General features: G+C 43.1%; 1 protein-coding gene and 1 long non-coding RNA gene across 3 annotated transcripts; one reads left to right on the top strand and one right to left on the bottom strand.

Annotated features, from left to right (window-relative positions):
- Positions 1 to 6,122: 6,122 nt before the first annotated feature.
- Positions 6,123 to 7,200, bottom strand: LOC118396215 (uncharacterized). Its single transcript, XR_004828162.2, has 3 exons — positions 7,153 to 7,200; positions 6,734 to 6,831; positions 6,123 to 6,272 (listed from the first exon to the last, which is right to left on the bottom strand). It is a non-coding gene; the product is annotated as an uncharacterized LOC118396215 (long non-coding RNA).
- A 9,684-nt stretch (positions 7,201 to 16,884) lies between these two features.
- On the top strand, positions 16,885 to 70,138 carry LOC118393706 (leptin receptor). 2 transcript variants are annotated; one of them, XM_052462349.1, is made up of 20 exons: positions 16,885 to 17,214; positions 24,093 to 24,149; positions 24,840 to 24,892; positions 26,074 to 26,304; positions 27,391 to 27,520; positions 28,113 to 28,297; positions 31,662 to 31,819; positions 32,127 to 32,271; positions 39,126 to 39,404; positions 39,821 to 39,920; positions 43,601 to 43,821; positions 44,003 to 44,154; positions 45,784 to 45,937; positions 46,447 to 46,529; positions 46,809 to 47,022; positions 59,595 to 59,801; positions 62,882 to 62,965; positions 65,621 to 65,723; positions 68,066 to 68,141; positions 68,354 to 70,138. In XM_052462349.1, the coding sequence occupies exons 2-20, from the start codon at positions 24,139 to 24,141 to the stop codon at positions 69,227 to 69,229; spliced, it is 3,462 nt and encodes a 1,153-aa protein (XP_052318309.1). In that variant the 5' UTR covers positions 16,885 to 17,214; positions 24,093 to 24,138; the 3' UTR covers positions 69,230 to 70,138. The 2 variants fall into 2 exon arrangements, with proteins under 2 accessions (XP_052318309.1, XP_052318320.1); XM_052462360.1 differs by lacking the exon at positions 24,093 to 24,149.
- The last annotated feature ends 1,951 nt before the right edge of the window (positions 70,139 to 72,089 follow it).

The following is a 72,089-nucleotide window of genomic DNA, read 5'->3' as shown; positions in this document are numbered from 1 at the left end:
ATCACGACAGCTGTGATGGAAACAGGAAGTTTCAGTACAATTTTACAAATACTAACAGATTATTTGTTCGTTTGACATGATGTGATCTTTTTGTGTCTGTAAAATGTATTATGCGAGAAAAGGCGTTGATGTCACGCCTTGGTCTTAATATTTTGTGTTTTCTTTATTTATTTGGTCAGGCCAGTGTGTGACATGGGTTTATTTTGTGGTGTGTTTTTGCATTGGGGTTTTAGTAGGTATTGGGATTGTGGCTGAGTAGGGTTGTCTAGGAAAGTCTATGGTTGCCTGAGGCGGTTCTTAATCAGAGGCAGGTGATTTTTCGTTGTCTCTGATTGGGAACCATATTTAGTGTTTCGTGGGTGATTGTTCCTGTCTCTGTGTTTGTAGTCACCAGATAGGCTGTATAGGTTTTCACGGTCCGTTTGTTGTTTTGTATTGTTCGTGTTTTTGTCGTTCAATAAACATGTATGAAAATTACCACGCTGCATTTTGGTCCGACTCTCCTTCGACAGAAGAAAACCGTAACAGTTGAAAGTGCCTTTATTCACAAACATTGATATAACAACCATCATATCGAAGTAAACAAACTTGGAGACATGCAATGACATGTGTGGTCCTCCCACTATGACCCAGGAAACCATACAGTTTAAAAGGCCACAGATTAAATCAATTATGATTAACTTCACTGGGTTTTGAAAGTGCACTGTGATCTTGATGTTCCATTCCAAGATCTTCCAAGGTCTTATTCTGGTGACATGATGATTGTTGCTTGACTGCCGATTGACAAATAAAAATATTCTGGCTCTTATCCATAATAATCTCATCATGTAGACTAGCCTACCCGCGCTTTATATGCAAACTGTTGGCCAGAGCACACGTTACAAGACCAGAGTAGGCACATTTGCTATTTAACACATTCAATTGAAGATGAGATAGAAACCTATTGAATGTTTGATTTTTATATTCGGAACATGAGAACTTAATAAGAAAAAAAGTACATTTGGTGTGCACTACGGCATCACTAAGTGATTTTTTTTCTTTAACAAGTCAAGACACACCATCGGATTTTTTAAATATTCGCATTAAATCTGTCGTAATTTGGACGGAAACCTCGCTACAGAGAAAATTCCAAAGTTTTGGGCATAAGGGTGAGCTGTATTTTTTTCCCCGAGATAACTAGTAGCAAACTTTTGCTACTCTCAACTAAAATGAGCTAGCTAGCTAGCTAGCATAAGGGATTGTATTGTAGTTATTATGGATCCCCACTCTTCCTGGGGTCCAGCAAAATTAAGGCAGTCTATACAATTTTAAAAACATTACAATACATTCACAGATGTCACAACACACTGTTTGCCCTCAGGCCTCTACTCCACCACTACCACATATTTACAGTACTAAATCCATGTGTATGTATAGTGCATATGTTATTGTGTGTGTGTGTGTGTGTGTGTGTGTGTGTGTGTGTGTGTGCCAATGTTTGTGTTGCTTCACAGTCCCCGCTGTTCCATAAGGTGTTGCTTTATTATAAATAGACTTCTCCCCATCTTATCTACTACTGCATCGTAATGTTTTGTCCATGACAGTTTACAATCTAGGGTTACTTCAAGCAGTTTAGTCATCTCAACTTGCTCAATTTCCACATGATTTATTATTTTTCCAGATAACTAGTAGCAAACTGTTCCTACTCTCAACTAATTGATTTAGTTGCGGTTTAGGGTTTAGTGAGTGTTTTGTTCCAAATACAATGCTTTTAGTTTTAGAAATATTTAGGGATAACTTATTCCTTGCCACCCACTCTGAAACTAACTGCAGCTCTTTGTTGAGTGTTGCAGTCATTTCATTCGCTGTAGTAGCTGACGTAGGGTCCTTCTGTGGCTCAGTTGGTAGAGCATGGCGCTTGTAACGCCAGGGTAGTGGGTTCAATTCCCGGGACCACCCATACGTAGAATGTATGCACACATGACTGTAAGTCGCTTTGGATAAAAGCGTCAGCTAAATGGCATATATTATTATTATTATTTATATTATATTATTACGTGTATGGTGTTGAGTCATCTGCATACATAGACACTCTGGCTTTACTCAAAGTCAGTGGCATGTCGTTACTAAAAATTGAAAGGAGCATACCTGTAGGATAAACAGATGTATTCGATGCAATTAGGGGTACATAAATTAAATGACTTACATTGTGTTTGCCAATTATGTACATTTGATGGAGCATTATGAAGACTCATTTTCACAATGGTAGGGATTTAACTGAGCTGGTCTTGAATCATTTACCAGTCATAGTTTCAACGGAGCCTTGAAATGCGAGGACAGAGTCCAGGAGCCAAGATGATTTGGATGGACTCCGTCATTCCTGTAGAGTATCTTCTGTTCCAGAAGGTGTCAAAAGTTATCAATAACAGTGACTCCAGCAGAGCTACAGTAGTCTTTTAGCCAGATGTGTAATTCTAGCAGTCTGCTGAATCTTTCACACCCGCGGCCCAACGATGGTCCTAGATCTGAAATTATTGGGTGTTTTTTGGAGTCTTTTAATACTAAAATCAGTTATTTTAAAATTGTATTTTCAAATATTCTGAGCTAGCCCTCCTGACGTTGTTTGATCCCACATGGACTATGACAGTGTCAGCTCCCGGCATCTGTGGTAGAACAGTCAGAAGCAGCCTTGTTATGTCCTGTACTCGTGCTCCTGGGTAGCACAAGGTTCTTGCCTTGGGGACCGAGATGTTTCTCAACATAGAGCTGCCTATGATGACAGCTGGTGATGTTGAATGGGCCGGTCTCTCAGGCAGCCTCGTGGTCTGGTGAGGCTGGGAGCTCTGAGGATCTGAACCCGAAGTAGAAGCCACAGGAGAGGGAGACAGAACCGAGGACGAAGATACAGGTACCTCCGGAACCGATCTTGAATGGCCAGGGCGTCAAAGCTGTTTCTGGTCTGTGCCAGTTCCGGGCTCAACATCTCCATGGAGACCCCTGTTGCCAGAGGACGCCGCTTTCGACTTCCACGGGGAGTGACGTACCTCCATGGCTGGTTGTTTGGGTCGAGCTCCGTTCTCCATGGAAGGGGGAAACCCCTTTGGGGATGGAACCCTGCCGAGCACCGGCCAGTCGGCTGTAGAGAGCCGACACCACGGCGAAACTTCCACCAGATCAGAGCGGCGTCCGGCTACTGGGATGGTAGAAAAATAAAAAGTAGGTGGGCGTGGGTTCCCCAGTAGCTTATGTAGGTTTGCTACTTGCTTGCTAAGAGTAGCTTCTTCGCTCCTGTAGTCCTCCACAAACAAACAGTTGCAATTGACATTGAAAGTCAGCGCAGTCTTCATTGTCCCGGAACAAAGCAAAGTAAACACAGCTCCTGCAATGCTGGAAACGCTCAATAGCGGCCTCCATTTGAGACCAACCAGCCAGGGAAGCAAGCTGGGCTTTCGCGTCTCTCCCCCTATACGGAATCTGGCAGGATCCCGGGACAGATAGAAACGTTATTATAATAGTAATATATCATATTCTTGATCTTCAATATGTGCACATCCTTTGGCAGGGAAAAAAACTCAGTTGGGAGAGTAAAAGTCTCAGAGTCAATGGTGTTCCGTTTCAAATTGGGTGGCACAAAGACGTATGAATGAGACCAGGGGGAAAGACAGACAAAGAGAAACATGCTTCTGAAATTAACAAGAAAGCAGTATAATCAAAGACAGATCACAACTTAAATTTCATTTAAAAATGTTCAATTAATAACTAACAATGTTCCTCATATTGAAAATGGGTCTTTAAAGTGGCGTCCTAACTCTGTGGTCACTAAAGATCCCATGGCACTTATTGCAAGAGTATGTAATGATGAGTACCATTTTACGTGTATATCAAACTGTATTCCTTTCTGTGGCGGTCGGTGCCGTTTAAGATGTGAATCAAAATATTACACTATTACCCAATTGCTAACAAAAAACACACAAATAAAACTAAATCGCACACATCCTATGTCACACAAATACACAAATAGAATAACACACTTATAAAGAAGAGAACCTGATTATTACACTATTGCACTTCAAACAAGAAACACACAAACTAAATTACACAAATAATTGCCTTACTAATTGCATTAGTACTGTACAAAGTTAGAGGTGCCTTATTTGATAGATTTCAGTGGGGAGACCTGCGGTCAACCTACCCCCGCCCCAATCTTGTACTTCTGAGTGGGAGACCTTCCCAGGCAGTAGCCTGCCTAGCTCACAAACTAGAATCAAGGCGCCCACTCTGACAAGCTTAACTGACCCACAGTCCCACAAGGTGAAATGATATTGACGTGACGCGCATATGAGTGATAGAAAACCGATAGCGCAAATGTCACCATTCAGAATATAATTATTTTTGTGTGGGCACCCCATGCCGCCCCCGGCATTGTCGCCTATGCCTAAATCCGCCATTGCATATTCCATTCACCCAGTTCATTGTAACATCGTTAGGTTTAGGCTACTACGGAATACTGGAATTTTCCTATACCCATCATGAGGTTGCCATAACCTAGCCTATGAATCAAAGTTTACAATGTAGGTACACAGGTTGAGAGAAATTGGAGTAATCAAGGTGATAGACAGTGACACATTCAATACTTGTCACGACTTCTGCCGAAGTCGTTGCCTCTCCTTGTTCGGGCGGTGCTCGGCGTTCGACGTCACCGGTCTTCTAGCCATCATTGATCCATTTCTCATTTTTCATTGGTTTTGTCTTGTCTTCCCACACACCTGTTTTCAATCCCATTCATTACCTGTTGTGTATTTAACCCTCTGTTTCCCCTCATGTCTTTGTCAGAGATTGTTTTATTGTCAGTGTAGTGTGATTGTTGTATAGGTGCGCGTCGGGTCCTCATACCCCTGTTTGTTTGTTTATGTACATTTAGTGTTATGGAGCATACTCGTTGGACTTTATTAAAAGACTTCATTTTACACTCCATTTGACTCTCCTGCGCCTGACTTCCCTGCCACCTATTACACCTATGCATGACAATACTGCCTTGCACACTGTTGCCTGCATCTAGCTGATCCATGGAGTAATGATTAGTCCAGGAGTTTGCGAAAGAGTTTCTATTGGACAAATTCAGGTATGTTTATCCCCGTTTCATTCTGTTTGCTTACGTTTTTCAACAGAATTGTCAGAATGAATACACCCCTGATCACATGCAAACAGAGTTCACTTTCATAGCAGCCACATACAAACAGCATGATCACTTTGTTTGTTGTATAATTTCTTCTCGCATCTACGCAATCTCCTCCTGTCACCTTTTCCCTTGTGCACAATAAGTGAAGGGTGCCCAACACATCAGCTGTCTGTGACCAGGTGAAAAGCTTTACTAGCCAAACCTTCATATCATAACCGCTAACCTCTACACACAGCCTACATCATTGTCACTATATTAGCTAACGCCATAATCAAAATAGCTACTAGAACCAACACGTTAGTAAACTCGCTACAATCATGCAGTGCAGTGTACAGTCAGCAAGCAATTTAGCAGTTACTCCAAAGGTCCCCGGTGACAAATTAATAAAACCAAAAGCTCACCTTGACTTGGAAGAGTTCAAGTGTTGGATAGCCAGCTAGCTAACTTAGCATCCCTCTGGTTGAGCTGGATGTTTGAGTAGGCTAAACTAGCTAGCTGCATTCACGAGCTAAGTGAAAGTGAAAACAATACATTGAAATATAGATAGCTCTCACTCTCTCTCTTGCTTCTCCTTAATTTTTGAAGAAATTATTTTGTTAACTTTTAAACTTGTCTTTCTCTCTGTAGGTCAACTACTCATTTTATGCACTGCATTGCGAGATAGCTGTAGGTTATGATTTCAGTACTAGATTCATTCTCTGATCCTTTGATTGGGTGGACAACATGTCAGTTAATTCTGCATGAGCTCTGGTAGGTTGGAGGATGTCCTTCGAAAGCTGTCATAATTACTGTGTAAGTCTATGGGAGTGAGAACCATGAGCCTCCTAGATTTTGTATTTAAGTCAGTGTGCCCAGAGGAGGACGGAAAATCTCAGTCCTCCGGCTACACCATGGTGCTAACCTACAGAGTGCTGTTGAGGCTACTGTAGACCTTCGTTACAAAACAGTGTGTTTTAATAAATTATTTGGTGACATGAATATATTTAGTATCGTTTTTTCTTAAAAGGATCACTTTTTTGAATGTTTCACAATTTACGTTTTTTTTTTAAAATTCACTGAGGATGGTCTTCACCTTTCTTCCTCTAAGGAGCCTCCACTATATGGAACAAAATATCTGTTAACAAAAAAAAAGTCATTATGTACTGTAAGTGGGGTTAGGGTGGTGAAATTCTGCAAGGCTATGTTAAGTTAGGCACTTACAATAGTACTTTATTTTGCACATAAATAAATTACTATGTAATTTTCATCTTATCATCAGTAAAAAATAAGCCAATTTAAAAATTGAAACGTCTGTGAAACTGTATGTTTTAAAATAGATACATCTAAACTCAAGATGTGTCCATTTGTTTGTGTACATGCCCTTTGAAAAACAATGCAGATACTGGAGTAAACCTATTTTGGCTAGACAAGTCACTATGATAAGCTTACAAGCTGAGTTGTAATAAGACATCCGATTAACACTTTGCATTTGTAACGGTTGGTTTTACTATATCTAATAAATAACCAAGTCATTGATGATCACTAGATAAAAGAAATACATGTCTTTCATCTGCCCCTGCAAGCCAGTCAGCATACCAGTCATCACGCTCCTTCATCTGATTGGTTGTTTCCCACAAACCGTAAGCTGGCGTGCTCATCACACTCTCATCTGATTGGTTGAGTACCCCTCTGTCCTGCATGGATGGATGAAAACATGGAAGCACACACACACACACTAGCTGTCACGTTCGTATGAATGATTCGGGAGACAGGCGCAGGAATTAGTATTTTTTACATTTGTATTATAACCACATTACAGCGTGCCATTTAAAGGCACGGGGATGAAGACCAAACAAACACGTATACAAAACAGGGTTGAAACCCAAACAAAAGAGCGAGGAGTACCTCGGATAAATAACACATGCGCACAATGATTATCACACGGGATGAGACCTGTAATCATCTGCACAATACACGTGGCACGAAAGCCAAAACAACATAGCATAGGTACTCACATGACCAACAGACATTGTAACAATAATCGACAGCCCAATGGAGAAACAAAGGGCACATTTCTACAAATACAATCAGTGGGAATGGGGACCAGGTGTGAGCAATGACACAGTTCCAGAGGGATCCTTGACACACACACGTTTAATTTGGGGGAGAACTTCAGTAAGCAGCATTTTACATTTCCATGGAGGTGTTACTTTATGCAAATTAGTGAAAAAAAAAAAATAATAATAATAACTAGATCTTTACTGTATGTCCCAGACTGAACTGAAGGAACACATATCATCTGATCCCCTCTGCAAGGCCAACTCAGCTGCATTCCAATTCTCTACCCTTTTTCCAGAAGTGTGTCCTCATTCACTCTCCCTCTTGCATTTAAAACCACTGCATTGGTGTATGGCTGGTGGAAGTTTCCAACAAATTCCTTACATTGTTCCTTTTTTCTCAATTTGAATCCATGAAGGGCAGTGCACTGTACTGTATGTGTGCAAACTTCTGGAAGATGTCCTGAGTTGTCCTTACGGATGGCATGTCCACTTTGCCTGGGAAATTAAACTCTTGCAGCTATGGGACACAGGGTTATTCATAGCAGGGGCCCTGGGCAAGGGTCCAGTGGAAACACTGTAGACTGAGGAGGATGCCTAACACAGACCTTCCACAAACATGTACAGTGGGGCAAAAAAGTATTTAGTCAGCCACCAATTGTGCAAGTTCTCCCACCTAAAAAGATAAGAAAGGCCTGTAATTTTCATCATAGGTCCACTTCAACTATGACAGACAAAATGAGAAAAGAAATCCAGAAAGTCACATTGTAGGATTTTTAATGAATTTATTTGCAAATTATGGTGGAAAATAAGTATTTGGTCAATAATAAAAGTTTATCTCAATACTTTGTTATATACCCTTTGTTGGCAATGACAGAGGTCAAACGTTTTCTGTAAGTCTTCACAAGGTTTTCACACACTGTTGCTGGTATTTTGGCCCATTCCTCCATGCAGATCTCCTCTAGAGCAGTGATGTTTTGGGGCTGTTGCTGGGCAACACGGACTTTCAACTTCCTCCAAAGATTTTCTATGGGGTTGACATCTGGAGACTTGCTAGGCCACTCCAGGACATTGAAATGCTTCTTACGAAGCCACTCCTTTGTTGCCCGTGCGGTGTGTTTGGGATCATTGTCATGCTGAAAGACCCAGCCACGTGTCATCTTCAATGCCCTTGCTGATGGAAGGATGTTTTCACTCATGATACATGTCCCCATTCATTATTTTCTTTACACGGAGCAGTCGTCCTGGTCCCTTTGCAGAAGAACAGCCCAAAGCATGATGTTTCCACCCCCATGCTTCACAGTAGGTATGGTGTTCTTTGGATGCAACTCAGCATTCTTTGTCCTCCAAACACGACAAGTTGAGTTTTTACCAAAAAGTTACATGTTGGTTTGATCTGACCATATGACATTCTCCCAATCTTCTTCTGGATCATCCAAATGCTCTCTAGCAAACTTCAGACGGGCCTGGACATGTACTGGCTTAAGCAGGGGGACACGTCTGGCACTGGAGGATTTGAGTCCCTGGCGGCGTAGTGTGTTACTGATGGTAGGCTTTGTTACTTTGGTCCCAGCTCTCTGCAGGTCATTCACTAGGTCCCCCGTGTGGTTCTGGGATTTTTGCTCACTGTTCTTGTGATCATTTTGACCCCACAGGGTGAGATCTTGCGTGGAGCCCCAGATCGAAGGAGATTATCAGTGGTCTTGTATGTCTTCCATTTCCCACAGTTGATTTCTTCAAACCAAGCTGCTTACCTACTGCAGATTCAGTCTTCCCAGCCTGGTGCAGGTCTACAATTTTGTTTCTGGTGTCCTTTGACAGCTCTTTGGTCTTGGCCATAGTGGAGTTTGGAGTGTGACTGTTTGAGGTTGTCGACAGGTGTCTTTTTATACTGATAACAAGTTCAAACAGGTGCCGTTAATACAGGTAACGAGTGGAGGACAGAGGAGCCTCTTAAAGAAGAAGTTACAGGTCTGTGAGAGCCAGAAATCTTGCTTGTTTGTAGGTGACCAAATACTTATTTTCCACCATAATTTACAAATAAATTCATAAAAAATCCTACAATGTGATTTTCTGGATTTTATTTCTTCTCATTTTGTCTGTCATAGTTGAAGTGTACCTATGATGAAAATTACAGGCCTCTCATCTTTTTAAGTGGGAGAACTTGCACAATTGGTGGCTGACTAAATACTTTTTTGCCCCACTGTAAATATACAGACACTATTAATACCTACCCTGTTATTTACAGGAAAAAGCTGAACAAATTATATTTCCTTTCGTTATACAGTTTTAAAGGTAAATAATTTACAAAGCGCTGAGGTATAGGTATAACCTAACCTTTTGTTAATAGAGGTGGGAGATACTTAGCTTGGCCTTCAGCCTTCATGCTCCACTGGGTCTTAATTGCACTCTTGTAGAGTGCCATGCTTCAGTGCTAATACTCTGCAAGCTTCTGCTATCCTACCTCCGTAAAATCAGTTTTATAGTGAGCACCGCTCTTCGGGGGCATCAAAGGTGAAAAGGCTATCCCAGTCAGGTTTGTCACCTGCCATAACATGGTCTATTCTATTGCAACAAGACCTCACAAACTCATGTTGACTCTTGACGTTTGTCCAAGTGGTGCAAATGGCAAGTTGTGACATTAAAATGTGAGATTATGCAGCATGGCTTTGTCAGACATCAGAATTTTCTTCTGTCTGATTGATGTCAGCAGGGGTTAATTGGCTGAGTGTCTTGGCAAGGCCAAGAGCTGTCAGAACCTTCAGAAGAGGATCACTTTATTTACAAAATTTTAAAAAGCCAAATCTAGGATATGACCTGTCCTTTGTGGACTTCAAGCGGCGCTGTCGAGAGAAGGCATCGCAGGTGGCCAGAAACTAATCTCACATTTCACGGTTGTATAGCACCTTTGACTACAGATTTGCGGTTTGACGATTGTGTCTTTTGGACAAACGTTGGTGAAATATAGCAGTGAGATGTGAGATCATGTTGTTGGGAGACGATGGTAAGCGAAGCCATACTGACTGCCAAGACAGAATGTATAGTCTCATGAAAGGAAGCTCAGCCAGCTTTTGTTGGCCATCATCGATCTCATCAGTAGGACAATCAATTTAAAGAATGCCAGCTAGGCTTGCCTGTGACGTAGATAGTAAATCTTCTGTTGTTCCTCGCACCGGGGCGGCAGGGTAACCGGAAGGTTACAAGTTCAAGCCCCTGAGCTGACAAGGTACAAATCTGTCATTCTGCCCCTGAATAGGCAGTTAACCCACTGTTCCTAGGCCGTCATTGAAAATAATAATTTGTTCTTAACTGACTTGCCTAGTTAAATAAAGGTTCAATAAAAAAGCTTATAAAATAATAATCTTCTCCCTCAGGAAAATTCTACTTCACTCCGTAGCTATGGCTATTCACTACTCAAGATAAGAGACGACACAGTCACTGCTATCTAGATAAATTAATTTGACATGAGCATATTAATTTGCTAAACAATAGCCAACAGTCAATTAATGAGATGGCGTTTCAAAGCGCAATAGCCTTCGTAGCCAGAGTCATATGTATGTGGCTCGTATCACATGCAACAACGTCATTAAATATTTCTACTGGTAGCAAGGATTCCCTGCCGCCTACTTTTCATATTATTTCATATTCATATTTCATATTATTTTCATATTACCCCCCCCCACCCCTTGCGATCCTATTATGCCACTCTAGACTACAGGTACATATCCACAATGTATGTGTCTCTCCGTGTATGTTCCTGTATATAGGCGATGGCTCGGCTACTGTTCTTTCTGCTCAGCACGTCAAATGATGGAATCCGTTTATTAATTATTAATCAGTGTGCAGTGCACCATGTGACCACTTTCCTGGGAGCATGACATCATCGGAGGATGTCATTCTTACAAGAAGTGGGTTGATGCCTGGTGAGAGGAAAATGATGTCACCCCTCAGAATGCATGTGTAAGTCTGGTGTCCTTTCTAGTTTACTGTAATGTAGCCTACTGTACTGTCTCACACATGTTCTTTGTCAAAGCCAACCGTGACCCATTGTGATTGTGTGAAGCCCACTGAGTGAACTATACTATGAATATAATGATTCATTGTAACATGGGCTAAAAATGATCTTAATGCTTTCTGGAAGGCAATCCCCACATCAGTTAATATCTCTGGGATCTCAGTGCAGAGTTGTGGTGTGAATACAAGGTAGTATAGGATTTGCAGGCTTTGTCTGCCTTTAGTATCTTCCTGCCCTTGATGGCCTATTTACACCCACACACTGCAGGCTGTGGAGAAAGCTGCAGAAATGTATCACAGCTGCAATCCAGCACACCATGCGGAGGATAGGACTAGACAGGGGTCTGACAGGGAAGACCAATCAATGCAACCCACAAAATATAGCCTACATAAAACGATAACAGGGTGCCTCTACATTTGACGCATCCTATACTCACAGGGCTTTCCATCAGCATTTGTGGGTACGATTACAGGCTGAAAATGGCCAGAAACAAATAATTTTCTTCTGAAACTCATCAGTCTATTCTTGTTCTGAGAAATGAAGGCTATTCCATGTGAGAAATTGTCAAGAAACTGAAGATCTCGTACAACGCTGTGTACTACTCCCTTCACAGAACAGCGTAAAATGGCTCTAACCAGAATAGAAAGAGGAATGGGAGGCCCCGGTGCACAACTGAGCAAGAGTACAAGTTCAAGAGGCGACTCTGGGATGTACAAGAGCAAGAGTACAAGAGGCGACTCTGGGATGTACAAGAGCAAGAGTACAAGAGGCGACTCTGGGATGCACAAGAGCAAGAGTACAAGAGGCGACTCTGGGATGCACAAGAGCAAGAGTACCAGAGGCGACTCTGGGATGCACAAGAGCAAGAGTACAAGAGGCGACTCTGGGATGTACAAGAGCAAGAGTACAAGAGGCGACTCTGGGATGTGCAAGAGTACAAGAGGCGACTCTGGGATGTGCAAGAGTACAAGAGGCGACTCTGGGATGTACAAGAGCAAGAGTACAAGAGGCGACTCTGGGATGTACAAGAGCAAGAGTACAAGAGGCGACTCTGGGATGCACAAGAGCAAGAGTACAAGAGGCGACTCTGGGATGTACAAGAGCAAGAGTACAAGAGGCGACTCTGGGATTTACAAGAGCAAGAGTACAAGAGGCGACTCTGGGATGTAGAAGAGCAAGAGTACAAGAGGCGACTCTGTGTACTACTCCCTTCACAGAACAGCGTAAAATGGCTCTAACCAGAATAGAAAGAGGAATGGGAGGCCCCGGTGCACAACTGAGCAAGAGTACAAGTTCAAGAGGTGACTCTGGGATGTACAAGAGCAAGAGTACAAGAGGCGACTCTGGGATGTACAAGAGCAAAAGTACAAGAGGCGACTCTGGGATGCGCAAGAGTACAAGAGGCGACTCTGGGATTTACAAGAGCAAGAGTACAAGAGGCGACTCTGGGATGTACAAGAGCAAGAGTACAAGAGGTGACTCTGGGATGTGCAAGAGTACAAGAGCAAGAGTACAAGAGGCGACTCTGGGATGTACAAGAGCAAGAGTACAAGAGGCGACTCTGGGATTTACAAGAGCAAGAGTACAAGAGGCGACTCTGGGATGTAGAAGAGCAAGAGTACAAGAGGCGACTCTGGGATGTGCAAGAGTACAAGAGGCGACTCTGGGATGTGCAAGAGTACAAGAGGCGACTCTGGGATGCACAAGAGCAAGAGTACAAGAGGCGACTCTGGGATGCACAAGAGCAAGAGTACAAGAGGCGACTCTGGGATGCACAAGAGCAAGAGTACAAGAGGAGACTCTGGGATATACAAGAGCAAGAGTACAAGAGGCGACTCTGGGATGTGCAAGAGTACAAGAGGCGACTCTGGGATGTACAAGAGCAAGAGTACAAGAGGCGACTCTGGGATGTACAAGAGCAAGAGTACAAGAGGCGACTCTGGGATGTACAAGAGCAAGAGTACAAGAGGCGACTCTGGGATTTACAAGAGCAAGAGTACAAGAGGCGACTCTGGGATGTGCAAGAGTACAAGAGGCGACTCTGGGATGTACAAGAGCAAGAGTACAAGAGGCGACTCTGGGATGTACAAGAGCAAGAGTACAAGAGGCGACTCTGGGATGTACAAGAGCAAGAGTACAAGAGGCGACTCTGGGATGCTGGCCGGAGTTGCAAAGGAAGAAAATATTAAGATGGGCAAAAGAACACAGACACTGGACAGAGGAACTCTGCCTAGAAGGCCAGCATCCCGGAGTCGCCTCTTCACTGTTGACACTGAGACTGGTGTTTTGCGGGTACTATTTAATGAAGCTGCCAGTTGAGGACTTGTGAGGCATCTGTTTATTACTTTATTTTTTTTAAACTGCTTTGTTGTTTCGGACTTGTAAATCAGCATTTCACTGTAAGGTCTACCTGGTCCATTTGGCGCATGTGACATACAATTTGATTTCATTTGAAATTATCTTCCCAAGTCAAACTTTACAATATAAACACATCTGCTTACTATAATAGAAGGAAAAAATGTAGGTTTTGGTGAAAAGAGGTTTTGTTTCCTTTACATGCAAAACAGTCCACAGTTAGACAAGGACATGCTCCAGGTGTCAAACTGTGTTTCACTGATGAATCAGACTTTCATCTCTGTCAGGGAACAAACAACCTGCTAAGAACAGTTACCCACCTCTGCTTTGGCTGTGTGCCTCTCATACAGAATCTAGTTTTAAGTTGTATTAGTCGTAGGTACAGGATACACATAGTATACACTGTCCAACAAAATGGGTACTTACATGTTCCTTCTCCACAATGCAACAACAATAAGAAAAAATAAAAGATAAGAATACCAACATAAAGTAAATGGCTCAGTAGAATAAACATTTTAGCACAAGTATAACACAGGAAGGCACAATTTATAGTCCAATATTTACATGTGTTTTGATGGGGATTGGTGTGTTTAGATGGTGCAGTATTTAACAATCACCCAGGGAATCACCCCAGGAATTAGAGAGTAATTATCCCAGACCAAGTCTGTTTTTGACACCCAAATCTCAGTCCTTCGATTGCATGCCTCTGGGAGTATTGCCTAACAACCTACTCTACGAAGCCACCAACGCAATGTGAGTCACAGTGTTGAACCAGTTCCAAACTGGGCGCGCTGGGGCTTGCATCACTGGGAGGAAATCCTGGCTGATATCTTTAGAGACGCAGTTGCACAGATTACTCTAGAGGGCCTTCCAATACATGATTTATGCATGCCAGAATTGCTCAAATATGGCTATAAGAGTTTGTTTTCTCTTTTTAAAAATATTTTACTTTAACCAAAAACAAATACAGTGGGGCAAAAAGTATTTAGTCAGCCACCAATTGTGCAAGTTCTCCCACTTAAAAAGATGAGAGAGGTCTGTAATTTTCATCATAGGTACACTTGAACTATGACAGACAAAATAGGAAATAAATCCAGAAAATCACATTGTAGGATTTTTAATGAATTTATTTGCAAATTATGGTGGAAAATACGTATTTGGTCAATAACAAAAGTTTATCAATACTTTGTTATATACCCTTTGTTGGCAATTACAGAGGTCAAACATTTTCTGTAAGTCTTCACAAGGTTTTCACACACTGCTGGTTGCTGGTATTTTGGCCCATTTCTCCATGCAGAGCTCCTCTAGAGCAGTGATGTTTTGGGGCTGTTGCTGGGCAACATGGACTTTCAACTCCCTCCAAAGATTTTCTGTGGGTTTGAGATCTGGAGACTGGCTAGGCCACTCCAGGACCTTGAAATGCTTCTTACGAAGCCACTCCTTCGTTGCCCGGGCGGTGTGTTTGGGATCATTGTCATGCTGAAAGACCCAGCCACGTTTCATCTTCAATGCCCTTGCTGATGGAAGGAGGTTTTCACTCAAAATCTCACGATACATGGCCCCATTCATTATTTCCTTTACACGGATCAGTCGTCCTGGTCCCTTTGCAGAAAAATAGCCCAAAGCATGATGTTTCCTCCCCCATGCTTCACAGTAGGTATGGTGTTCTTTGGATGCAACTCAGCATTCTTTGTCCTCCAAACACGACGAGTTGAGTTTTTACCAAAAAGTTATATTTTGGTTTGATCTGTCCATATGACATTCTCCCAATCTTCTTCTGGATCATCCAAATGCTCTCTAGCAAACTTCCGACGGGCCTGGACATGAACTGGCTTAAGCAGGGGGACACGTCTGGCACTGCAGGATTTGAGTCCCTGGTGGCGTAGTGTGTTACTGATGGTAGGCTTTGTTACTTTGGTCCCAGCTCTCTGCAGGTCATTCACTAGGTCCCCCCATGTGGTTCTGGGATTTTTGCTCACCGTTCTTGTGATCATTTTGACCCCACGGGGTGAGATCTTGCGTGGAGCCCCAGATCGAGGGAGATTATCAGTGGTCTTGTATGTCTTCCATTTCCTAATAATTGCTCCCACAGTTGATTTATTCAAACCAAGCTTCTTACCTATTGCAGATTCAGTCTTCCCAGCCTGGTGCAGGTCTACAATTTTGTTTCTGGTGTCCTTTGACAGCTCTTTGTTCTTGGCCATAGTGGAGTTTGGAGTGTGACTGTTTGAGGTTGTGGACAGGTGTCTTTTATACTGATAACAAGTTCAAACAGGTGCCATTAATACAGGTAATGAGTGGAGGACAGAGGAACCTCTTAAAGAAGAAGTTACAGGCCTGTGAGAGACAGAAATTTTGCTTGTTTGTAGGTGACCAAATACTTATTTTCCACCATAATTTGTAAATAAATTCATAAAAAATCCTACAATGTGATTTTCTGGATTTTATTTCTTCTCATTTTGTCTGTCATAGTTGAAGTGTACCTATGATGAAAATTACAGGCCTCTCTCATCTTTTTAAGTGGGAGAACTTGCACAATTGGTGGCTGACTAAATACTTTTTTGCCCCACTGTATATGCATATAAGCTACAGCCTGGATGAAAAAAATAACAAATAAGAAGGCAAAAATATATATACACATTAGTTGTTTTTTCACTTAAAGAAAAACATGCAGCAAACATATCTGGCCAGGTGACACACAGACAGCTGTGTCTGTATTTATACTGTATGTCGACTATGAGTTCACTCCTTTTTTCAACTTTAATAATTTCACATTGTCCTCCAAAGCAATGTCATGATAATTTTCCCATTATGAATATGTTATTATTAATGCCTCTGGGACTAAAGACAATTAATAAATACTTTTTATTAGACTAATGACTAATTTAAGCTGCAATATATAACTTTTTGGGTGATCAATCAAATGTACATAGAAATGTGAAATATAGATCTGGTAGATATGTACTATGTAGCTATTTCTATGCTTCCCATTTCATTTTTTTGTCTTTTACTTTTTGTACACCATATTCAAACAAGCTGAAAATACAATATTTTGTGTTGTGGAACATATATTTGACAGTGGTTTAGATGGTACAATGATTATCTACACTATACTTGCTTTTTTTTTGTCACATAAACTGAAATTTAAGCAACATTTTTGCAACCAGGAAATGGCAGAGCGATTTATGCATAGTGCATATTTAATAGTGCATTGTCAACCATGTTATATTGTGTTGGAGACATTTTTATTATAATTGTGTTTTTAATGGTTATTAGAAAAGTGTTATTATTTGGTAGGCGGTAGTTCCCGTGACGATATTGTCTCATGCTTAACCTACGCCACTCCCTTCTCCAAACCTAGAGGACCGCTAGTGAAGAGCGCGGTTCAGTTAGCTACATGTGGGGGAGAAGAGACAGCGCTGGGAAACATACTGGACTTCAATGACAAGGAACTTTTTCAGCATTCTGACATTGTTATAACAGTATGGTCTACAACAGTAGCTTATGATCCGCACCTGAATTTGTGAAGGAATTAGGCAAACTAGTGGCTAGCATATTGAGTCCTCAAAACGTCGGTATTTGTTGCATAGTAATTCACTGACTATCGGCTACTGGGAAATCGGCGACTTGGAGAGGAACCAAAATATCAAGTAAGGCACAGTTAATTAAAGTTATCTTCTAAATGTTTGAATTATAGCTTACTATTTAGAGCAGTACGCGCTTTCAAGATAAGTGCAACATTCTAGAATATTTGTAGTCCATGTAAATAACTCAAGGGGCTAATTTTTGTGGTATTTTATGGGGATTCCTGGAGTCCACATAAAACATGACGAAACAGAACATGAATAAACAAGAACAGCTCAAGCACAAAACGAAATGCATTTTAAAACGGCACACATAGTCGACATACAGTATAAATACAGACACAGCTGTCTGTGTGTCACCTGGCCAGATATGTTTGCTGCATGTTTTTCTTTAAGTGAAAAAACAACTAATGTGTATATATATTTTTGCCTCCTTATTTGTTGTGTTTTTTCATCCAGGCTGTAGCTTATATGCATATATTTGTTTTTAGTTAAATATTGCAAGTAAAAAAAAAAAAAAAGAGAACAAACTCTTATAGCCATATTTGAGCAATTCTGGCATGCATAAATCATGTATTGGAAGGCCCTCTAGAGTAATCTGTGCAACTGCGTCTCTAAAGATATCAACCAGGATTTCCTCCCAGTGATGCAAGCCCCAGCGCGCCCAGTTTGGAAGTGGTTCAACGCTGTGACTCACATTGCGTTGGTGGCTTCGTAGAGTAGGTTGTTAGGCAATACTCCCAGAGGCATGCAATCGAAGGACTGAGATTTGGGTATCAAAAACAGACTTCACACCTTTTTATAGGATAATTAATCTACATTGATGTTCAGGCTATGGATGAAATTCAGCAGGTTAGCGTTTTTCCTCATGAATCTTGCTCTGAAGGCAGCTCTGCATTTCCACGTCATTTCACCAACAACAATTAAATATCATGACGTTGAATCAACGTGGGAAAATGGTTGGATTTGAAGAAGGCATCAACATAAGGGAATTTCGTAGGTTAAAATGGGACTTTTAATCAAAATCCAATGACATGGTAAAATCTGAAGTTGATTTCACTTTTAATTCACTTTAGTTGACAACTCAACCAAATGTAAATCAAACCTAGATGTTGAACTGACATGTGGGTGGTCACTAGCTGACTGCCACAAAGTTATACAATCGGATTAGAAACCTAACCCTAACCACACTGATAACACAAATGCCTAACACTAACCTTAAAGGAAGACCGAAAAGCACCTTTTTGTATTCGTACATTTTTACAATATAGTACATTTTTAATTTTCAGCTGGCCTATCTAAGGGGAAAGTCACTCAGTTCTGCTCGTGACAATGTGTCAACCTGCTGAAATTCAAGAGGTACTCCAAATGAGATGAGCGATTTGATTTGGCCACTGATCTATGTGAATACCCATTAGGTGCTTTATCAAATCTGGACCACATTTGTTTATCAAATCTTGATGGTTTTCCATTTGACTAGTGATTAACATTCATTTCTTTTCTGGTCATTTGAAATTTGTGATACGCCTACCACCATATGTTGTTATTGTCATTGGCAGAGTACAACTTGTTTTGATATGTGACCTAATGAATATGAGGCATGTGTGTACCAGCACGGGCTGTGATGGAGAGGATACACTTTTTTTCCTCTTTTTTTTCATTGAGGGCCCGATCATGCCCAATGCTTCCTTCTCATCATTATATTGATAGCAGTTTGATAACACACACACAGAGGTTGTTACATCACATTGAATAACACCTAGTCCAGTTGTTATTGCTCAGTGACCTAACTCATCCCTATGGATTGTCTAGGAATAGGTCTCTCAGCTGCAGGTGGCCACTTGGCTGAATAGCTGTCCATCCATGGTACTTTATTGTAACCTGGGATGTTATTGTTTTGAACAAGAGAACCAATGAATTAATGGATGCAGTCATTGATATGTATTTGTTTGGAGTAATGCTTGCAAAGGGTAAGATATTGATGTTTGGTGTGGGTATCAAGTTCCCAGACTAGGTAAAAACACTTTCTCATTACTGAGTGAGTCAAATAGGTTAGCAGGTAGCCTAGCGGTTAGAGCATTGGGCCAGTAAACGAAAGGTTGCTAGTTAGAATCCCGCAGCCATGAACATATTTATGGCTCAGTCATGTCCACTGTAGCTCATTATGAATTCAGAAAAAAAAAAGAAATGTCCCTTTTTCAGGACCATGTCTTTTTTAAAGAGAATTCATAAAAATCAATATCTTCATTGTAAAGGGTTTAAACACAGTTTCCCATGCTTGTTCAATGAACCATAAACAATTAATCATCATGCACCTATGGAATGGTCGTTAAGACACTAACAGCTTACAGACGGTAGGCACAGTTATGAAAACTTAGGACACTAAAGAGGCCTTTCTACTGACTCTGGAAAAACACCAAAAGAAAGATGCCCAGGGTCCCTGCTCATCTGCGTGAACGTGCCTTAGGAATGCTTCAAGGAGGCATGAGGACTGCAGATGTGGCCAGGGCAATAAATTGCAATGTCCGTACTGTGAGACGCCTAAGACAGAGCTACAGAAGGACAGGACGGACAGCTGATCGTCCTCGCAGTGGCAGACCATGTGTAACAACACCTGCACAGGATCGGTACATAAAAAAATCACACCTGCGGGACAGGTACAGGTTGGTAACAACTGCCCAAATTACACCAGGAACACACAATCCCTCCATCAGTGCTCAGACTGCCTGCAATAGGCTGAGAGAGGCTGGACTGAGGGCTTGTAGGCCTGTTGTCTGGTGAGGACCTGCCTTACATCACCGACAACAACGTCGCCTATGGGCACAAACCCACTGTCGTTGGACCAGACAGGACTGGCAAAAGTGCTCTTCACTGACGAGTCACGGTTTTGTCTCACCGGGGATGATGGTCGGATTCGCATTTATTGTCAAAGGAATGAGCATTACACCGAGGCCTGTACTCTGGAGCGGGATTGATTTGGAGGTGGAGGGTCCGTCATGGTCTGGGGTGGTGTGTCACAGCATCATCGGACTGTGCTTGTTGTCATTGCAGGCAATCTCAACGCTGTGCGTTACAGGGAAGACATCCTCCTCCCTCGTGTGGTACACTTCCTGCAGGCTCATACTGACATGACCCTCCAGCATGACAATGCCACCAGCCATACTGCTTGTCCTGTGTGTGATTTCCTGCAAGACAGGAATGTCAGTGTTCTGCCCCCCTCTAGAAATGTCTGGGAACTTGCAGGTGCCTTGTCGGAAGAGTGGGGTAACATCTCACAGCAAGAACGGGCAAATCTGGTGCAGTCCATGAGGAGGCGATGCACTCCAGTACTTAATGCAGCTGGTGGCCACACCAGATACTGACTGTTACTTTTCATTTGGACCCCCCTTTGTTCAGGGACACATTATTCAATTTCTGATAGTCACATGTCTGTTGAACTTGTTCAGTGTCTGTTGTTGAATATTGTTAAGTTCATACAAATATTTACACATGTTAAGTTTACTGAAAATAAACGCAGTTGACAGTGAGAGAACGTTTCTTTTTTTTGTAACATTGCTGCCTTTATTTTAACTGCCTTTGAGGAATCATTTTAAAGTTATATTATTAGTAATCATTACACTATTTGAGAAATGTGTTTATCTGCCTATCCCTCCCATGTTTTCCAGGGTTGGTAGGTGCACCTGCACACAGCTGACCTTTGGTTTTGTCTATGGATGGAAGGGACTTTTCGTAGCTGGTTAGGAGAACTTAGTGTTAACAGAATTTAATGTTGCAGGTTAGGAGAATTAGGTTAAGGTTAGGAAAAGAGTTAGGGTTAGATAAAATGATCTCCTAACCTGCTACAAAAAGTAACTTCCGTCCATAGCTGTGTAACATATAGTCACAACCAGGAATGCTTGAAATGGTGGCTTTCCCCTGCTCAGATGTTGCATGCGTCAACCAATGGTTGCGTGCCTCTTCATCGACTGTGTCATCGACTGAAACATTGCTATAACATATGATGTGGTTAGCTGATAAAAGGCAGTTTTCAGCCGTTATGGTGACTGTTGTATAATTTCCACCTCAGGACAAGAACAATAATGAACTGGCACTTAACTGTACAAGGCAATAAATGAGCAAGAACCTACATCCAGAGGCTACTTTTCTGGTCGCCGTCAATTTTAATTCTACTAACTAAGGCATGTGATGACGAACATCATCAACACGTCTCCAACACCACTAGAGGTGTTTTAAAGTCCTAGACCACTGTTATTCTACCTGCAAGCCTACAAGGCCCTCCCTCGTCTGCCAATCGGCAAATCAGATCATGACTCCCTAATCCTGCTTGCTGTTTACAAGCATAAACTCAAACGGGAAGTACCCGTGACTTGCTCTGTTGAGAAATGAGAATCCGAGATTATGCCACAAGACTGCTTTGCTAGCGCTGATTGGAATATGTTTAGAGAGTCCGCTGAGTCCAAGCTAAACACCTCCGTCACCGGCTTCATTAGAAACTGCGTCAGCGATATTGTCCCCACGGTGAGAGTTCGCTCCTTCCCCAATCAAAAGCCCGGATTAACACAGAGGTTGGTGCTAAACTAAAGGAGAGGGCTACCTCACCCAGAGCTATCGTATACAACCCTGAGACTACAGTTGCGGACAAGAATAAGTACAATAATTCCTGCAACGACCTCCGCAGAGTTATCAAGCAGAGTTAACAAGCAAAAGGACACTATAGGAATAAGGTGGAATCACCTATGATGACAATTACAGGCCTCTCATCTTTTTAAGTTGGAGAACTTGCACAGTTGGTGGCTGACTAAATACTTTTTTCCCCCACTGTATGTAATCATGAAGTACTTTGAGGCTTGTTATGGCACACATCAACTCCATCATCCCAGACTGTCATGCTCAAAGTAGATGTCCTAACCGACTTGCCAAAACTATAGTTTGTTAACAAGAAATTTGTGGAGTGGTTGAAAAACAAGTTTTAATGACTCCGACCTAAATGTATGTAAACTTCCGACTTCAACTGTATGTACCTCCATTACTCCAGTATCCCTGCACATTGTAAATATGGTACTGAACTGACCTTGTATACGTTATGCTTACTTACTTATTGTGTTCTTCATATTCTTCTTTTTTCTCGTGTTTTCTAGTATTACATTGTTATCGCAGGATGTTGGTGGTACCTTTAATTGGGAGATTGGGCTCTTGGTAATGGCTGGAGCGATATCAGTCGAATGGTATGAAATACATCACACGCGGTTTCCATTTGTTTGATGCCTTTCCAGTCGCTCCGTTCCGACCCTTATTTTGAGCCATCCTCCCCTCAGCAGCCTCCACTGATTTGTTATTGGTTACTGAATTGCTGGGTTTTAAATTTACAAGGAATGTATTTCACTGTACTTGTCCATGTGACATTAATTTGAAACTTGAAACCATGATTACCCTCTTTATGCAATAAATCGTGTAGGCCTATTGAAAATAATGTCATGTGCCTACCTATAACCTCCCCCATGGCTGTGAGACACAGTACCCTTCCACACTGGCATTAACGGAAACGTTATAAACTAAAATGGAAGATTCCTTTCCCTCAGACTATTGTTGTGGTAATTAATTGAAAGCAAATGTATTATTATCTGAGTGGCAGAGGCAGCAGGGACCTGTCTGTCAGTCAGCTAAGTAGACATAGACTCTAGTCTTGTCGTTCTATTTCTATGTTGTCAGACACGTCAAGGCCTTGTCTTCAATATATGCAAATTAGCTGCTACTTCAAGGAGAGATCGTTTATTAAAGAACGGACCAATATTACATTTTTCAAGACTTGTGATAGTCAGAAATCCTCCAGTGAAATAATTTATTCCAAGATCCAGGGACTGAAAGGGATAAATGGGGCTCTCAGAGCAATTTTGAAGAAATGGTCCCCGCTTGAATTTCATTTACCTTGGTAGTAGTTTATTTTTATATACATTAACATTTAGTAGTGGGAGATTGGGATCTGGATGGCGAGATGACTTGGGGAGCAGTTTCAATCGTTTCTTCAGAGTAGAGATGAAACATCTCTATCTACACTCTTAGAAAAAAGGGTTCCAAAACAGTTCTTCAGCTGTCCCCATAGGAAAACCCTTTTTCATTCCAGGTAGAACCCTTTTGGGTTTCATGTAGAACCCTTTGTGGAAAGGGTTCTATAGAACTGAAGAGTTCTACCTGGATCCAAAAATAGTTCTTCATAGGGTTCTCCTATGGGGGACAGCCGAATAATCTTTTTAGGTTCTAGATAGCCCCCCTTTGCCCTCAATTCGTTGGAGCATGGACTCTACAAGGTGTCGAAGCATTCCACAGGGATGTTGGCCCATGTTGACTCCAATGCTTGCATCAGTTGTCTTAAATTGGCCGTATGTCCTTTGAGTGGTGGGACCATTCTTGATGCACATGGGAAACTGTTGAGATTGAAACTCGGCAGGATTGCCATTCTTGAAACGAACCGGTGTGCCTGGCACCTACTACCATACCCCGTTCTAAGGCAATTAAATATTTTGTCTTGCCCATTCACCCTCTGAATGGCACACATACACAATCCATGTAGCCCAGTGGTTAGAGCGTTGGACTAGTAACTGAAAGGTTGCAAGTTCAAATCCCCAAGCTGACAAGGTACAAATCTGTCGTTCTGGCCCTGAACAGGCAGTTAACCCACTGTTCCCAGGCTGTCATTGACAATAAGAATTTGTTCTTAACTGACTTGCCTAGTAAAATAAAGGTAAAAAAAAAATGTATCAATTGTCTTAAAAATCCTTCTTTAACCTGTCTCCTCCACTTCGTCTACACTGATTTACCAAGGGACATCAATAAGGGATCATAGCTTTCACCTGGTCAGTCTTTCATGGAAAGAGCAGGTGTTCATAATGTTTTGTACACATTGTATATCGTTGTTGTCTTCCTCTCTATCTCTGTTCCCTCCCCAGTGAGCGTTATCTCACTCACAGAGGCCATGTGCACCAACTCTCACTCATGAAGACAATGTAAGTATGATTGATGGTGGTGATCTTGAATGTGAAATGGAATTAATGTGGCATGGGATTGAACTTTAGCACGTGTGATTTAAAACGCAGGCAGGCACCATGCTTATACAGCAGTTAATGTAGGTTAGTGTTTATTCTGTGTTAATGTTATTTACCGTACTGCCTATGTCGTCAAAGGAGGGTTGGGGTTGGACTATATAGTGGTTTATGATATGAATGCTATAGTCATAATGGAAATTTAAGTGTGAATGGGGAAGGGAATTGTACTTTTTGAAAAATTACTCAGCAATTGTACATTCAGAAGCTGACAAACCTTCGTACAGCTGCAGGCTCGTTAAACAGTACAGTATCATCCATTCTAATCTTCCATGAGGAAGTTTCTGTGGTGTAGAGATCAGTCAAGCCTGTGCCTGCACATGAGCAGACAACACCCAGCCCATTACAGCAGAATACTGTGGTCATGGTGTGGTGACTATCACTAAAGGCTCTGACAAAGTTCAGTAAAACCCTCTGTTCTCCTGTCAAATGAGTTTTCAGTGTTGGATTGAGTTAAGATTGCATAGACTGTATGTGTTTTACATATCTTTCTCTCTTTATATATGTTTCTAGCTCTCTACGGGTTCTCTCTTCATCTACTCGTACCTCTCTTTCACTCTCTCCCTCCTTCCCTCTCTTTCTCTATCTCTGCAGGATCCTGTCTGCAATGTTGCCATTCCTGGTGCATATTGTCATCATCTCCCACAGTGAGTTGAGTTCCTTTCCCGTTAGTTCAGATTCTTCTATCTCACTGCATCCATCCACATTTACCTCCCATGTGGCTCTGCCTGTAGTCACACAACTTCACTCTCCCCAGGAAACCTTTCCTTTAGACTAAAATAATGAATAGCAAACATTTCAGCAGCGATGCCACATGTAATTACATCCGGCAGCAATTTTCTGGAACCTTCACGTGCCAGAACGTACAGAACAGTACACTCATACGCATATATACAGAAACAAAGGTCATCTTCCCATACAATCACGCCCCTACTTACAATACAGTCCATTATTGGCAAAATAAAAAGGGCCATTGAGTGTTGCATTTCATTGGTGTGACACTGAGTGATCTAAATAGAAGGATGCCGGTCTCTGTGGTTAGCTGTCTTTGTAATGTTGGACATCATCCAATGTGTTTGGCAATAATCCTTCTACCACACAAGTGAAACACACAATAGATCGTTCAGCAGGGCATAATGTCTCCTGACCACAAAAATGGCCCATATTGAACCAAATAGACACACACAAATATATTTCCCCCATGAAAAGTAGAAATTAAATTGGAACCGCACACATGATTGCTGCACCACATACCTTTTAATTTGGCTAGTTAGACAACAAATTGATCCTAGAAGTGGATCTTTGTCAGGTAAAGTAGCAATCCTTTGTATGTGCATGTGGGCAAGCATGTCTTTGGGAATCAGTATACAACATATCCCTTTTGTAATATCTATCCCAAGTCGGCATGCTATGGGGAGACTGGGAGGGTGGATGGATGACTAATAGGTAGAATGAACCATAGTCTTGTCAGTCACATTGTTTTACCTGGTTGACAAAGAAGCATGTACAGTATGAATACTTGAGCTGGTAGAAGTCCTCTGGTATAGGCTGAGGTTACCAGAGTTCATTCTAGTAAAGGTCTCTGAACAATATTGTAGCCTTTTTATAATACTTTTACCAACTTCATGAACATCTCTTGAAATCTTCACAATTCGGTCTGAAATTAATGTACTAATTGAATTCATATCAATGTCGTCTTTGAATACCATGCTGAGAATCAAACCCACAACTATGGTATTACCAGCATCATTATACCCCAGCCACAACTTCTGTCCAGTGTCTGATGTAATTTCCTGTCAACCATGTTTACTTCCTGTTTTTGCCTCAGGTGCTGTGTTGGTGGAGCCTGTGGAAGTATCCCCCCATGGAGACCTTCTAGACCTCCCCTGGCAGACAGGGCTCTGCTGTTCCTCAACCCCAGCCCAAGTTCACCACGGAGGAGAGGAAGAAGACGGGGGGTCTGCACCATCTGATACGGGGCACCCACACACCCTTCAGTGCCTCTACAGGAACTTCACAAGCACACTAGGACCTCACCCGGAGACTGAACCCAGCAGAGGTAAGCGTCCTGCTCTGTTTTACTGACATGACATCACAGAAGGCTGGAAACAATGTGTTTGACATATTTACCACTCCATTGATTCTGCTCCAGTCATTACCACCAGCCCGTTCTCCCTAATTAAGGTGCCACCAACCTCCTGTGCATGATATTTACTGGGTGAGAGTTCTGTCTTACTACTGCCCTGGGACCATATTCACAAAGCAAGATGCTGACTGAGGATCAAATACCTTTTAAAGCATAATGAAAAAGAGCAAGGAATTGATTCTAGATCAGCACTCCTATTCTGAGACAATTTGTATATACTGGCCTTGGACAGCTGGATAAATGTGTTTTCATTTCTCTGAATGGTGCGTAATAAAACAGCCTGTGACCACTTAACTGCACTGAGGAAGAGAACATTGAGGCTCATTCAATTGAATAGGGGCCAATTAACTGGAGTGATAAGATGGCCTCTGTGCACTTGAGTGTGGTGTTCTTCTCTGTTTGGAGGTGGCGGTGGAAGTGGGAGGTGGTAACACAAACTAAAGATCTGTGTGTGTGCCTGTGTGTGCATCCGTGAATATGTGTGTTTTAACAACAGGAAGCAAAGGCTCAGGGTGAAGGATTTATTCATGAGATCGATTGCTTGGTGGTAGCCTCTGACGTGTGCTAGTGCTAATCGATGGATATTAGATGACGCTACAGCCGGTGGCTCTGGCATTTAAAGAGGGGACGTTTTGAAAACGGTCTCATGAATCGTTGACAATGACTGTGCAGAGGTAAAATGGTGTGAGTGGGTGTTATGTTTTCTTCTCCAATGACATGGTGATTCAGCTCAGGTAGACCTGAGGTCCTAAGTGTGAGTAAGAGGGGGAATGGATGATAAGCAATGACGTTGGCCAGATTCTAGGGCTTCTTTTTCAGAATATGTTCCAGGGCTTGCTATGACTGTCCTAATTAGTTGTGGGTTTATTCAGCTAGGTGTGTGTGTGTGTGTGTGCTTTGCATGGGGTTGGTGAGTTCATATATTAGGGTTTACAGTGACCGAACAGACAGAGTATGTGCCTGTGTTGATGCTAATATGCTAAATGAACTTCTCTCCAGCCACCTGTTGGGACATCCTGTGCCGTGTTGATGAGACCTGGGATAATGTAATATGTGATCTAAAGCACCCAGCCACTTCCTCAGACACCTCCATTCCTGGGTCAGTGGCACTTAGCTTGCAGCACTTAACGTGAGTATCAAGTTCAATTCAACCTGCTGCTATTGTCTAGAGTCTGTCCTCTCCTCTCCCATCCTGTTTGTTATTCTTGTCTGGTGTTGGCTCAAAGATGTGCCTGAGGCAGTAAGAGCTCAGGTGGGGGTCTGAGGTGTATGTGTGTCCGTGCCTGTCTGTGCATGCAATGTGACTGGCAGAGCGTATGGAGCAGGCTGAGACTGTGATTATTGGCCTTTTGGCCCATCGCATTAAATATTTAGCAAATAAATAGGCAAAATATCACAATAGTGTTTTTACTTGTTGTTTTCATTACTTTCATGTGGATTGCACCTAGCCTGGTCCTAGATGTTTGTGATCCTTTCAAACATGGCATGACAAGGAGTTGATAGCACAAACAGATCTGGGACCAGGCTAGGTTGCAACCAGACCTGTGCTTACTTAGTCTATGATTAGCACACTACACTAGCCTCTTATCTTTACTGAATGAAAGTATATTTATTTAAGCTGGGTTTTCGACTAGGACACAGGGCTAAACGTGGTACATATGGAGGGAAGCAGTCCATGTCCTCATCTGGCGAAGTGCATAAATGTCTCTTGTCTATTTCAGAACACTGCCTGATATTGAGGTTAACTCCACACATGGGACTGACTGTGTGGGAGAGGATTCCATCACCTGTTCTATTGCTCTCCATGTGGTCAGCAGTATCGTCGTGGTGACAGCCAATGTGTCCAACACCACAGCAGGTCCCCTGGTGATGCTCAGCGTCCCTCCAAGGACGTCTCAGCGTCTCTGTAAGGAGTGTGAATGTACCTGATCTCCCTCTCAACCTCTCTTCTGAAGATGTTAGAGGATGTCAATTGCTTTAATGGCTTATCTATCTGGTCTTCATATTCTGATGGATATCACTTAACATTAACCAAGTACCAGCGTGCTGCCTGGCGAGCTGGCACTGTTTATTATGTAGGCTAGCGGTATCTAGGGAGCCATTTCTACCATGAGGAAACTGGGGAGTTATTTGTTTAGGCTTAAAGACCACATACACACCTGTACAGTATAGTGAGTGTAATGGGCAGCTTCAGTAGGTCTGATACCAGCTGCCCTTTGGGACTTCCAGGCAGGCCAAGATTACTGTTTACTCTGGTCCCAGGAACCATGGTGATGAGCTGGAGATCTCTCCACTGATGGGAAACTCATACCTTGTTTGCTCAATCTAAGCTCTTTGCGGCCTTGTTGGTCAATGGAACATTGGTTTGATGCAAGTAGAAATTGTGCAAATATTGAGTTTTAAAAGCCTTAAATTAATTGAAGTGCCATTTAAGTCAGCTTTTTTAAATATGAATAAAGACTTGCTAAAGGGCCAAAATTCAGTGTTTTGACATGCTCTGTACATTCTCTGACTTCTAGGAAGATTTTAGCACACTTGGTCACCTCCCTGACCAAGGCCCTTCTCCCTGATTGCTCAGTTTAGCCGGGTGGCCAGCTCGAGGAAGAGTCTTGGTGGTTCCAAACTTCTTCCATTTAATAATGGAGGCCACTGTGTTCTTGGTTATCTTAAATGCTGCAGAATTAGTATTTTTTTCCTTCCCCAGATCTGTGCTTCAACACCATCCTATCTCAGATCTCTATAGACAATTCCTTTGACCTCATGGCTTCATTTTTGCTCTGACATGCGCACCGTCAACGGAGAAAGGTTGCCGACTCCTCATGTAGCCTATTACCGGCAACTTCAAGAGAGTAATGGCAGAATCTGCGAAAGCTAGCAGGAGCGGGTGGAAAATAATTGGGTCAGGTTTTTTTCTTCTGGTTATCTAGATCTCTGGCACCCTCTTGAGACGTTTGTCTTACTTCATCAAACCATAAGCTCAATGCATATAGTTGATTTTTATTCAAACACACGTATCTCTATATGGAAAAATAGGTCGAAAAATTGTTGAAAGAACAGATGGCCTTCGGTTGACTAAGATTTTTTTTGTCGGGGACAGCCCTATAATTATCACACTTTTCTGTTTTATAAGATGGGTTATAAGTAACGCCCCTATCAAGTCAATCACTGGTAAACACGAACCTCAAAATGAACAAAGCAGTTTAAATACCAGGAAGATGTGTCTCACTGTCAAATACAGTAATATATGTTAAAATTCCAGGAAGAAATTGCGAAAGGGTTTCTTCTACTCTGCCTTAGTACTGGGTTGCATTTTCAGTTATTTGAATTCAATTGAGGTATTGTTACGTCCGTCGTTGAATGAATGAGACCAAAGCGCAGCACGGAAAGTGTTCATGATATTTAATGCTGAAACACCGGCAAAACAATAAAATATACAAGAACGTAAAGTTCTACAGCTACTGTGCAAAAACAAGATCCCACTAACTCAGGTGGAAAACAGGCTGCCTAAGTATGATTCCCAATCAGAGAACGATAGACAGCTGCCTCAGGATTGGGAACCATACCTGGCCAACAAAGAAATAGAAAACTAGAATGCCCACCCATATCACACCCTAACCTAATCAATGAACAGGCTCTCTAAGGTCAGGGCGTGACAGGTATAGGCTCTCTAAGGTCAGGGCGTGACAGGTATAGGCTCTCTAAGGTCAGGGCGTGACAGGTATAGGCTCTCTAAGGTCAGGGCGTGACAGGTATAGGCTCTCTAAGGTCAGGGCGTGACAGGTATTGATTTTCCTGACATGAGGAGCTTGGCCTTATTGATCGGTATTCAGTAAGAAGCCAATGGACCACAAAAGTCGAGATGCTTTCAGATAGACGTTATTATATCATGTTCATACACCACTGAGCCTGTCATGTCATCTTATATATGTTTCTGCTCATTTCATCATTTGGCTGCCCTGTATGAAGCCTGTTTGAGTATATAACCAATGCAGTTATTGGGGACAATCAATGTGTCACCAATGGCTGTTACAGTACTGTATGTGCCTGAGACTATTGTTTCTGCAGTGTAGAAATACAGATATCACTTGTTTGTTACTGAGAATGTTCCTGTGCTGGAAATGCAGATGAGCTTGATGAAAACCTGCACAAACACAAGGTTATATACTGAACAAAAATAGAAATGTAACATGCAACAATTTTTAGATTTTCCTGAGTTACAGTTCATATATAGAAATCAGTCAATTGAAATAAAATCATTAGGCCCTAATCTATTGATTTCACATGATACATACCTTTTAAAAAAAAGGTAGGGGCCTGTATCAGAAAACCAGTCAGTATCTGGTGTGACCACCATTTTCCTCTTGCAGTGCAGCACATCTCTTTTGTATAGAGTTGATCAGGCTGTTTGTGGCCTGTAGAATGTTGTCCCACTCCTCTTTAATGGCTGTGCGAAGTTGCTGGATATTGGCAGGAACTGGAACATGCTGTCGTGCACGTCGATCCAGAGCATCCCAATGGGAGACAACTGGAGATTATGCGTTGTGTGATTAAAAAAAATGTTTATTGTCCCCAGGTGCACCTGTTTAATGATCATGCTGTTTAATCCCACCGGTCAATTGGATGAATTATCTTGGCAAAGGAGAAATGCTCACTAACAGGGATATAAACAAATGTGTGCATGAAATTTGAGTGAAATAAGCTTTTTGTCCATATGGAACATTTCTGTGATCTTTTATTTCAGCTCATGAAACTAGGACTAACACTTTACATGTTGCGTTTATATTTTAGTTCAGTGTATTAACAGTATTGCACTTTTCATGTAGCCTACTTTTGTCCAGCTAATAGCCTCACCACCGATCAAGCAACATTACGGACTAAACATTCAAATCATGTTGCTACAAAATACTGGTCAAATTAAGATCCGACATTGGGTGCCATTATGACGATTATTAATAATTTATTTTGTTTACCTTTTATTTAACTAGGCAAGTCAGTTAAGAACAAATTCTAGGCTACCTGCCACCACCTCTCTAACCACTAGGCAACCTGCCGCCCCCTCTCTAACCACTTGGCTACCTGCCTCTAACCACTAAGCTACCTGCCACCCCCTCTCTAACCACTAGGCAACCTGCCACCCCCCCTCTAACCACTAGGCTACCTTCCTCTAACCACTAGGCAACCTGCTGCCCATAATGACGACGATAATGGTGTTTCATAAGTTTGGAAGATGGTGATGATGAAGATGATTATGATTTTCTTGTGTTGTACAGGGAAACCAAGCCCACCACTGAACCTAACACACACCCAGACCACAGAGGGAGAGTTGATTCTGAGCTGGAGCGACCCACAGCCCCATGCCAGCCCTGTCCAACTGAGCTATGAGGTCCGATACAATACCTCTCAAAGTACCTCTCACCCCAACTGGCTGGTAAGAACACACTGGCCTCTGAGCAAACACAACATCTAAGTACAGGTCTTAAAGAAAATAAAGCTAAAGCCAATAATAATTCAACAGAGAACAAGAGCAAACACACAGAGGATAGAGGATGTTGAAGAGTCTTAATGCCACTCATGGTTTTCTTAGATGTAGATATCATTTTCAGTTATGTTCTCAGTCATCACAATGCCATTTTGTATTTGTGTCAAATTGTCAATCCATGTTGACACTGCATTTTGCAGATGGAGTAACTTCTGTATGACATCTTGTGTTTCTCTCCCCTATTCCTCTGTTCCAGCACGTGGATGTGTCTGGAGCCCAGTGGGTGTCTCTGACTGGACTGAGGCCTGGTCTGCAATACACTCTCCAGATCCGGTCTCACCACCCTGCTTTGCCTCACCTGTGGAGTGACTGGAGCCAGCAATATCGTATCCGTCTGGAAAGTGAGACCTCTCTCTCTCTGTTTGCACAGAAACATACACATCATAAACACACAGTTAACTTATCATACTCCCTTGACTTCTGCCTGCACAGTAAGACCTCTGCCTTGCCCTACTTACACACATTAAATATACAGTCAGATAAAGTCCCCTCACATACTGTATACCTGTACAATAAAACCTCTGGTTACACAGCAATGTACACATATGCTTTAGTTATGTGCAGTTTGCCAATGATTCGTTCTTTTTGAACAACTCTTTTTACTCATCTTTTACTCATCTTCTTACTCATGATTTGTTTTTCTGAGTAACTCGTTCATTTTAGTCGTTCGTTTGGCCTGCTGGCCGACATGAATTCTAGTGCAGGATTAATAAGTGCTCCTCCGGTGACTCCGGAGACGTGCTCCGATCAACGACTGTCTGTTATGCGCGCAGGCAAAATAGATCATGCTGCAGGCAGCATAGAGAAGAAAAATATGTTTAAATTAGAACTGATCGTTGAACAGTTCGATTGGGTAATGCTTAATGGTTGTGTTTTTGTTTTCTTATTATTGGGACCAACTGGCTTATTATAAGTTTATGGAATTTAACATCATGCTGTGTGTGACTGCTGTCTTTCCATCAGTCCTATGCAGTGGTGTAGTGGTGCCTGGAGAAGCGGGTATATTCTAATTTTGCCTAAAAGTTCCCAAACGGCCTGCCCAGCGAAGGAAAGGCACCCGGTGTGAAAAATACTGTTTTCCAATGAAAAAACACTTTAGCTGGATGTGAAACTGCATGACTAAAACCTCTGCAAAAACGTACGGAAAAATTACAGCCTTCTTTTGAGTTATCTTAGATTAGTTCAGAAGTAATTCTGGCTCTGTTCCTATGGTGGCTCATGTGGGACAAGCTTCAGTAACTGCCACATTGAACCACACCCCCAAGACTGAAGTCAGTTTTTTTCACAGAGAGCAACAGAGAAAGGAGAAGCTATTTTCCTAGCACACTGTCACAAATCATCTGTGGTTGATAAATTTTGCCCACACAAACACACACATATGGGGAGACTGGTCTGTACCTGCTGCATACTACACTGTTAGAGACTCGAGGATTCATAGATATGCATTGCATTTCCATGCAGTCAATACTGTATACATTGGGTAACTTAGCAAACATATTTGGGTAATTGGGTAACTTAGCAAACCTATTTGGTTTGGAACCCCTGGATGAGGAGACTGGGATGGGTCTAACTGCTGCATACTGTACTGTTAGAGACACGATGATTCAGAAATATGCATTACATACACTTGCAGCCGATACAGTATACATTGGGTAACTTGGCCAACATATTTGTTTTGGAAATTGTGAAGTTGTCTCAGGTTGTCAGATGTAATGTCAAATATGGGGACAGGATCAAGGTGGCAATTAGGGAGCTGGATGGATTAATAAAGACAATATTAGATTCGGAATATGAAGGTGGGGATTGTAGTATTATTATTATTATTATTATTATTATTATTATCTTCATCAAAATAATTTTAGTCTAGTTGATCTCGCTCTCTCACGCTCACTCTCACATATTTAATTTTGACATATTTAATTTAAGCACTTTATTAATTTTTATTGTTGATTATCTACTTCACTTGCTTTAACATTACCAAGATAATAAACAATACAAATGACAGTGAACTTTACACTCACAGAATTTCCAAAAGAATAAAGATATTTCAAATGTGATATTATGTCTATATACAGTGTTGTAAAGATGTGCAAATAGTTCAAGTACAAAAGGGAAAATAAATAAATATGGGTTGTATTTACAATGGTGTTTGTTCGTCACTAGTTGCCCTTTTCTTGTGGCAGCAGGTCACACATCTTGCTGCTGTGATGCACACTGTGGAATTTCACCCAGTAGACATGAGAGTTTATTAGCTTATTCTTCCCTTCGTCTCTCTCACCCTCTCTCTCCCTCCCTGCCCCTCTTCTCATCTATCTCTCTGTCCCTCTCTCCCTCTCTCTGTGATGACTACATCATGCAGAGTTGGTTTTCGAAGATTGTCTGTTTATGTCCAACCGCTCCTCCTATAGCTTTACTGCAGAGCTGTAGATTAATCAGTCAGCCCTCGCTGACTCACATGATGAAGGCTCTTCATAAAGGACAAAGACACAGAATGAAAGATGGGGACCACTGAGGGATTCTGCCCCAGTGTAGAAGTGATTATTGAAAACACACACAGAATGAAAGATGGGGACCACTGAGGGATTCTGCCCCAGTGTAGAAGTGATTATTGAAAACACACACAGAAGAGCCAGGACCATGGAAATATACAGTTGAAGTCAGAAGTTTACATACACTTAGCTTGGAGACATTTCAAACTCGTTTTTCAACCACTACACACATTTCTTGTAAACAAACTATAGTTTTGGCAAGTCTGTTAGGACATCTACTTCATGCATGACACAAGTAATTTTTACCAACAATTGTTTACAGACAGATTATTTGATTTATAATTCACAATTCCAGTGGGTCAGAAGTTTACAAACACTCAGTTGACTGTGCCTTTTAAACAGCTTGGAAAATTCCAGAAAATTATGTCATGTCAATTAGCCTATCAGAAGCTTCTAAAGCCATCATTTGAGTCAATTGGAGGTGTTCCTGTGGATGTATTTCAAGGCCTAGCTTCAAACTTTTTGCTTGACATTATGGAAAATCAAAAGGACTCAGCCAAGACCTCAGGAAAAAATTGTAGGCCTCCACAAGTCTGGTTCATCATTGGGAGCAATTTCCAAACGCCTGAAGGTACCACGTTCATCTGTACAAACAATAGTAGGCAAGTATAACCACCATTCGATCACGCAGCCGTCATACCGCTCAAGAAGGAGACGTGTTCTGTCTCCTAGAGATGAACATACTTTGGTGCAAAAGGTGTAAATCAATCCCAGAACAAAATAAAAGTACCTTGTGAAGATGCTGGAGGAAACAGGTACAAAAGTATCTATATCCACAGTAAAACAAGGCCTATATCGACATAACCTGAAAGGCCGCTTAGCAAGGAAGAAGCAACTGCTCCAAAACCGCCATTTAAAAAAAGCCAGACTACGGTTTGCAACTGCACATGGGGACAAAGATTGTACTTTTTGGAGAAATGTATTCTGGTCTGATGAAAACAAAATATAACTGTTTGGCCATAATGAGCATTGTTATGTTTGGAGGAAAACGGGGGAGGCTTGCAAGCCTGAAGAACAGCATCCCAACCGTGAAGCACGGGGTGGCCGCATCATGTTGTGGGGGTGCAATGCTGCAGGAGGGACTGGTGCACTTCACAAAATAGATGGCATCATGTGAGAGGAAAATTACGTGGATATATTGAAGCAACATCTCAAGACGTCAGTCAGGAAGTTAAAGCTTGGTCGCAAATAGGTCTTCCAAATGGACAATGACCTCATGTATACTTCCAAAGTTGTGGCAAAATGGCTTAAAGACAAAGTCAAGGTATTGGAGTGGCCATCACAATGCCCTGACCTCAATCCGAAATAAAATTTGTGGGCATAACTGAAAAAGAGCATGCGAGCAAGGAGGCCTACAAACCTGACTCAGTTATAGCAGCTCTGTCAGGAGGAATGTGCCAAAAGCGTGTGGAAGGCTACCCGAAATGTTTGACACAAGTCAAACAATTTAAAGGCAATGCTACCAAATACAAATTGAGTGTATGTAAACTTCTTACCCACTGGGAACTTGATGAAAGAAATACAAGCTTAAATAAATCTTTCTCTCTACTGTTATTCTGACATGTCACATTCTTAAAAACAAGTAGTGATCATAACTGACCTACGACAGGGAATTTGTAATAGGATTAAATGTCAGGAATTGTGAAACTCAGTTTAAATGTATTTGGTTAAGGTGTATGTAAACTTCCGACATCAACTGTAATGATATTTATATTGGTCAAGACAAACATATACAGACACACACGTACACACACACAGCCTGGAGAGGCTCCAGGTTGTTTCCCTCACACACTCGCTCCTTTCTTTCATGTCCTCTCTTTATTACACTTGAGAGGTCTCATTGCTAAGAGCAATATCATTACATGCAAATAATCACATAGGCTGTGGCCCTTTTAGCTTTCAGTCAATAGATTTGATTTTGTGTACCTCCATAAACAAACAGAAAATAACTTTTAAACTGGAAGAGAGTACAAAGCTGTCATTAAGGCAAAGGGTGGCTATTTGAAGAATCTCAAATATGTTTTGATGGGTTTAACACTTTTTTGGTTACAACATGACTCCTTGTGTTATTTCATAGTTTTGATGTCTTCACTATTATTCAATAGTTACAATTTTACAATGTAGAAAATAGTCTAAAACACTTGAATGAGTAGTTCTGAAAGTTTTGACCACTAGTGAACATATGAGATGAGTAATGCAAAATATGTAAACATTATTAAATTGACTAGTGTTCCATTTATTAAAGTGGCCAGTGATTTCAAGTCTTCATGTAGGCAGCAGCCTCTAATGTGCTAGTGATGGTTATTTAACAGTCTGGTGGCCTTGAGATAGATGCTTTTCAGTCTCTCTGTCCCAGCTTTGATGCACTTCTACTTCTGGATGATAGCGGGGTGAACAGGCAGTGAGTTTGTCCTTGTTGATGTTTTTGGCCTTCCTGTAACATCGGGTGCTGTAGGTGTCCTGGAGGCTAGGTAGTTTGCCCCCAGTGATGCGTTGGGCAGACCGCACCACCCTCTGGAGAGCCTTGTGGTTGTGGGCGGTGCAGTTGCCGTACCATGCGGTGATACAGGCCGACAGGATGCTCTCAATTGTGCATCGGTAAGCTTTTGTGAGGGTTTTAGGTGCCAAGCTACATTTCTTCAGCCTCCTGAGGTCGAACAGGCACTGTTGTGTGCCTTCTTTACCACGATCTCTGTGTGTTTGGACCATTTCAGTTTGACAGTGATGTGTACGCTGAGAAATGTGAAGCTTTCCACCTTGTCCACTGCGGTCCCTTTGATGTGGATAAGGGTTGCTCCCTCTGCTGTTTCCTGAAGTCCACGATCATCTCCTTTGTTTTGTTGACGTTGAGTAAGAGGTTATTTTCCTGGCACCACACTCCCAGAGCCCTCACCTCCTCTCTGTAGGCTGTCTCGTCATTGTTGGTAATCAAGCCTACTTCTGTTGTTTCGTCTGCGAACTTGATGATTTGAGTAGGAGGCGTGCTTGACTACGCAGTCATGGGAGTACAGGCGGTGTCAAGACCCAGGGCCTCGAGCTTAATGATGAGCTTGGAGGGTACTATGGCGTTGAATGCTGAGATATAGTCAATGAACAGCATTCTTACGTATGTATTCATCTTGTGCAGATGGGATAGGGCAGTGTGATGGCGATTGCATCGTCTGTGGACCTATTGGGGCGGTAAGCAATCAATCAATCAATCAATCAAATTTTATTTATATAGTCCTTCGTACATCAGCTGATATCTCAAAGTGCTGTACAGAAACCCAGCCTAAAACCCCAAACAGCAAGCAATGCAGGTGTAGAAGCATGGTGGCTAGGAAAAACTCCCTAGAAAGGGCAAAACCTAGGAAGAAACCTAGAGAGGAACCAGGCTATGTGGGGTGGCCAGTCCTCTTCTGGCTGTGCCGGGTGGAGATTATAACAGAACATGGCCAAGATGTTCAAATGTTCATAAATGACCAGCATGGTCGAATAATAACAAGGCAGAACAGTTGAAACTGGAGCAGCAGCACAGTCAGGTGGACTGGGGACAGCAAGGAGTCATCATGTCAGGTCGTCCTGGGGCACGGTCCTAGGGCTCAGGTCCTCCGAGAGAGAGAGAGAAAGAAAGAGAGAATTAGAGAGAGCATATGTGGGTCTAGGGCGACAGGTAAGGTAGAGGTGATATGATCCTTGACAAGTCTCTCAAAGCACTTCATGATGACAGAAGTGCTACGGGGTGATAGTCATTCATTTCAGATACCTTTGCTTTCTTGGGTACAGGAACATTGGTGGCCATCTTGAAGCATGTGGGGACAGCAGAGTGGGATAGGGAGAGATTGAATAGGTCTGTAAACACACCAGCCAGCTGGTCTGTGAATGCTCCCAGGACGAGGCTACGGGTGCCATCTGGGCCAGCAGATTTGCAAGGGTTTACACACTTTTAAATGTCTTACTCATGTCGGCCACAGAGAAGGAGAGCCCACATCGGTGGCGCTGTGTTATCCTCAAAGAAGCAAGACGTTGGTGTCCACCACGCGGCTGGTTTTCCTTTTGTAGTCCGTGATTGTCTGTAGACCCTGCCATATGTGGGGAGGCAGGGTAGCCTAGTGGTTAGAGTGTTGTACTAGTAACCGGAAGGTTGCAAGTTCAAGTCCCCGAGCTGACAATGTACAAATCTGTTGTTCTACCCCTGAACAGACAATTAACCCACTGTTCCTAGGCCGTCATTGAAAATAAGAATTTGTTCTTAACCTCTCTGCGCACGGAACCCGGTAGCAGGCTGAAATTCAACAACATATGGTGATCACTACATAAATAGTCATATTAAACATTCATGAAAATACAAGTGTCTCACATGTTTAGTTTAAGATTCTTGGTAATTGCTGCAATATAGCCTGTTCAAAACTTCTGTGAAGGTTTAAACTAGTTTGCAAGTGTTTTGTTTCATTCTGTTGAGTCATTTTCTTTGGCCAAATTAAGTTCCAACTGTAATGTTGTGTTTGCTGCGATAACTTCCACCTCGGATTTTCCCTATAAACAATGGCTTGACTTACTTTTGACATTACCCTAATACAGTTTAGAAAAGTTTGAAGGTTTTATGTGATGTGGCTATTAGCCTGTTGTACAGTTTTTCTGACTGAGTTCACTTTGCTTTGTTTCAGATGTGACATATCTCCCTGAGAGAGTGGTGGCCAGCTTTGGAGACAGCGTGACCGTCTATTGCGTGTGCAATGACCTCCGGGTGAACGCCAGCACCATGGTCTGGATTCTGAACTCCCGTGACCGCCTTCCTAAGAGTCAGTACACTGCAGTCAACGACCGTGTCAGTAAGATAACGGTTCGACCATCGGAGCAGAGACTGTCTGACACCCTGCATTGCTGCCAGCCTTTTGGGGAGACGTATAGCTGTAACTACCACTACTCAACGATCTACATTAAAGGTGTGCTGGGATGGATGGTTGTAAAGATTTGGATTGGGTTAGGGTTAGACATCAGGGGGAAAAAATATGTATTTATTTATTTCAGCACGCATCCAATCCGGAAGCCAGCCGCACCAATGTGTCGGAGGAAACACTGTGCACCTGGCTACCTGGTTAGCGTGCACTGCGCCCGGCGATGAGACAAGGATATCCCTTTTTGCCGGTAGGATATCCCTACCGGCCAAACCCTCCCTAACCTGGACAACACTAGGCCAATTGTGCGTCGCCCCACAGACCTCCCGGTCGTGGCCGGCTGCGACAGAGCCTGGGCACAAACCCAGAGTCTCTGGTGGCACTGCGATGCAGTGCCCTAAACCACTGCGCCACCCGGGAGGCCTGGAAATGTATTTATTTGATGTAGATTATGTGTGTTTTAGATCCGGTCATTGATATCAGCTGTGTGACCAGTGGGGATCTGGACAGTATGACCTGTAGGTGGAACAACCTACCTATAGGTGGAATCAACTTCATGTCCAGGTAAACACTACTTACAGCATTTGTACAACCTACACAAACACCTGTAAAACCTACACATACACCTGTACACATATAGTTAAAGTGACTATTGGTTATCTTATGATTAAGATCAGTCTATTAGAGCATTTGAAATACTGGAGGATCTTACATTTGGCTCTTTGTTAGATGTATGGTACATTAATCGCTCTGCCATTTCCTGGTTGCTACAATTTTAATGGTTTTAGCTTACTAAACAATGTGTATATATAATGAATTAGCTAAACAATTAACGATAATCCCAACCCATACAATACTACTAGCGCTACAAACGGATTGTCATAGCTAGCCACCATGCAATAGCACACATAGAACAGATCTACTGTTTCTAACACGGAACCCAAACCGGCTGCCCGTGCGCCATTGTGCATAAAAGTATTTTGTCCCACCACACCAAATGCGATCCTGACATGTAGGTTAAAATATCTTAACAAACTCTGAACCATTTACATTAATTCGGGGACAGGTCGAAAGCATTAAACCTTTATGGCAATTTAGCTAGCTAGCTTGCTATTGCTTGCTAATTTGTCCTGGGATATAAACATTGAGTTGTTATTTTACCTAAAATGCATAAGGTCCTCTACTCTGACAATTAATCCACACATAAAATGGTCAACCTACTTGTTTCTAGTCATCTCTCCTCCTTCTGGGCTTTTTCTTCTCTTGACTTTATATTGCGATTGGCAACTTTCATAAATTAGGTGCATTACCGCCACCAACCTCGTTCGTCTTTCAGTCACCCACGCGGGTATAACCAATGAGGAGATGGCACGTGGGTACCCGCTTCTATAAACCAATGAGGAGATGGGAGAGGCAGGACTATTCTATTTTAGCCCTTGGCAATGCAGACGGTCGTTGGTGCAATAATTTAATGATATAGATTTCTACATTTATTTTACAACACTTGCGCACGCGACGCGAGCGGTGTAGTCTTTCAATGAGAGTGACAGATCTATAAGTCACATTTCTATGTGAATTTGGTCAGGTCGCCCAAAAAGTTTACATATGACACCTTTTCACTGTCACTGCTTGGTGTCTCTGATATATTCCTAAGAAATATGGGATGCGAGTTGGTTCAGGGTCATAGAACAATACAGAACAGATTTAACCCCCTCAAGTGCAGCCTGGTGTCTAAGTGTAACATAGTAAATGTAAATCCGGGACACTGAAATTAGTATGATATGTGACCGACCACCTCCATTCGGTTTTATGTGCTAAATAGAGTGAGTAAGGTAGTGTAGTAAACAACCAACGATTTCAAAACTAAAAGTGGGGAAGGTAGTAGCCTATAATAAAGAATAACTACAGTTAAAAATACACTATCTAGTCCTTGGACTATATACTATTCTGACTTTGGTGCAGGTCTCGTTGTTAATCACATTACCATCTTTGGTAAACACACCCCATATCAAATAAAATCTATGTGTGTGTCACATGCACAGGATACAGAAGGTATAAATGGTACTGTGAAATGGTTATTTGCATATTTACATAGTAGCAATACAATTATTTTATACATATTTTCTCATTCTTAGATGATGCCTACCCAGACACGCATGTTGATGGGTCATGTTAAAGATATGCTTTTGAGCTCGCTAAACAATTAACCATAATCCCAACTCATACAATACTACAAACACTACAAAAGGATTTTCATAGCTAGCCACCATGCATGAAATACTGTTGTATGAATCTGCAGGTAGCTAAAGCTAACCAACTAGGTTCAATGTTAGCTAGCTATCTAACATGAGGTATTTCTGGCCAAAAAATACAAATTTTGATAAGTATCAAATGCCTCCTGTGAAGTAGTGACGTGACCATATGCCTAGCGTCCTGAAACTGGTCACGTACAGTACCAGTCAAAAGTTTGGACACACCTACTCATTCAAGGGTTTTTCTTTATTTTTTACTATTTTCTACATTGTCGAAAACATCAAAACTATGAAATAGCACATATGGAGTCATGTAGTAACCAAAAAAGTGTTCAACAAATCTAAATATATTTGAGATTCTTCAAAGTAGCCACCCTTTGCCTTGATGACAGCTTTACACACTCTGGCCATTCTCTCAAACAGCTTCACCTGGAATGCTTTTCCAACAGTCTTGGAGTTCCCACATATGCTGAGCACTTGTTGGCTGCTTTTCCTTCCCTCTGCGCTCCAACTCATCCCATACCATCTGAACTGGGTTGAGGTCGGTGATTGTGGAGGCCAGATCATCTGATGCAGCACTCCATCACTCTCCTTCTTGGTCAAATAGCCCTTACACAGCCTGGAGGTGTAGTAGGTCATCGTCCTGTTGAAAAAAATGATAGTCCCATTAAGTGCAAACCAGATGGGATCATATATCGCTGCAGAATGCTGTGGTAAGCATACTGGTTAAGTGTGCCTTAAATTCTAAATAAATCAGTGTCCCCAGCAAAGCACCATCACACCTTCCTCCTCCATGCTTCACGGTGGGAACTACACCTGCGGAGATCATCCGTTCACCTACTCTGCGTCTCACAAAGACATGCCAGTTGGAACCAAAAATCTCAAATTTGGACTCCTCAGACCAAAGGACAGATTTCCCCCGGTCTAATATCCATTGCTCGTGTTTCTTGGGCCAAGCAAGTCTCTTCTTCTTATTGGTGTCCTTTAGTAGTGGTTTCTTTGCAGCAATTCAACCATGAAGGCCTGATTCACGCAGTGTGGTATGGTTCATGAGACGGTAGGTTACTTAAGGTCCTTGGTCAGGGGGGATGGGGGGTGTATAACGTGAATGTCTAGCAACCCAAAGGTTGCGTGTTTGAATATCATCACGGTCAACTTTAGCAACTACTTACAGTACTACTTTTTAGCTATTTGTGACCCTTTTCAGGAAACTAGTTGTACAGTATGTCGCGGGTCACTACTTCACACGAGAGCCTAATCTTTTTTCTTTTTTTTAATCAAATTGAGTTTTTGACCAGAAATGCCTTCTGCAACGTGAACTTTCATGTGCCTTAATAACGAACTTGTATGTCATCTGTAAATATGAATAAAATTGTTAAATTATGAGCCTAGTTGGTTTAGTCACAGAAAAAGTGAGCAACCTTCCTGCTAACCATGATTAGCTGAGATAATGAGTGGCTGGACATGCCGAGAGATGAGTTCGGATTGGTCTGCCACATAGCGCACTTCTGTCTAGTTGAGCTTGTTAGCATGTGTAGGTAATCCTGTCTAACACTGCTTTAAAAAATATATATTGCTTAGTAGAACTGCATGTGTTGCTCTCCATTTCCTGGAGGACTGAGTTTTGAAATCAGTGGGATGGATGGATAGATGGAGTATGATAGCTAAAGAGATGTAATCCAGAGACAGGTGTTTTGTCCATCTTTAAACTAAGGACAACCATGGCATCTGTGACAGGGCTAGGCCCACCTAAATGGAGGGAGACATATCTACGTTTACTATGTTACATCAACCCTTGAGTCCAGGTTGTCAAGCAAAATGTAAATGACTGTGTGTGTGATAATTTGTGAATTATTGCCGTGATTTCAAAACTCAGGCGATGTAGAAGTTTACTTGTTGCATACCATTGACTATGACATGGTTCATACATACCCAGAAGTGGTAAAGGTGTTTTCACCCTGACGTTCTTTGTGTGTCCGTCAAATTCTCCAGGGTGGCCGACCTGTCCTGTGACGTCATGGAGGAGGCGGAGAGGGTGGGTGTGCCAGTGGGTGTGGTCAGGCAGGCGAAGTGTGAGTCCAGCGGCTATAGGGGAGTGAAGAGCTGCAATCTGCAGCCAATAAGAGTGACTTCCTGCTACAAGCTGTGGATGGAGGCCAAGACTGACAACAGCACGAGGTCACATCCTGTCTACATCACACCTATGGATCACGGTGAGTTAGGACCAGTATAGGAGTTCTGGTCTTGTTACATTTATTTTCTTACATGTTGTGGCTTTTTGAAACCTACTGCACCAGCATGTGTTAATAATATTTAGTTTATATTTTTAAAACATGTATAGCTTTTAGTCTGCTTGACCAGGCTACATAATGACTGTCCTCTCCCTTCCTCTAGTGAAGCCCCATCCTCCCTCAGGCCTTGAGGCAGTGAGCATGCCCAGTGGGGTCCTAAAGCTGGCGTGGGTGCCCCCAGAACTGCCCATCTATGATATGCAGTACCAGGTCCGCTATGCCCTCTCAACTGGCAGGGCCCATCCATTCTGGCAGGTTCGTAGGGCTCTTGCCAGAGTGCTCTGGTCAAAGTGGTGCACTATGTAGGGGTCTTCAACTAGATTCATCCGGGGGCCGCCGATTTATTCTTGAACGGATGGTCAGGGTGCCAGAATATAATTACAAATCATTTGTGGACTGCAAATTGACCGCAAGAAGCCCAAACAGATATAATATTTGACTAAAACATAATAATTTCAAACCTGGTTTACATTAGTATACGATTACATATATCTCTCTATTATGCGTGGGAATCATTTTGCAACAGATATTTCCAATATTAAAATCAATTGGAGCTGATTTGCTGGTGTTTTTACAGTATTTTATGTCAAAAGAATGTTTTATATCTATATCCTTTTGTTTTGCTCAGAAAATCTGGGAGGCAAAATAAAATCTCCGGCGGGCCAAATTTGGCCAGTGGGCCGCGAGTTGGGGAACCCTGAATAGAGGGCCATATCGGATGCGGCCTTGCGCTCATCTAGCCCCAACCGCCTGGCCATGAGCATCAGCTGGTCTCTATTTTCTATCTCTGATCTAGGAGTGGCATTATTTGCCCTAAAATATATGGCATTTACTGGTAGAGGAACACTGACTTGGTGGCATGAAGCAGAATGTCATTTTAATAAAACCTTTGATGAACACTTTTGGTGGGACAGCCATGCAGTCTCCATAGACAAACATTGGCAGTAGAATGGCTTTACTGAAGGGCTCAGTGACTTTCAACGTAGCACCATCTTTCCAACAAGTCAATTCGACAACTTTCTGCCCTGCTAGAGCTGCCCTGGTCAACTGTTAGTGCTGTTATTGTGAAGTAAAAACATCGAGGAGCAACAACGTCTCAGCCGCGAAGTGGTAGGCCACACAAGCTCACAGAACAGAACCGCAGAGTGCTGAAGCACATAGCATGTAAATATCGTCTATCCTAGGTTGCAACACTACCGAGTTCCAAACTGCCGCTGTAAGCAATGTCAGCATAATAACTGTTTGTCGGGAGCTTCATGAAATGGGTTTCCATGGCCGAGCAGCCACACACAAGCATAAGATCAACAAGCGTAATGCCAAGCGTCAGATGGAGTGGTGTAAAGCTCGCGGACATTGGACTCTGGCGCAGTGGAAACGTGTTCTCTGGAGTGATAAATCATTCTTCACCATCTGGCAGTCCGACAGACAAATCTGGTTTGGAGGATGCCAGGAGAACGCTACCTGCCCCATTGCATAGTGTCAAATGTCACGTTTGGTAGAGGAGAAATATTAGTCTGGGGCTGATTTTCATGGTTCAGGCCCCTTATTTCCAGTGAAGGGAAATCTTAATGCTACAGCAAGCCCGACCTCACTAATGTGGCTGAATGGAAGAAAGTCCCTGCAGCTATGTTCCAGCGTCTAGTGGAACTCCTTCCCAGAAGAGTGGAGGCTGTTATGGCAGCAAAGGGGGGACCAACACCATATTAATACTCATGGTTTTGGAATGAGATGTTCGAAGAGCATGTCTCCACATAACTTTGGTCATGTAGTGTATTTTCCCAAAATCCAGTTGCTTATGAGTTAATGATAAATATTGATTTATTTTGAAGCTAAAAATAAATGATTTGCTGTAAATATGTGATTTAATTGAGATATGTTCCACAGGTCCTAGCTGTGCAGACTGAGTCGTGGGCTGAGGTCCTTGAACCAGATGTGTGTGGGGTGTACAATGTGCAGGTCCGTTGTATGCACATCAACGGCTCTGGGACCTGGAGTGACTGGAGTCACTTGCTCTACACAAGCACTCACAACAGCAGAGGTACATTATTGTACTGGATGACTTGCTCATCACTTCATGCATGTCATTTCACTTTTATTTATACAGGGTAGTGTCATTGTCATAAAAAAGAAATAAAAAGATCCAGAAACTTATTTTTGTGATTTCACTTGTTTTTGAGAAACCTACCCCAACCAGCGATTCTCTTACTCATCCTCGTTGTACAGTACGGGGGTCCGAATAAACATGAACAAATGCTCCAAAAACACCCAAATATGTCCTTATTGAACCTAAAACTTTCTCAGTATAGCGATGTAGGTCTTTAGAACTTTATCTGCAACGTTATATTCCATTTTGTGTGACTCGAGCCGTTTCCCCTATCCAGCTGTTCCAATTTGTAGCCTGCTGCCAATGGAAAATAACCTTCTGTTAGAAAAATCATACAGTCATACAGTAGGTGTGTGTGTGTGTGTGTGTGTGTGTGTGTGTGTGTGTGTGTGTGTGTGTGTGTGTGTACACACAGCTGTAACATCTATATTCTGTTCTGTCAGCTCCTGACCAGGGTCCTGATTTCTGGCGAGTGTTTCGGGAGGATCCAGCAAGTACGCAGACGAACGTCACTCTTCTCTTCAAGGTACAGTCCATAGCCTTCAGAGGACACATTACATGTTTCATAGTATGTGGTTTAAATGTCAACATCAGAGAGAGTTAGATTAATTGAACAGGTGCCTCCTCTCCTTTCACTACATCGTTGTTCTTAGTTTATTCTGAAAATACTAGATGAGTCTGTGCAATACAGCAGTACTCAGTTACCTATCTCAGATCAGAGAATATAAGGAAGTAGCACATTGGATAACAAATCCTCATTACAGTCCTTGATAGTCTCAACTCTTCCCTCTCCTCTTCCCCATAGCATTCCCCCATTGTGGAGCCAACCTACTGTGTGGAGGAACTTGTAGTACAGCACCAGGGCTCTGGGGGCACTGTTACTGAGGAGAAAATAGGCCTGGTGTCATCCTATAGCTTTGAGTGGAGAGGGGAGGTCCACTCTGTGACGGTCAAGGCTCAGAACAGCCAGGGCTCTTCCACTAGGAACACCCACATGACCCTGGATAGACACCCCAAACGTAAGTCGCTGCTGAAAAATACTGTATTTGTATAGGGCTGAAGGATTGTTATACCCAGTACACAGATTACTAGCATAAACAGATTACTAGCATAAACAGATTACTAGCAGTCAAAAAAAGTTTGCCTTCAGAAAGAAATATCTGGGAAGAAAGAAAATGTTATTTGAAAACTGCTTGTTTGTTTTCCCAATTTAAATAACATATTTAGTTGGTGTTCTTGCTTCATGTCATAGTCAGTTGAAATACTATGTTTCTGACTTCGTGGTCATCAGTGAGAGATAACAGGCATGTTGGTCTCAACTGGGCATGCTCACTGCCTCAAGACCAGAGTGGGGTGTGGCTTCACTAGAGACGGAGAGGACAGGAAGGGTGAGAACAGCAGCAGGTAGCCTGGAGGTTAAAAACTTTGGACCGGTTTACCGAAAGGTCGCTGGCTGGGTAAGAGTGTGACTCAAATATAAATGATTAGGCATGTTGATGTCAGTTAAAAGCCTGAGTGGATAAAAAACCATTATCTCTGGCTTGGTATGTTCTCTACCAAGGTCTAATAATTATTATAATGGACTTGGAATTCATTGTAAAATGGAGCTCTTCTCGGCACACGTCTTTGTGACACACCGGGATGTTTGTTGTGTGTTTTCATCTGTTATTCATATTTTCATGAATAGCTAGTTGGCTGAGAGGAAACCATTAACTGTGATGCTGGTACTGTTATTATTAGTAAAATAGGTACTGGTCTCTCAACTTGGATGGGCCAAAAAAATGAAATATGATGTTCAGTTTATTTTCTAGTCAAGGACAGGAGGGGAACACTCTTTGTTTTGCTAATTCCCAGCAGCCTACCCTTTTTTTATTTTGGATAGTAACAAGAATACATGAATGTTGTGCGTGCATCGAAATGTAAGTTGCGGGGGGGGGGGTTTATTGGGTTTCTTTTTACATGTTGTGTCGTAATGGGTAATAACCACAAATGACTCAGTAACTATGATCAATGTGGAACTATATGTTCTATAGTACAGCTATTACACTTCTGTTTGTCATATCATTTATATTATGTAGCATTATGCCCCGTTACCATAAGTGTCACTGTTGTATTGGTAAACAGTTTTTCATATACACATGCTAGTAGTTTGGGGATGGCGTTCAGCTAAACCTAGGGCAAAGATTTTTATAACTAAACGAAGATAGACCACAGCCTGTCGTTTCCAATGGGAACAGATGAGTCATAGTGGGCAGAACAAGTAAGGAAGTGGGCAGAGCCAAGCACGAGCTAGCGAGATCCTATTGGGCCGTTCTAGCAGACATCTGCATATTTCCGTCAGGGAACGCCTACTCTGTGAAATGCGCGTGTGCAATAACTCAATTCAACTTTGCACTCATAACAACACGATTTCTTAACTTTTGCAAAGGCAAAAGTCTACCAAACTTTGTTCACTCTGTTCATAACAAATTTCCTGTTTTGGAAACAGAACTGTACTGAGATTCATCTATGAGAAAAATTTAGTTCCCTCTGCCCTCCACTGGGCTTCCTCTCATTACCATATCTTAACTGACTTGCCTAGTTAAATAACGGTAAAATGTAAAAAAATATATTTAACAAAAATATATTTGGTAGTGAGTGGAAATGCCAAGTGGATGCTTAATATTTCTACATCCAGTGAAATATCTGTCTCATTGTTCTATCTGTGCCTGGGGTATGGCAAAGTGGAGTGTGTAGAAATACATCCACCAGTTGAAACTCATTTATACTTCGACACAATTTTAAAACTCTAAAATGCTATTTGGAGAACAGTAAAAACAAACGTGGGATGGCAAAAGGACAATCAAACTTGTGAACATTATCGCTAGCTGTGTATTGCCGCTGTGTATTGTATGGAATCCAAGATGGCGTAGCAGTAAGTCGTCCTGTCGTCTCTCTGTATATATCGTCTCTTTTTCGTTTTACATTTTTTTTTTCTTCGCATATCTTTAAAAACATTTTGCTAAACCTAAGCTTCCAAATATTCTCCTGCAACCCGCCTCACCCAATGTAGCTACTTTTTCCTAAAGTATTTATATTTACTTCGGAACCGGAACCCCTCAACTGAAGCTAGCCAGCAAACTACCAGCTATGCTAACGGTCTTCAGCTAACCGGTCATCGGCTAACCTTTAGCTCGGAAAGCTCTCGCCAGTTCGAACAACGCGACGCTAACCAGAGCATAACGGACCTATTTATTTTTTTATCCCCGGATTCCCACCGCAAACGGAACATTTTTTTTTTTTTTTTTTTTTCAGCTGGATCTTCACAACTAGCTATCGAGCTAAACCGCAACCCTGGTTGATTACTCCTGGCTAGCGTTTCCACCCACGTACCTTGAAGCTAGCCCAGCCAGAGCCCCTGTGCTGCCACCGTAGCATACTCCTGGGCTACAATACCCGGACCCACGACCGGTCTATCGATGTCACCGCATGAAGAGGAATAAACAGACTCACCCCATCGCGACGTCCCCCAAAGGCTAACTCTCTAGCCCTCGCTATCTCCTTGCCTGCTAATTTGGCCTGCTAACTGCTAGCTTGTTTAGCCCAGATCCGCTAACTACTACCTTGTTTACCCCGGCCTGTTAACTCTTAGCTTGTTAGCACAGGCCTGCTAACCGTCTGCATCGCCGCGTCCCAAACTCTGTGGCCCATATGTACTTTCTATCTCTTCCCGATTTAATTTTTTTTTTGTTTATACCTTCCGGGAACCTGCCTCACCTGATGTGATACGGAATCGCAATTATTTTTAATTTTTAGAACACACTCAAGAACCTCCATAAGCTAACCAGCTAACTGGCTACAAGCTATTTAGTCATTGTTAGTTTTTTAACCTGGATAACACTCGCCAGTCCAGCTCCCCTGCCCCATCCACCGCTGCCCCCTGGACACTGATCACTTGGCTACATAGCTGATGCACGCTGGATTGTCCATTAATCACGGTACTCCATTCTGCTTGTTTGTTTTATCTGTCGGCCCCGTTGCCTAGTCAACGTCATTTTACCTGCTGTTGTTGTGCTAGCTGATTAGCTGTTGTCTCACCTACTGTTTTAGCTAGCTTTCCCAATTCAACACCTGTGATTACTGTATGCCTCGCTGTATGTCTCTCTCAAATGTCAATATGCCTTGTATACTGTTGCTCAGGTTAGTTATCATTGTTTTAGTTCACAATGGAGCCCCTAGTCCCACTCCTCATACCCCTGATACCTCCTTTGTCCCACCTCCCACATATGCGGTGACCTCACCCATTCCAACCAGCATGTCCAGAGATACAACCTCTCTCATCATCACACAGTGCCTGGGCTTACCTCCGCTGTACCCGCACCCCACCATACCCGTGTCTGCGCATTATGCCCTGAATATATTCTACCATGCCCAGAAACCTGCTCCTCTTATTCTCTGTCCCCAACGCTCTAGGCGACCAGTTTTGATAGCCTTTAGCCGCACCCTCATACTACTTCTCTGTTCCGCGGGTGATGTGGAGGTAAACCCAGGCCCTGCATGTCCCCAGGCACCCTCATTTGTTGACTTCTGTGATCGAAAAAGCCTTGGTTTCATGCATGTCAACATCAGAAGCCCCCTCCCTAAGTTTGTTTTACTCACTGCTTTAGCACACTCTGCTAACCCTGATGTCCTTGCCGTGTCTGAATCCTGGCTCAGGAAGGCCACCAAAAATTCAGAGATTTCCATACCCAACTATAACATCTTCCGTCAAGATAGAACTGCCAAAGGGGGAGGAGTTGCAGTCTACTGCAGAGATAGCCTGCAAAGTAATGCCATACTTTCCAGGTCCATACCCAAACAGTTCGAACTACTAATTCTGAAAATTACTCTCTCCAGAAATAAGTCTCTCACTGTTGCGCCTGCTACCGACCCCCCTCAGCTCCCAGCTGTGCCCTGGACACCATTTGTGAATTGATTGCCCCCCATCTAGCTTCAGAGTTTGTTCTGTTAGGTGACCTAAACTAGGATATGCTTAACACCCCGGCAGTCCTACAATCTAAGCTAGATGCCCTCAATCTCACACAAATCATCAAGGAACCCACCAGGTACAACCCTAACTCTGTAAGCAAGGGCACCCTCATAGACGTCATCCTGACCAACTGGCCCTCCAAATACACCTCCGCTGTCTTCAACCAGGATCTCAGCGATCACTGCCTCATTGCCTGTATCCGCTACGGTGCCGCAGTCAAACGACCACCCCTCATCACTGTCAAACGCTCCCTAAAACACTTCTGTGAGCAGGCCTTTCTAATCGACCTGGCCCGGGTATCCTGGAAGGACATTGACCTCATCCCGTCAGTTGAGGATGCCTGGTCATTCTTTAAGAGTAACTTCCTCACCATTTTAGATAAGCATGCTCCGTTCAAAAAATGCAGAACTAAGAACAGATCGACCAGCACAAAAACATCCTGTGGCGGACTGCAATAGCATCGAATAGTCCCAGCGATATGCAACTGTTCAGGGAACTGTTCAGGGAAGTCAGGAACCAATACACGCAGTCAGTCAGGAAAGCTAAGGCCAGCTTCTTCAGGCAGAAGTTTGCATCCTGTAGCTCCAACTCCAAAAGGTTCTGGGACATTGTGAAGTCCATGGAGAACAAGAGCACCTCCTCCCAGCTGCCCACAGCATTGAGGCTAAGGAACACGGTCACCACCGATAAATCCATGAATATCGAAAACTTCAACAAGCATTTCTCAACGGCTGGCCATGCCTTCCGCCTGGCTACTCCTACCTCGGCCAACAGCTCCACCCCCCGCAGCTCCTCGCCCAAGCCTCTCCAGGTTCTCCTTTACCCAAATCCAGATAGCAGATGTTCTGGAAGAGCTGCAAAACCTGGACCCGTATGAATCAGCTGGGCTTGACAATCTGGACCCTCTATTTCTGAAACTATCCGCCGCCATTGTCGCAACCCCTATTACCAGCCTGTTCAACCTCTCTTTCATATCGTCTGAGATCCCCAAGGATTGGAAAGCTGCCGCAGTCATCCCCCTCTTCAAAGGGGGAGACACCCTGGACCCAAACTGTTACAGACCTATATCCATTCTGCCCTGCCTATCTAAGGTCTTCGAAAGCCAAGTCAACAAACAGGTCACTGACCATCTCGAATCCCACCGAGCCGGTCACGGGTGCACCTCAGCCACACTCAAGGTACTAAACGATATCATAACCGCCATCGATAAAAGACAGTCCTGTGCAGCCGTCTTCATCGACCTTGCCAAGGCTTTCGGCTCTGTCAATCACTATATTCTTATCTGCAGACTCAGTAGCCTCGGTTTTTCGGATGACTGCCTTGCCTGGTTCACCAATTACTTTGCAGACAGAGATCAGTGTGTCAAATCGGAGGGCATGCTGTCCGGTCCTCTGGCAGTCTCTATGGGGGTGCCACAGGGTTCAATTCTCGGGCCGACTCTTTTCTCTGTATATATCAATGATGTTGCTCTTGCTGCGGGCGATTCCCTGATCCACCTCTACGCAGACGACACCATTCTATATACTTTCGGCCCGTCATTGGACACTGTGCTATCTAACCTCCAAACGAGCTTCAATGCCATACAACACTCCTTCCGTGGCCTCCAACTGCTCTTAAACGCTAGTAAAACCAAATGCATGCTTTTCATGCTTTTCATGCTTTTATTTATGCTTTTCATGCTTTTATTTATTATTATTTTCAACCGATCGCTGCCTGCACTCGCTACATATTCGTCGCCAGACCCACTGGCTCCAGGTCATCTACAAGGCCATGCTCGGTAAAGCTCCGCCTTATCTCAGTTCACTGGTCACGATGGCAACACCCATCCGTAGCACGCGCTCCAGCAGGTGTATCTCACTGATCATCCCTAAAGCCAACACCTCATTCGGCCGCCTTTCGTTCCAGTACTCTGCTGCCTGTGACTGGAACGAATTGCAAAAATCGCTGAAGTTGGAGACTTTTATCTCCCTCACCAACATCAGCTATCTGAGCAGCTAACCGATCGCTGCAGCTGTACATAGTCTATTGGTAAATAGCCCACCCATTTTCACCTACCTCATCCCCGCAGTTTTTATTTATTTACTTTTCTGCTCTTTTTCACACCAATATCTCTACCTGTACATGACCATCTGATCATTTATCACTCCAGTGTTAATCTGCAATATTGTAATTATTCGCCTACCTCCTCATGCCTTTTGCACACATTGTATATAGACTCCCCTTTTTTCTATTGTGTTATTGACTTGTTAATTGTTCACTCCAAATATATATTTTTTAAAGTATTGCTGCTGTCCATGTTATTTGTTGTCTGTAGCTTGTGAGATTTGGAAACACTTTGTTGCTTTTTGTGCTGCTGCCCTGTCTGCGTGCTACGTGTTGCTCTTCCTATGTTGCTCTGCGTGCTACGTGTTGCTCTTCCTATGTTGCTCTGCGTGCTACGTGTTGCTCTTCCTATGTTGCTCTGCGTGCTACGTGTTGCTCTTCCTATGTTGCTCTGCGTGCTACGTGTTGCTCTGCGTGCTACGTGTTGCTCTTCCTATGTTGCTCTGCATGTGCTCACTGCTCATTGTTTGTCTGTATTGTAATTGTTTTGAATAACCCGCCCAGGGACAGCACTTGAAAATTAGCCGGCTGGCTAAAACCGGCACTTTTACTGAAACATTGATTCATGTTCACTGTCCCTGTAAAAGAAACTCAAACAAAAATGTCCCATAGACGCTATCACCTCATCATTAGGTTTATATTAGGTTAAAAGGGCTGTGGAATGGCGTCCACAATGTACTACTCAACCTCCTCATAAGGTGCATTCGGAAAGTATTCAGACCCATTGACTTTTTCCACATTTTGTTACGTTACGTCCTTATTCTAAAACAAATTCATTTAGGGAAAAAATAAATCTACACACAATACCCTATAATGACAAACAAAAACAGATTTTTAGAAATGTTTGCAAATTGATAAAACAAATAAAAAAGATATTACAATTACGTAAGTATTCAGATACTTTGCTAAAGCACCGTTGGCAGCGATTACAGCCTCGTCATCCTGGGTATGACACTACAAGCTTGCCACACCTATATTTGTAAAGTTTCTCCCATTCTTATCTGCAGATCCTCTCAAGCTCTGTCAGGTTGGATGGAGAGCGTCGCTGTACAGCTATTTTCAGGTCTCTCCAGAGATGTTCGATCGGGTTCAAGTCCGGGCTCTGGCTGGGCCACTCAAGAACATTCAGAGACTTGTCCCGAAGCCACTCCTGCGTTCTCTTGGCTGTGTGCTTAGGGTCATTGTCCTGTTGGAAGGTGTACCTTCGCCCCCAGTCTGTGGTCCTGAGCGCACTGGTGCAGGTTTTCATCAAGGATCTCTATGTACTTTGTTCACCGTTTGTCTTTCCCTCACTCCTGACTAGTCTCCCAGTCCCTTCCGCTGATAAACATCCCCACAGCATGATGCTGCCACTACCATACTTCACCATAGGGATGTTGGAAGTTTCTTCCAGACCTGACACTTGGCATTCAGGCCAAAGACTTCAATCTTGGTTTCATCAGACCAGAAAATCTAGTTTCTCATGGTCCGAGAGTCTCATGGTCTGAAAGTCCTTCTGTCTAGTGTCTTCCGTCTTGCCACTCTACCATAAAGGCCTGATAGATGGAGGGCTGTAGAGATGTCCTTCTGAAAGGGTCTCCCATCTCCCCAAATGAACTCCAGAGCTCTGTCAGAGTGACCATCGGGTTCTTGGTCACATCCCTGTCCAAGGCCCTTCTTCCCCAATTGCTCAGTTTGGCTGGACGGCCAGCTCTAGGAAGAGTGTTGGTGTTTCCAAACTTGGAGGCCACTGTGTTCTTGGACCTTCAATTCTGCAGAAATGTTTTGGTACCCTTCCCCAGATCTGTGCCTCGACACAATCCTCTCTCTGAGCTCTACGGACAATTCCTTCGGCCTCATGGCTTGGTTTTTGCTCTGACATGCACTGTCAACTGTTACATAGAAAGGTGTGTGCAATTCCAAATCATGTCCAATCAATTGAATTTACCATAGGTGGACTCCAATAAGTTTTCGAGTCTCATAGCAAAGGGTCTGAATACTTAAGGTATTCAGGTATTTCTGTTATTTATTTTGAATACATTTGCGCAAAAAAAAAAAAAAAAAAAAAAATCATCATCGAAAAATCTGCTTCCGCTTTGCCATTATGGGGTGTTGTGTGTAGATTGATGAGGATTTGTTTTAGGTTGTAACGTTTAAAAACAAAAAGTGAGAAATACTTTCCGAATACACATAGGCTACATTGACTCATTTAGCCTACTTGTGGAACAGTGCATCCAACATGAAATAGATGCATAATACATAATATCAAGGCATGTAAAAGGCCCAGTGCACCACCTTTATTCATATCTTTCAGGGCATGCTGCAGGACCCTCAGCACCCCTACTTCCTGTGGCTATGGGCCAGAGAGGGAGGGTGACATAAATCTTTCTTGTCAGTGTCAGTAATTGGTTTCTCTCGCTACGACAAGATGTTTATCGTTTAGGTTATTGTTTATTCTGCTATGTTTATAGCCTTGTTTATATCGGTGTTATATATTAGTGTAATATTATGCTATTCATTCATGTGTATATAGCCTAATTATGACACTTTACTGATACTTTTATGTTGTGCATGTTCTTGCGTTATAGAAACACAATTCATTCGGAATTGTATTATTCCACCAAGGTCCGTTCCCAGTCAAGATCCATAGTATATAAATTAAGTGTGTTTACACAATGGGTGGGTCTAATCCTGAATGCTGATTGGTTAAAATCACATTCCAGCTGGTGTAATTTCACAAGGTACCACCTGCTAAATCTTGATCTCCACTGTAAAAAGCATTTAGACATTATCTCCCATCTCTTTTAGACTAGCATTTGGTTTTCAACAGCAGATATTTGTATAAACTTTGCTGTCTGTCTCTCAGACCTTTTTCGATATTGAATTGGGATCTTCACCGTCCCATGTAAAGCAGCAAATTGAGCTGGTTGTCATAGCAACACATACTTTTTTCAGTTGACTGGCTAAATCGATACTTTGTTGCGAAAAACTAAAATGGATGAGTGGAACATTTATTTTTATCTTTTCGGCGGCATGCCAATGGATGAATGGGGAAAAGAGATGGTAATAATCCCCAGGCATGCAGATTTGGGGGATACTGTATTGTTAAGAATACAAACTGGGCTGTGCGTTGCTTCAAGGGTTGACTTGCAGAGAATTAAACAATTGTTGACTTCAAAACTGTGTCATGATGTTGGCCTGGGGGTAGGTTTATGACAGTCATAAATTCCTCTTTGCCCCTTTTTCCTCTCTCTACCCTACTGATGTTACATTTGCAAACCCCTTGGTTAACATAGAGATTCTGGGAACATCAGAAGGTGGGGGGAAATGAACTATATTCTGGTAATCCGACCAATTGAACATATGCTTTGGTACTTAATGAATATGATGTCAGTTCGGTTGTCATCTGAGACATTCTCATCAATGATACGATGACATAAACTCTACAGTGGAAGGTCTACACATCAGAGTTATCAGATTCACATGGAATTGTTGTTTAATTTAAATGTTTGAATATTAAATTATTCGTGATGGGATGAAATGTGATTTTAGCTTCTAAAATGTGAGATTTGGGTTTTCATAAGGTAGGGCTCTGCTCAATCAGTGGCCCGCCCCTGTGAAGGGACATGGGCTGTAAAACTTTTCAAACACGCCCTCCTCTCCCTTCCTATATAAAGCCTCGATGACAATATAACCTCCTGTTCTGAGGGTGTGAGGACGGTTCGATGTCAGAATGGTTCAGATAATAACTACAGAACGAAGCCAACATCAGCATGAGCTTTGGTTGAGAATGGTATGAACTTTGAACTCTTATTCACTACAGAAGTGATACTTCCTAGCCGTTGAGTTAGCAACAGCAGCTGCAAGCGCAGGTTAGGAAGGAACAGACAGAGTATCCCGTCTACCACACAACGACGTTACTACAACGTATCCAATTTCCATCTGCCACCAACCTACCGAAGCGCAGCTCAGAGTAAATATTGCATTTTTCTTTTCCAAATGGGCGGTAATTTAGAATGCATAAGATACTGTATTTACGATAGCACAGCTTCGCCCTTTGTCCCTCAGTCTTCCCGCTCTTTCACTCAAACCCAGCCCTTTTCTTTTGTGTAACCAGCTGTCATATCTGTTCCGCCCGCTAGGGACGTTTTCCTTTATGACGTAATTTGTAATCAAGTTATGATTTAATTATGTGTATGTGTAATGCTGTGTGATTAGTTAGGTACTTAGTAAATAAATAATTAAACCCAATTTTGTATTGCTGATTCAACTTGTTAGCCTGGGTTCGTGCAGTTAAAATAATTTACAACTTTCAGATGAGACTGAATTAAGATGACGATTAATATTGACTGCTATTGATGTAAAATATTACTAGGTCTTCAAGAGTTTATTCAGAAGATAACAGCTCTATAAATATTATTTTGTGGTGCCCTGACTCTCTAGTTAATTACATTTACATGATTAGCTCAATCAGGTAATATTAATTACGGAGAAATTATTTTATAGAATAGCATGTCATATCACTTAATCCGACATAGCCAAAGACACGACAACTGTCACTAAGGAAGAGTTTAACATCCTTCTCCAACATATGTACGAAATGGGAAGGGGGAGCAATACAGCATATGTAGCTACCTGGCACTCCGTAGTGAGCTCAACCGGTTTCTAAATGATCCACCCACTGGTCGCAGCTGGTGCCATATGAAGGACACCGAATTTACCACCTCTAATCATGTATTTCTGGCAAGCCCAACTCATTCCTCGTAAAAACAGATGAGAACGGTCTAAGGTATGTTGTTCATAGCCTGTTTGTGTTTTTTTTTACAAGTTTCACTCGTAATTAGGCAACAATATTAAAACAATGCATTCTCACTCACTCAGACACGCCACTCTCGCATATAACAAGGCCACAAAGAATCATTTGCACCTAAGGGAGAGGGGCAGGGAGTCCAAGAGGGGATTCATGTTTGGGCAGCCAGGGCAATATCTATCGAAATGCCCGGAGAACGCCCTTGCATTTTATCTCCACCTAAGGAGAGTAGACTGTATCGGGGACTCGATCTGGTACACGTCAGAGCCGATGGGCGTGAAGTATCTGGCAGCACTTTTACCCAAGATCTGTAGGGCAGCTGGAACAACTTCATACACTAATCACAGCATCAGGTCAACGACAGTCCAGAAACTGGCCAATGCTCGTTTAGAAGTGAGGGAGATTGTCAGTGAGTGGACATGGGTGCGAAGGTTCGCTCCATAGCTACTAGCGTCCGTCACTAACCGACAGTAAACTCTGGAGCAACATCCTGGCCGAAAACAAAGTGAACACTGTAGCACCATCAACACCTTAAAGGCTGAAGCAAGGCAGCAGAAGTAGTAGCACAGACTGAGATGGATATTTCAACCAATGCACAATCCAGGAGAATGTACAGATAAATGGTACATACAATCAGTAGCTATAGCTATGTCAGCTGGAGTGGGTAACAAAGAAAATGTATGGTTTCATTTATTAAAATCAGCTGAAATGAATGTCATAGATTCTTTCTTTTGTCTGAACAGTGTCCTGATGAGAGAACATTTTCTCTGCCAGGCAAAGTCACACATCATAAGATCATTGTTATGGATGTATCCAAATAAATCAAACTAGAAAACAGCTTAAACAAATGCAAATGCTGCTACTTTGCTGTTACTCTGGCTGCACTTTTTGACGTGACTGTAAATTAGCCGTAGTTGGCTAGCTAGCAAGCAAGGGATTAGAACATTGCCCGTCAGTATGGCAAAGGAGCATTTAGAACGAACATCTGGTTTGCGTCTATAGCTACAGAACAAAAAGGATGGGTCACGTCCATAGATACAGCATTTAACATTTAAGTCATTTAGCAGACGCTCTTATCCAGAGCGACTTACAAATTGGTGCATTCACCTTATGACATCCAGTAGAACAGTCACTTTACAATAGTCATTATTTTGTTCTTATTTAGATGCACTGTCTCTAGATTTGTGTCGGGACGATATCTTGTGGAATGATGAAATACTACGAATGAATTAATAAAAAAAATGTTTTTAATGAAAATATGTAGATCATTATTTGAATATGTTGGTAACCCGTTGGATAAAAGTGATAATGTCCTCAAAGCCGGTGGTTGGAGGATATATTGGCATGGGAATTGTTAGGCCCGAGAAAGTCGTGGGCTGGCAAACCGTGCCAATATATCCTCCAACCACCGGCTTCGAGGGCATTTATCCCTCTTCCTTAGAAGAGAAAAAGGAGGAGTATCGGCATTGTTCCTACTGGACATCCAGTAGAGGATCAGAACTCAAATCACAGTCATCATAAGTGTACTAGCGGGTGAGGGCATTCACAGCCGACCGCTCAGACGCGTGAGGGCATGCCAGCCAACCGTTTTTTCATGAAGAGAAAATATAAACTTAATTTTTATTTCTCCCTCTCGTCCTTTCCTTCCCCCACTTTCTCTCGTCCTCCCTTTTCTGCCCCTCCCTCTCCAGGTCAGTGTGTGCGTTCGTTCAGTGCGTCCCATGTGAACAGTAGTTGTGTGGTCCTGTTGTGGTCTCTGCAGCCCAACTGCAGTGTACCGTTGTCCCTGGTCGTAGAGTGGTCGGGTCAGAACCACCAGGACAGGCCGGACCAGACCCCAGAGAGCAGGGAGAGGTGGACCAGGTTTCCCCCTACTGACAAGCTCCTCTACCTATATGGTATGTACATTTACTTCCTGTTGTACCTTGCCGTCTCATTTCCCCTCTCATTCTTTCTTTCTCTCTCTCTCTTTCATTCTCTTTCTTTAACAAATTGAAGGCCAAAAATGTACGGCTCCTCTCGAACCAGGCACAAATCCCTGTCATTCGCATAAAGAGGAGACGCCGATACAGCGGGCGCAGATCAGGGTGCTTTGTGAGAATTTGTCGACTACTGGATAATCCTCCTTTACCATCCGTCCTACTGGCGAACGTGCAATCACTGGAGAATAAACTGGTAGAGATCTGTTCAAGACCATCTTATCAGCTGGACATTAGAACTGTAATATATTATGTTTCACCGAGTCGTGTTTGAACGAGGAAATGGATAATATACAGTTGGCTGTGTTTTCCGTGCATCAGCAAGATAACAGCTACCTCCGGTAAGATGAGGGGTGGTGGTCTGTGTCCTGTTGTCAACAACAGCTCATGCGCAATCTCTAATATTAAGGAAGTTTCGGTTTTGTATGTCTGAGGTAGAGTACCTCATGATAAACTATTTACCAAGAGAGTTTCCATCAATATTTACCACCACAAACCGATGCAGGCACTAAGACAACACTCAACACACTCAACACACTCAACATACGGCCATAAGCAATATAGAGTATGCACACCCAGAAGCGGTGCTCCTAGTGGCCGGGGACTTTAATGCAGGGAAACTTATCTGTTTTACCTCATTTTTACCAGCATGTCACATGTGCAACCAGAGGATAAACTCTGGTCCAACTTTACTTCACAAACAGAGAAGCATACAAAGCTCTCCCTCACCCTCCATTTGACAAATCTGACCATAATTCTATCCTCCTGATTCCTGCTTTCAAGCAAAAACTAAAGCAGGAAGTACCAATGACTCTTTCAATACGGAAGTGGTCTGATGATGTGGATGCTAAGCTACAGGACTGTTTTGCTTCTACAGAATGTGTTCCGGGATTCATCCGATGGCATTAAGGAGTATACCACATCAGTCACTGGCTTCATCAATAAATGCATCGATAACATCATTCCTAAAGTGACCGTACATATCCCTACCAGAAGCTGGGGATTACAGGCAACATCTGCACTGACCTAAAGGCTAGAGGTGCCGCTTTCAAGGAGCTAGACAAGAAAATCCCTAATAAGAAATTGCCCTGTGCCCTCCGACGAACCATCAAACAGGCAAAGCGTCAATACATAACTAAGATCGAATCCTACTTTTACCGTCTCTCACGCTCATCGGATGTGGCAGGGCTTGCAAACTACTACGGATTAAAAAGGGAAACCCAGCCGTGAGCAGCCCAGTGACTCATGCCTACCAGACGAGCTAAATGCCTTCTATGCTCGCTTCAAGGCAAGCCCCACTAAACCATGCATGAGAGCACCAGCTGTTCCGGATGACTGTGTGATCACACTCTCCGTAGCCGATGTGAGCAAGACCTTTAAACAGGTCAACATTCAGACAGATTACTAGGATGCATACTCAGAGCATGTGCTGGCCAACTGGCAAGTGTCTTCACTGACATTTTCAACCTTTCCCTGACCGAGTTTGTAATACCTACATTTTCAAGCAGACCACCATAGTCCCGGTTCCTAAGATCCCCAAGGTAGCCTGTCTACATGACTACTGACCCGTAGCACTCACGTCTGTAGCCATGAAGTGCTTTGAAAGGCTTGTCATGGCACACATCAACACCATCATCCCAGAAACCCTAGACTCTCTATAATATGCATACCGCCCCAACAGATCCACAGATGATGCCAACTCTATTGTACTCCACACTGCCCTTTCCCACCTGGACAAAATAAACACCTATGTGAGAATGCCGTTCGTTCACTACAGGTCAGTGTTCAACACCATTGTGCCCACAAAACTCATCACTAAGCTAAGGACCCTGCAACTAAACACCTCCCTCTGCCACTGGATTCTGGACTTCCTGACGGGCCTCCCCCCGGTGGTCAGGGTAGGCAACAAAACATCTGCCACTCTGATCCTCAACGTGGGAGCCCTCGGGTACGTTCTTAGCTTTTTTATTCCATGTGTAACTCTGTTGTTGTTTGTGTTGCACTGCTTTGCTTTATCTTGGCCAGTTCACAGTTGTAAATGAGAACTTGTTCTCAACGAGCCTACCTGGTTAAATAAAGGTGAAATAAAATTAAAAATAGTCCCCTCTTGTACTCCCTATTCACCCATGACCTTATGGCTAAGCACGACTCCAACACCATCATTGAGTTTGCTGACGACACAACGGTGGTAGGCCTGATCACCAACAACAACGAGACAGCCTATAGGGAGGAGGTCAGAGACCTGGCTGTGTGGTGCCAGGACAACAACCTCTCCCTCAATGTAAGCAAGACAAAAGAGCTGATTGTGGACAACAGGAAAAGTGGGGCTGAGCATACCCCCATTCACTTCAAGTTCCTTTGCGTCCACATCACTAACAAACTATCAAGGTCCAAACGCACCAATACAGTCGTGAAGAGGGCACGACAATGCCTATTCACCCTCAGGAGACTGAAAAGATTTGGCATGGAACCTCAGATCCTCAAAAGTTCTACAGCTGCAACATCGAGAGCATCCTGACTGGTTGCATCACCGCTTGGTATGGAAACTGCTTGACATCTGACCACAAGGTGCTACAGAGGGTAGTGTGTATGGTGCAGTATATCACTGCGGCCAAGCTTTCTGCTATCCAGGACCTCTATACCAGGTGGTGTCAGAGGAAGGCCCTACAAATGTTAAGACACCAGCCACCCTAGTCAAAGACTGTTCTCTCTACCACCGCACAGCAAGTCTAGGTCCAAGAGTGGCACTTCAAGTCTAGGTCAAACTGTGGCACTTCGATTCGTTTGGAGTTCCAGTTTGAGAGGTTGTTGGCTGTGAGCTTCTGGCGCCCTCTAGTGAGTTTTTATAGACATGGTTGAATCTGTTCTAAACTGCCTCTCTTTACTCTGTTACTATATATGGTTCAATCTATTCTAATCTGAGCCTCTGTTCTCTGTGACTATATGGTTCCATCTGTTTTAATCTGAACCGCTCTCTGTCCTCTGACTATATTTCCCAGGTCATTTCTATGAAACTGATGAGTACGAGTTTATTTTGTATCCAGTGTTCGCGGATGGAGAAGGAGAGCCAGTGTATACTAAAGGTAAGCCCTCCCTCAAGATAGGAACATACAATACAACAGGCCAAAAATGTGTCTCAATGGCCGCATTTACACTGGTAGCCCAATTTGGATCTTTTGACCAATCAGATCTTTCTACAATAATTGGACAAATGATCAAAATTGGGCTGACTGTGTAAACGCAGCCTATGTATTTGACATATGAGTATGGATTGTGTATATTTTGTATATTAAAGTACTGAAATGCATGCATCTATAATGTAAGTCATATGTTAAATTTAGTGCCAATTCTAGTAGAGTGTTTTAACACAGTTCCTCTAAGGTTATGTATTGGCATCAAATCAAATGTTATTAGTCACATGCACCGAATACAACAGGTTACTTATGAGCCTCTAAACCACAATGCAGTTTTAAAAAAATATGAGTGAGAATAAGAAATAAAAGTAACAAGTAATTAAAGAGCAGCAGTAAAATAACAATATCGAGACTATACACAGGGGGGTACTGGTACAGAGTCCATGTGCGGGGGCACTGGTTAGTTGAGGTAATATGTACATGTAGGTTGAGTTATTAAAGTGACTATGCAGAGATGATAACAGAGAGTAGCAGCGGTATAAAAGAGGGTGGGTGCAATGCAAATAGTCCGGGTATCCATTTGATTAGATGTTCAGGAGTCTTATGGCTTGAGTTGGAAGCTGTTTAGAAGCCTCTTGGACCTAGAATTGGCGCTCCGGTACCGCTTGCCGTGCGGTAGCAGAGAGAACCGTCTACGACTAGGGTGGCTGGAGTCTTTGACAATTTTTAGGGTCTTCCTTCATATGCCAGGTCCTGGATGGCAGGAAGCTTGGTCCCAGTGATGTACTGGGCCTTATGCACTACCCTCTGTAGTGTCTTGTGGTCGAATGCGAGCAGGCGCCTGGTGATGTAACCAGTCTAGATGCTCTCGATGGTGCAGCTGTAGAACCTTTTGAGGATCTGAGGATCCATCTTTTCAGTCTCCTGAGGGGGAATAGGTTTTGTCGTGCCTGCTTCACGACTCATGGTGTGCTTGGACCATGTTAGTTTGTGGGTGATGTTGACACCAAGGAACTTGAAGCTCTCAACCTGGTCCACTACAACCCCGTTGATGAGAATGGGGAGGGGGGCATGCTCGGTCCTCTTTTTCCTATAATCCACAATCATCTCCTTTGTCTTGATCATGTTGAGGGAGAGGTTGTTGTCCTGGCACCACACGGCCAGGTCTCTGACCTCCTCCCTATACGCTGTCTTGTCGGTGATCAGGCCTACTACTGTTGTGTCATTGGCAAACTTAATGATGGTGTTTGAGTCGTGCCTGGCCGTGCAGTCATGAGTGAAAAGGGAGTACAGGAGGGGATTGAGCACGCACCCCTGAATTGAGGATCAGAATGGCGGATGTGTTCTTACCTACCCTCACCACCTGGGGGCGGCCCGCCAGGAAGTCCAGAATCCAGTTGCAGAGGGAGGTGTTTAGTCCTTAGCTTATTGATGAGCTTTGAGGGCACTATGGTGTTGTATGCTGAGCTGTAGTTAATGAATAGCATTCTCACATAGGTGTTTCTTTTGTCCATGTGGGAAAGGGCAGTGTGGAGTGCAATAGAGATTGCATCATCTGTGGATCGGTTAGGGCGGTATGCAAATTGTAGTGTGTCTAGGGTTTCTGGGATAATAGTGTTGATGTGAGCCATGACCAGCCTTTCAAAGCACTTCATGGCTACAGACGTGAGTGCTACGTGTCGGTAGTCATTTAGGCAGGGTACATTAGTGTTCTTGGGCACAGGGACTCTGGTGGTCTGCTTAAAATATGTTGGTATTACAGACTCAGACAGGGAGAGGTTGAAAATGTCAGTGAAGACACCTGCCAGTTTGTCAGCGCATGCTCGCAGTACACATCCTGGTAATCCATCTGGCCCTGCGGCCTTGTGAATGTTGACCTGTCTAAAGGTCTTACTCACATCAGCTGCAGAGTGCGTGATCACAGTCTTCCGGAACAGCTGGTGCTCTCATGCATGTTTCAGTGTTATTTGCCTCGAAGCGAGCACAGAAGTACTTTAGCTCGTCTGGTTGGCTTGTGTCACTGGGCAGCTCTCGTGCTTCCCTTTGTAGTCTGTAACAGTTTGCAAGCCCTGCCACATCCAACGAGTGTCAGAGCTGGTGTAGTACGATTCGATCTTAGTCCTGTGTTGACACTTTGCCTGTTTAATGGTTCGCTGTAGATTTCATTTTCCAAAGATTGCACGTTTGCTATCAGAATGGAAGGAAGTGGGGGTTTATTAGATTGGCTACGAATTCTCAGAAGGCAGCCCGCCCTCTAGCCCCTTTTTCTCCGCCTTCTCTTCACACAAATGACGGGGATCTGGGCCTGTTCCCGGGAAGCAGTATATCATTCACATCGGACTCATTAAAGGAAAAAAAGTATTCTGCCAGTCCGTGGTGAGTAATCGCAGTTCTGATGCCCAGAAGTTATTTTCGGTCATAAGAGACGGTAAGCAGAAACATTATGTACAAAATATGTTGAAAAACAAGTTACAAACAACGCAAAGAAATGAACACAAAAAAATGTGGTTGATCTCTGGTGCCATCTTGTCAATAGGAATATGATCCAATGTGGATTGATTGATTGACTGATAGACTTACACAGGGTGTTGTCCTGTCCTCCAGTCTTTAGGGGGAGTGATGCTGGGCCTGCTGCCTACATGCTTCTGATGATCATCGCCTTCCTCTCCATTGTCCTCTTTGTCACCCTGGTCATATCCCAAAACCAGTAAGATTATATTTCACATCATTATTCAATATAATTTAAAGTTTAATCATTTGACAATGAACTGTATATACTGCTAACAGATTTTTGCTCAGTTGTAGACATTCAATAGCAGTGTTGCATTCTATTCAATAGCAGTGTTGCATTCTGTTCTATACCAGTGGTGTGTTCTGTTCTATACCAGTGGTGTGTTCTGTTCTATACCAGTGGTGTGTTCTGTTCTATACCAGTGGTGTGTTCTGTTCTATACCAGTGGTGTGTTCTGTTCTATACCAGTGGTGTGTTCTGTTCTATACCAGTGGTGTGTTCTGTTCTATACCAGTGGTGTGTTCTGTTCTATACCAGTGGTGTGTTCTGTTCTATACCAGTGGTGTGTTCTGTTCTATACCAGTGGTGTGTTCTGTTCTATACCAGTGGTGTGTTCTGTTCTATACCAGTGGTGTGTTCTGTTCTATACCAGTGGTGTGTTCTGTTCTATACCAGTGGTGTGTTCTGTTCTATACCAGTGGTGTGTTCTGTTCTATACCAGTGGTGTGTTCTGTTCTATACCAGTGGTGTGTTCTGTTCTATACCAGTGGTGTGTTCTGTTCTATACCAGTGGTGTGTTCTGTTCTATACCTGTGGTGTGGTGTGTTCTGTTCTATACCTGTGGTGTGGTGTGTTCTGTTCTATACCAGTGGTGTGTTCTGTTCTATACCTGTGGTGTGTTCTGTTCTATACCTGTGGTGTGTTCTGTTCTATACCTGTGGTGTGTTCTGTTCTATACCTGTGGTGTGTTCTGTTCTATACCTGTGGTGTGTTCTGTTCTATACCTGTGGTGTGTTCTGTTCTATACCTGTGGTGTGTTCTGTTCTATACCTGTGGTGTGTTCTGTTCTATACCTGTGGTGTGGTGTGTTCTGTTCTATACCTGTGGTGTGGTGTGTTCTGTTCTATACCTGTGGTGTGGTGTGTTCTATTCTATACCTGTGGTGTGGTGTGTTCTGTTCTATACCAGTGGTGTGTTGTGTTCTATACCTGTGGTGTGTTCTGTTCTATACCTGTGGTGTGTTCTGTTCTATACCTGTGGTGTGTTCTGTTCTATACCTGTGGTGTGTTCTGTTCTATACCTGTGGTGTGTTCTGTTCTATACCTGTGGTGTGTTCTGTTCTATACCTGTGGTGTGGTGTGTTCTGTTCTATACCTGTGGTGTGTTCTGTTCTATACCTGTGGTGTGTTCTGTTCTATACCTGTGGTGTGTTCTGTTCTATACCTGTGGTGTGTTCTGTTCTATACCAGTGGTGTGTTCTGTTCTATACCTGTGGTGTGGTGTGTTCTGTTCTATACCTGTGGTGTGGTGTGTTCTGTTCTATACCAGTGGTGTGTTCTGTTCTATACCTGTGGTGTGTTCTGTTCTATACCTGTGGTGTGGTGTGTTCTATACCAGTGGTGTGGTGTGTTCTGTTCTATACCAGTGGTGTGGTGTGTTCTGTTCTATACCTGTGGTGTGTTCTGTTCTATACCAGTGGTGTGTTCTGTTCTATACCAGTGGTGTGTTCTATACCAGTGGTGTGTTCTGTTCTATACCAGTGGTGTGTTCTATACCTGTGGTGTGTTCTGTTCTATACCAGTGGTGTGGTGTGTTCTGTTCTATACCAGTGGTGTGTTCTGTTCTATACCAGTGGTGTGTTCTGTTCTGTTCTATACCTGTGGTGTGTTCTGTTCTATTCTATACCAGTGGTGTGTTCTGTTCTGTTCTATACCTGTGGTGTGTTCTGTTCTATACCAGTGGTGTGTTCTGTTCTGTTCTATACCTGTGGTGTGTTCTGTTCTATTCTATACCAGTGGTGTGTTCTGTTCTGTTCTATACCTGTGGTGTGTTCTGTTCTATTCTATACCAGTGGTGTGTTCTGTTCTGTTCTGTACCAGTGGTGTATTTACAGAAAGTACTTTTGGACTGTGTCTGACATTAGAAAGAGAGGATCAATGTTTTTTGCCTCTGTGCAGGTAGTTAAGACAAAAATGGTGATTCCAGGTAGTTATTGATCTGAGGAACACAGTCAGACACATTGATTAGGAATGGAATTCGATTATACGTGACATTTCAACAATGTACAGAATGTCCTCAGGGCTCAATTACTATGGTGATTGGCTGAATGTGTTCTGAGAACGAGGGAGAAAGGGGGTGAGAGTGAGTGAGTTAGGCGCTCACTTCACATACACATGCTGCCCTCAGTCCTAGCTACACCAAAGCACACATCCGTACACAAACACACTACGCTTTGTAAATGTATATGAGTGAGAGTGTTGGATTGGAGACAAAGGCTCCATACCTTGTTGTTAAATTCTATTCTGTCTGAATCCCAGCATGAAGAAGTTTATGTGGAAAGATGTTCCCAACCCCAACAACTGTTCTTGGGCTCAGGGGATTGACTTCGGGAAGGTGAGGTGTACAGGAATCCTACTCCACACACACTTAGCCATGAAAAAACACTTAAAGATATAGCAGGCTACTAAAACAGTGAGAGACCATAGAGACCAAAAAATGCATGTGCTGTGTAGGACAGCTTTCCACCGTATTGAAAAAGTAATATCTAATCAATAGGCTTGTTCACCTTGCTGTAGTCCTAACTCTCCTCCTATCTTCTTGTCCAGGCTGACACTATGGAGCAGTTGTTCTGCCACCCAGAGGGCCTACCAGCCTGGCCACTACTCCTCGTCTCAGAGACCATCTCCCAGGCCACCATCATGGAGAAGACTGGGCCACCTACGTCAGGCTCAGACAAGGATCTGATCCCAGCCTCCTCCCCAGCTCTCTGTGTGGACTCAGAGGTGCCTGGGCTCCCAGAGGAGGAGGAGAGCCTCCAACTCCCAGATCTCCCCAGGAGTTTGGAGAGCTCAGCCCAGCCGTCAGTGACCTACGCCACAGTGCTTCTCTCTGACAACCCCCACCACCTCTACAAGCAAGAGGGCAGCCTCAGCAGTTCCAGCGACGAGGGCAACTTCTCAGGCAACAACTCCGACATCTCGGGCTCCTTCCCCGGAGGCCTGTGGGAGCTGGAGATCTCCCATTCCGGAGCCGGAGAGTCGGACCTGGACCCACGGCGTTCCTGCTCTTACAACTCTGTCGAGGAGTTTTCCGAGACTTCAGAGCAGGAGGATGAGGCCCTGGGAGGAGAGAGGGATGGGGGGATAGAGGTAATTGAGGAGAAGGACCTGTACTACCTGGGGATGGACTGTCAGGAGGAGAGTGAGAAGGAGGAGGAGGAGGAGGAGGAGGAAGACACAAGGGCTATGCTTCTCAAAGAGGTGATGGTTCTGGGGAGAGGGGGCTCGTCCGTTGAGTCCATCCCTTTGCTCGGGAGTCAGGACTCTATGTTTAGTGAGTACAGTGACGAGGGGTCGGTGGTAGGGATGAGGAGTGTCCCCCTCTACCTCCCCCAGTTCAGAACTGCTCCCTCCAGTCCATTCAAAGCACAGGACCCACCAGCTGTAAGAGCTGATAGTGCTTCATGTACTGATTCAGTCTGATGCTGCTGTTTAGTCCCTCAGGAGGGAGAGAACTCAGGAGAGACACAGACAATGGCCTGTGGCTGGTGTTCAGTCAGTGATGGGCTCATCTATCTGTGGAGGGCATTTACAGAACCTTAGCTGTTTTTAGATGGCACACTATTCCCAGTATAGTACACTTAGACCCCTATGGGCCCTGGGCAAAAGTTGTGCACTTACATTGGACATTTAGAATATGGGGAAAAGGCGTGCAAGGGTGCGAGGCGTCCTAGATGCTAAGCCTCTGCCCACTTTCTAAGTAATCGGATGCCATTTTATAAGCACATTCTCTCCGTCTACAGTGCTACTGTTCAGTCCACAGGAAGCCAGCTCTGTTACATCTCGGAGAGAGGAGAGCAGAGGGGTGGAGGCTCCTTCATTCAGTGCTGCACACTTTCAGGAACTATTATGCTGGGATGAATTTAATTTCAAAAATAGAAAAAAGGAAAATAAAGGCCTATCTTCCGAAAAGGTCTATTTTCTTTCCGATGGCTGCTCTGAGCTATGTACAGCATAAACACATGATGGGATGGTGTCTCCAAGCAGGTGTTATTGAATGGTTGGACTCTGGTGGATGTTGGATTTGGATGCTTTTGGAACACTTATTGTAACAGTTGTGGAGAATTGCCTTTTAGATCTGCATTTGCATTGACTGAGCCCTCAAAAAAATATATACATGTTTTCTTCGTTGTATATGTACTGTATTTGAAACTTCTTTACGATATGTAAAGATGTGCCATCTAGTTTCATTGTGTGCTACTGTAGGTGTATACATGATAAAAGAATGTACATTTTGACACAAATGAAAAAAGTGAAAAATACCAGAGTGATATGTAATGCTTGTCAAGATCTTGTGTCGTTTTCGTGGTCACAATAAAATCTTTATTGCCACGACTGTTGACTTATTAAGAAATGGTTGAGTTGAAGGTGGTCCATGCTGAGAAAGATCCCATCTAAAGGTGTTTTCTCTTCCACCATTACCGAGGCCATCAGTCACTCAGACAGGTTCGGGTTGCAGTCAGACAGTACTGGGAGACCCATGAGCTGCCACCGTGAACCATTGTTTTGTGGTATATATCGACTTGGTTTTCTTGAGGGTGGGAGAATACAGTTGCTGTCTGCTGTGACACAGATTACACACTGAGTTTCTGCCTGCTGTGACACAGATTACATACTGAGTTTCTGCCTGCTGTGACACAGATTACATACTGAGTTTCTGCCTGCTGTGACACAGATTACACACTGAGTTTCTGCCTGCTGTGACACAGATTACATACTGAGTTTCTGCCTGCTGTGACACAGATTACATACTGAGTTTCTGCCTGCTGTGACACAGATTACATACTGAGTTTCTGCCTGCTGTGACACAGATTACATACTGAGTTTCTGCCTGCTGTGACACAGATTACATACTGAGTTTCTGCCTGCTGTGACACAGATTACATACTGAGTTTCTGCCTGCTGTGACACAGATTACACACTGAGTTTCTGCCTGCTGTGACACAGATTACATACTGAGTTTCTGCCTGCTGTGACACAGATTACATACTGAGTTTCTGCCTGCTGTGACACAGATTACATACTGAGTTTCTGCCTGCTGTGACACAGATTACATACTGAGTTTCTGCCTGCTGTGACACAGAATATATACTGAGTTTCTGCCTTTGAGTTTCTGCCTGCTGTGACACAGATTACATACTGAGTTTCTGCCTGCTGTGACACAGATTACATACTGAGTTTCTGCCTGCTGTGACACAGATTACATACTGAGTTCCTGCCTGCTGTGACACAGATTACATACTGAGTTTCTGCCTGCTGTGACACAGATTACATACTGAGTTTCTGCCTGCTGTGACACAGATTACATACTCAGTTTCTGCCTGCTGTGACACAGATTACATACTGAGTTTCTGCCTGCTGTGACACAGATTACATACTGAGTTTCTGCCTGCTGTGATACAGATTACATACTGAGTTTCTGCCTGCTGTGACACAGATTACATACTGAGTTGCTGCCTGCTGTGATACAGATTAGCCATGTCACTAGGAAGGGACCTGGGTTAATTAAGCATGGCTTCACAGCAGAAGACAACCTTATTTATCATTGAGAACATAAATATCACAGCTGCTCTCACCTCGCTGGAGGTAGGCTATAAACCAACCAACAACACCCACCTGGTCCATTAATAAATGTTCCTGGTTGTCCCATTCAGAATGGTCAGAATTTAGATGAAAGTAGAACAAGAATAGCATGGTCCCAAACCTGTTTGCTATCGTTCCAACTACTTAGCATGTTGCAACCAACAGATTGATACCCAGGCTAGAAGAAGACCGCTCATATATAGAATGTGCTGAAACATCATAGATATATTCTGAAAGGGTTTGGGAATGGTGGAAAATGTGATCCCATGGGATAATATAAGAAATCAGAAGTGGGATATTTGCATAATTTGTCATTGAGAGCAGGGTTTCTTAAACTATGTTTTGGGAGCCGAAGTGTGCCCTGAGCATGTGAGAGGTGGGTCGAGTTATGAGTAAACATTTATGTTTCTTAATTAGGGTCGTGTGGAGACGGGACATTTCTCATTTGAGTCTCGAGGTGAAAAAGCTTAAGAACCTCTGGGTTAGAGTATTATTTCCAGTGTACTGTAGCAGAACTACCAGTAGGGGGTGCTCTATCAACATCTTACTGTAACATCTCCTCTTAGTGTTTGATTTGGCTGTAACCATGCTGGGGGGGGAGCATAGAGCAGCCTAGGCTGGTGACTAGCCTTAATTGTGTTTTTGCTGGTGACCAGCCTTTGTTGTGTTTTCGCTGGTGACCAGCCTTTGTTGTGTTTTC

This window comes from Oncorhynchus keta, chromosome 1 (genome assembly GCF_023373465.1).
Source record: "Oncorhynchus keta strain PuntledgeMale-10-30-2019 chromosome 1, Oket_V2, whole genome shotgun sequence".
Classification (NCBI taxonomy): Eukaryota; Metazoa; Chordata; class Actinopteri; order Salmoniformes; family Salmonidae; genus Oncorhynchus; species Oncorhynchus keta.
The sequence above is the reverse complement of the archived record's forward strand: the minus strand, read 5'-3'. Positions and strand labels throughout refer to the sequence as shown.

Excerpts from the sequence above, each read along its gene's own strand:
- LOC118393706 (XM_052462349.1), top strand. Across the intron at positions 39,405-39,820 it reads CTCAACGATCTACATTAAAG|ATCCGGTCATTGATATCAGC; the intron begins GTGTGCTGGGAT and ends TGTGTGTTTTAG. Across the intron at positions 68,142-68,353 it reads AGGGGATTGACTTCGGGAAG|GCTGACACTATGGAGCAGTT; the intron begins GTGAGGTGTACA and ends CTTCTTGTCCAG.